General features: G+C 36.8%; 3 protein-coding genes across 4 annotated transcripts; 1 reads left to right on the top strand and 2 right to left on the bottom strand.

Annotated features, from left to right (window-relative positions):
* The first annotated feature begins 35527 nt into the window (after window positions 1-35527).
* On the top strand, window positions 35528-44271 carry LOC114385681. 2 transcript variants are annotated; one of them, XM_028345700.1, is made up of 9 exons: window positions 35530-35795; window positions 36557-39462; window positions 39556-39630; window positions 40143-40295; window positions 40814-40977; window positions 41267-41414; window positions 41505-41627; window positions 41982-42069; window positions 43859-44271. In XM_028345700.1, the coding sequence occupies exons 2-9, from the start codon at window positions 36739-36741 to the stop codon at window positions 44050-44052; spliced, it is 3669 nt and encodes a 1222-aa protein (XP_028201501.1). In that variant the 5' UTR covers window positions 35530-35795; window positions 36557-36738; the 3' UTR covers window positions 44053-44271. The 2 variants fall into 2 exon arrangements, with proteins under 2 accessions (XP_028201502.1, XP_028201501.1); XM_028345701.1 differs by lacking the exons at window positions 41982-42069; window positions 43859-44271 and having other exon boundaries at window positions 35528-35795; window positions 41311-41414; window positions 41505-41529.
* Window positions 44272-47609: 3338 nt separating this feature from the next.
* On the bottom strand, window positions 47610-49186 carry LOC114386084. The gene is made up of 2 exons (XM_028346091.1): window positions 47992-49186; window positions 47610-47644 (listed from the first exon to the last, which is right to left on the bottom strand). Exons 1-2 carry the CDS (start codon window positions 49184-49186, stop codon window positions 47610-47612), a joined length of 1230 nt encoding a protein of 409 aa, XP_028201892.1.
* Window positions 49187-52442: 3256 nt separating this feature from the next.
* LOC114386708 (DELLA protein RGL1-like) lies at window positions 52443-54552 on the bottom strand. The gene has a single exon (XM_028346747.1). The coding sequence runs from the start codon at window positions 54491-54493 to the stop codon at window positions 52844-52846; it is 1650 nt and encodes a 549-aa protein (XP_028202548.1). The 5' UTR covers window positions 54494-54552; the 3' UTR covers window positions 52443-52843.
* Window positions 54553-72089: the final 17537 nt, after the last annotated feature.

Here is a 72089-nt window from a genome sequence, read left to right as displayed (position 1 = left end):
CGTGGTACTTCTTGATGAAAGCCCTATTAATAGGGGGCCTGATGACCTTGCTGGGGGTGACGGGCACTCCGTAGAATTGACAGAGGCCCATAATCAGAGTTGGAAACCCCAGGTTCTTGTTGGACTTCTTCGGGTCTACTAGGTGTCTTGTGGGCGCGATCCCTACAAACAATAGATGGCATCAGAAATCAGTTGAGTCACGTGCATACTTACCTATGTCATGATGGCATAAACCAGCTAGCACTTTGGTAGGGGGAGATCGGAGTCATGGTCGCTGGGCAGAATGATGCTAAGTAGCAACATCATCCACATCTGCATAAGAGTGGTCATGTTGGTGCGCAGGATTAGCACTAGTCTCCTTGCAGTGGTTTGAGCAAAATCTTGTCCCGATATGCATAGTAGTTGTGCGATAGCCTCCTCGTCGAAGCTGGAGACCAACCTCCTCCTCTGATTGTGCTCGCACAGTTGACCTTCCTCCGAGATCAGGGGGGTGGCACAGGAACTGATAAAAAGAAACTACCAGCCCCTCACCCGGGATCGCAAGTCTTGGTTAAGCATTAAGGGCAGAGGACCTTGAGTTCCCTAAAGGCGCGGATATGGAGCCCTCTGAAAGTGAGGGCGTGTAGCCCACTGAAGGCGAGGGCATGCAGTCCTCGGAAGGCGAGGATGTGCAGTCATCTGAAGGCGGGGACGTGTATCTCTCTTAAGGTGAGGACGTCAAGCCCTCTGAAGGTGAAGACGTGCAGTCCCCTGAAGGCGAGCATGTGCAATCCTCTAAAGGCAAGGACGCAAAGCCCTCTTAAGGCGAGGACGTGTAGTCCTCTGAAGACGAGGGCATGTCGCCCTCTGAAGGCGAGGGTGCGTAGCCCTCTGAAGGCGAGGACGTGCAGTCCTCTGAAGGCGAGGGCGTGCAGCCCTCTAAAGGCAAGGACGTGTAACCCTCTAAAGGCGAGGACGTGTAGCCCTCTGAAGGCGAGGGCGTGTAGCCCTCTGAAGGCGAGGGCGTGCAGCCCTCTGAAGGCGAGGGCGTGCAGCCCTCTAAAGGGAAGGACGTGTAGCCCTCTAAAGGCGAGGACGTGTATCCCTCTGAAGGTGAGGACGTGCAGTCCTCTCAAGGTGAGGGCGTGTAGCCCTCTGTAGGGGAGGACGTGCAGCCCTCTGAAGGCGAGGGCGTGTAGCCCTCTGAAGGCGAGGGTGTGCAGCCCTCTGAAGGCGAGGACATGTAGCCCTCTTAAGGCGAGGATGTGCAGTCCTCTGAAGGCTTGGGCGTGCAGCCCTCTAATAAAGGCAATAGGTACTAGTACCCAAGGGTCCACCCTTATGAGAAAGCAAGAGATTGACTCATCGAGAGGGCCGGTCATCCCAAATTCAAAAGATTGGACATTAGATGTAGGAAATCTATGCAGTTAACATGATTTTTAGGGATGCAGATGCATGCAACCTTTGTCTTGAAATGCGGTAAATGCGGACTTCATATGCTACAATGCAATGTAATGGAAAGTTGTATAATGTTCATGATATTCTTTCCCTATTTTGTGATTTGATTTTGATTTGATTTTTTGGAAGACACAAATTAATTGTCCTTTTGAAAGAGGTGATAATTCATGCAACCTCATCCTATCTTTGCAAATCTCTTCAGGAACTTCCTGAGAGTGTATGTCCTGTTTGATTTACTCACTTGACAATTTTGGAATGACGGCGATGGAGTCGTTTAATAAATCCACTGAAATCCCAGGGTTTGTCACTCACCCTTTTTTGTTTAAAAACATCAACAGGTGAGAACTTTTGACTTGCCCCTAGGTTCGCCTGAGGCTCATGCACAGTGCCCCTCATTGCCCCAGTGTAGGGATTTGAGGTATCAATCGTTGTTTTGTTTCCACAACCTTGTAGCAAGGAAGAATAAAAGAAGCAGCTGATTCTCCAAAAGGATTTTCAAGGATGAGAAATAGTTGACGGATTAAGTCAAACGACTCCTATTCTTGATAACTCACTTCTCTCTCAAAAAGACAAATTTCCAAGAATGACAAAATGAGGTCACAGGAATGTCTATATTTTTACTTGAAAACACAGTCAATAAAATGCTTTTTTCTTTTTCTTTTTGAACTTTTCTACTTTAGTCCTTGTTTACGGCACCCTCACCAAATGTGTAGCACGAGTAATTTCTGATTGAACGGTCTTGGAAGTCAAAAAACTTAGGAGCACAGGTCGCTTAAGCAAATGAACTAATGGCTTACACTTACATTCCGGTGGAAGTTGAATAAGCAAAGATGTAATTGTGAAAGGATGAGAGAGACAAGGATATCAAATTTATCCATATTATTTAGCATTGTAACTGTGGTTTACAATAATGGCATAAACTTCAAAGTCCTAATGAGTCATTAGAGACATCTAGCATCAACCTTCAAATTGCCCCATGTGTGGCATCTCTTATGAATGTCAGGATTCACAAGCGATTCTCCTCAAATTTCAGCCAGCCCACATCAATTAGACCTTGCACCTTATGCTTCAGGGTCCTACAATGCTCAATGGAATGCCCCAGGGCCCCTCCATGATAAGCACATGTTGCGTTCGATTCGTATCCTCAGAAAAATGGAGGTTGAGGAACCTTGGCTAGGGTTATGGCAACCATTGAATTATCGAGTAGATATGGGAGCAAGTCAACATAGGACACCGGAATTGGGGTGAATTCTACAGGCTTTTTCTCTGCAAAATTCATTTCTTGGTTGGTGTTTTGGTTTGCGCTTGGCATTGGATGTGCGGTGTTAGTCGATGAATACGACTAACTTTTATGTATAAAACCTATGTAAATTGTATCAAACTTCCCCAATTTATGGTTATTTTGTAGTGTTATAAGTACTTTCTATTAAGTATAGGTAATAAATACTTAGTACTTCCATTTTGTGTGTTTAATAATCATTTTCTCTCAATTTCAGGTTAATTAGGCGACTTTGAAAAGTGTTGTTTTTCACCTTCTCGCTAAGCCAATCTGCTGGCTAGCGAGCGTCCGCTAAGCGCAACATTCATTGGCTAAGCACGAGGAAGAATCTAGAAGAAGATGAGCTGTACAGGTTCGCTGAGCGCACCGCTTCATCTCACTAAGCGCACCGCTTCAGTCCATCCGCCGAGCGAGAAACGCACGCGCTAAGCAGAAATTCACTAATGTGCGCTAAGCGGTTCATAATTGCGCTAAGTGCACGAGCATGAACAAGGCCACCTATTTAAGCCTGAAATCAGATTTTGTGAGGAGTTTGGGCTGAGAGTTGAAGCTTTGCATGTTTGGTGATTCTAGAGAGAGAAAGGTCCAAATTCCAGAGAGTTTTGAGAGATTTTGCTGTGTGAATATCTGCAGAGACCAGAGCCTGAAGAGGAAGCTGTTCTGAGAGCTTGAGATGAGTTTGTGAGTGGTTGTGAGATCCTAGAGGTGAAGGAGACATCCTCACCACTTGTATTTTTGCAATCTTTCATCTTGTTCTTCTCTTTGTTGTAAAGGAGGCTTCCTGGTTATGGAAAGCTAAAATCCTCTATTGGATCTTCCCTGTAGGTACTTGATGTAAATATCTTTCTATCTATTTATTGATGTTTTGTGTGTTCTCTGTGCTATCAGCTTTTCATTCTAGTATGCCTTTACCTTGATCACGTAGATGCATGCTTTGTTAGGGTCATTCAACAGTGGAAACTGGTCTGATTCTGATGACCTTGATTGGACAGGGCTAAGTTGTTGTACTATCACGAGGAATTGGGGTGCGATAATTTAGTTGTAGTATGTTTATCTTAATGCGATCCTGATTGAGTTTAGTCCAACAAGAGGAATTTGAGGATGATGTTTGATCAGGATTAGGCTAAGCTATCATGAGGAATCAGGGTTTAGCATCTCAGGAAACACTATAGGAACACATGAGCATTGTTAGATAGAAAATATCCTTTTAGCATCAGGCACCTATTAGGAAGACCAACGCATTTTCTACTGGTTTTTACACATCATTTCTCTCGCGTGATTTTCCTTTTTGCATAGATAGTTTACATACCTGTTCATATTCACACTTAGATTTTCACACCAGACACCTATTCATTGAAATAGCTTACCAAGTAACACAAGTTCCCTGAGAGTTCGATACTTGGTTCTTATCGTTTTATACTACTTGTGCAATCCGGTGCACTTGCCGGAAGCGAACATGCGGCCAACAAACTTTGTGGATGATTTGGGGATAGCCTTTGTGGATGGCTGGGTGGTGGGTAATGAGAAGGGCCGATATTGGCTGAGCAATGACATTGTTGGGCTGGTGGGAAGTTTGGCCATGTAGGAATGGCAGCCACAACATGGGTTCCTTCCTCATTCTCATCCTCTTTATTTGCCCCAGTTTTCTCATTCATCAAAGCAGGATGATCAAATTTGCCTCTTTTCAAACCCACTTCAATCCTTTCGCCAGCGAAGACCAAATCCGCAAAGCTTGAAGGTGCGTACCCCACCATTTTTTCATAGTAAAACACTGGTAATGTGTCTACTATTATTGTGATCATCTCCTTCTCCGTCATTGGAGGTGCCACTTAAGCTGCCAGGTCTCTCCACCTTTGGGCGTATTCTTTGAAAGATTCGTGCCCCTTTTTACCCATGTTCTGTAGTTGCATCCTATCTGAAGCCATATCAGAATTGTACTGATACTACCTAACGAAGGCAACCATTAGGTCCTTCCAAAAATGGACTCGGGAAGGTTCCAAGTTAGTGTACTAGGTGACAGCTACCCTAGTAAGACTTTCTTGGAAGAAATGTATCATCAGTTTCTCATTTTTTGCGTATGCCCCTATCTTCCAACAATACATCTTTAGATAGTTCTTGGGGCAAGTAGTCCCCTTGTACTTGTCAAAGTCCGGCACCTTGAACTTAGGAGGGGTGATGATATTGGGTACTAGGAACAACTCTTCTAGGTTAGCAAAGGCATAATCTCCACTTCCTTCAATGGCCCTGAGCCTTTCCACTAGATGATCCAACTTTTCCATTTCTGCCATAGCAGGAGGGTTTTTACCCGTTGTGGAATGCAAGGGGTGTGGTTGTGGGAGATACTGAAGGCCCTCCAAAGTGTTTTGCAGGGGTATATCGCCAACTGCTTGCCCTTCAGTGGCATATCCGAGGCTCGACTCGAAGTCGCCTAGATTGCGATGGGATATTTCATGTGTCTCCCCCATGGGTTGAGAGACATGTGCATGATCAGTTTGAGGTTGTTGGCTCTCAATGAGTATATGAGTGGACTTATTGACATTCTCGTTGGGTGGAGTATAGTTCGGAGGCAAACCATATGGCGGGAAGGCGTGCTTGTTTTGAATTTTCACATAATGGGGGCCGCCCGTACTTCCCAAATCTTTGCCTACCATATCTGAGGTTGGATGATTCATTTGGTTGAGGCCAGATGGGGGCGTCGGGTTCACCTTAGCAACAGCGCTGGTAGCGGCAATTGCAACTGCATTGGCTTCCATTATCTTCTTCATACTCATCATGGCCTCCATCATTGTGGCCATTTGCTCTTTCATGGCCTCTATGTCGGCCTTCATCTGCTCTTGCACCTTCTCTACTTCACCCATTACTCTAGCTCTAGCACAGGTGCGGTAAGGGTACCATAAAGCGTGTTCTTTCCTTTTGATAACAATGATTAAGTTCGTTTTTTTTTCAAGGAAAGAATGCAATGAACAATGCAACCAATGAAAAGCATGGATGTATGCGAATGATGCACAGTTGAAGTATTACGAATTTTTACGTAGGACATGGGGTTGAATCAATTTAGATTTTTAACATGGTTCATGACATCTTTGTCAAGGTGAAACTGGAAGTAACAAGGACATCAACAGTCCTAAATGTGTTTGGTATTAGACGAAGCAGCGATGTAACTCGATCCATCTTTTGCCTCAATTTTTTGCAAGATGGTTACTTCCATACTTATACTTAACTTGATGAACCTTTTCGTAAAAGCATGAGCTTGGTTCAACCCCATAACCCAAGGAATGGCAATTTTGATCGTTGATACTTCGATAATATTTCATAGAGATGAAAGACTCAGGAATGCGTATGCTATGCATGGAAAATGTAATTATGAGATTGAGATGCCCGAAGAAACATCATTTCCTAGTTAACCACGCATTAGGTACCATGCTCAATCATTTTGTTTTGTTTTTTTTTTTTTGAGAAATGGGTTTATGATCCCAACATGGTTGGCTCATGGTACCTAGCACATGCAACTAAGAATGCAGTGTGAAATTTCATGCTTCCTTTGTTTTGTTTTTGTTTTGCAGAGGAAAAAATGCAAGGATCATGCATGAGTAAACATGAAAATAAAAGATATGCAAAAAGCATGTTAGATGCAGATGCATGGTGATGAAATGACTTATGCAAAATGCAATGCATGAAATGATAAGTGACAAATGCAGGAACGATACATCCATACGATGCCATGAAGAGATGCTTATGCGATGCATGATATGAATGCATTTACAGACATGAGAGCCCAGAAAATCATCTCTTCTTACTTGCGTATTCAGGGGCGCAGTGCCCCATGTGTGCAGTTAAGAAGGTGATATGGACCTTCCGGCTTCCAGTGACAAAAGACGAGACCAACATACAACGCATGTGTGACGACATGATGCAGACGCGCAAAAGCGCAACATAGGGATGTACACAGTATGGCAATATCCACAAATAATCATACAGCAAAGGCGTACATGACATTTAGGTTATATGCATGGCAGTGTTTAAAAGGAACGCAACGTTTTTGCTTCGTGCCCCTATTTTAGAGACCAAAACGGGAGGAACTAAAAGGCTTTTAGTGATAATTCCCAAGGTGGTCATATCTTTCTTGACGGTTTCTAGAGGTATCGTCCCCTTCGAAAAACATATTGCGACAGTAGGGCCTACCAGCAACAATATGTTATCAAAGAGAAAAACTCTAGATGAGGGTTCACTGTTATCAAGCAAGTCGGAGACCCAGCATGACCACAGATTCACCTCCACTCCTTATGTTTCCATGGACCCAGGTATAGGGCCCCTTTTCAACTCACCGTGTATACAAAAAGGTGTTGGTGTTGTGTGCATCAAATGAATACATATTTATCTCATACATACATTAAAACACGCTTACAGCATCCAAGAATTTTATACAAGAACATAAAGGAAAAGGGAAACCGATGAAAGGGAAAACACAACTTTTGCACAAAAGATTAATAGGCCTAACTGTCTAAAAATAGTCCCCAGTGGAGTCGCCAACTGTCGCAGCCTTCCCTTCGGTGGGAAGGCGACGCGGAGGTTCATGGGTGCGTCATCCAAGGGAGGAAGGCGTGCGGAGTCGCCACCAACGTTTATTCGAGGAAAACGTCAGAAAAATAGGAACGTGTGGTCTACCAACTTTAATCGTGAAAGGTTCGGGAGTTGTTTTTACGCACAGGGAAGGTATTAGCACCCTACACATCCGTCAGAAGGGACGGCAGCCTTCAATCAAGTGTGCAAATATGACTTCAAAATTATGTATTTTTCCCTTTTTATGTTTTTTTGCTTTTTATGGGCCTTTTTTTATTTTTTTATCTTTTTGTGGTCGACAAGGGTGTTTCCCTCGCTCCTACGTATTCCTCAATTGCGATGAAGAAATCAAACCTACGTAGTTCTTTCAGAACTAAACGTTCGTTAAGTTGTTTTGATCTTTTTCCGCAAGATTGATTTACACCGAACAAAAGTCGTTTAAGGCATTGGACCATTAAACGATCTTTTGATTTTTTTTTTTAAAGGAGAGAAACGTTAAGGCGTTGGACCATTAACGATCTATTGGGGTGAAAGAAGAGAAACGTTAAGGCATTGGACCATTAACGATCTCTTGTTTTTTTTAAAGGAGAGAAACGTTAAGGCGTTGAACCATTAACGATCTCTTGGGGTGGTCGACAAAAGTAGGGCTTTTGCTCTTACGTACCCTCAATTGCGATGAGGAACTCGGACCTACGTAGTTCTTGCAAAAGCGATAAAGTTATGTGTTGATTTTATGCTTTGAATGGTTCATTTTAACCAATAAAAGCAAAGAGAACCGTTTTAAGGCGTTGGACCTTAAAACGGTTTTGAGTGACTTTTGCGGACAAAGCTTGGTTTGTGAGTTGATTTTAACCTTAGTTTCACTTTGATTATTAGTCAATTCATTAAAGGAAACTTTCAAAGAAAAGCGTCCGATTGATCTTTTTGATTATTTTATTATTATTCTTTTCTAGATATTTTGATTATTTTTTTAAGATATTTTAATTAATTATTTTATTATTATTTTGCTTTTTTATTTAACCGAAGTTACAACGTGAACGATCGGTTGGATTTTATTTTAATAGTGATTAAATAAGATTACAACACAAATGATTGATTGAAATTTTTTTTATCAATTATTAGGCGAGATAACGGCTTAAATAAATGGTAAAAAGCTCGTTAAAAGCGGAAGAAAAGAAAATCGAAAGTGAATGAGATGAAGATGAAAGCAAACAACACAAGAAATGAATTGAAAGTCTCGGATTCGAACACTTACCGGTTGAAGACCAAAGAACGAACGAAGAACGGTGAAGAAAGGCGGAAAATCTTCACGGATTTGCTCATGAAAACGTCTCGAAAGTGTTACGGAAGCACCTCGACTTGGATTTTCTTCACGGAAACACGTTTTTTTTTCACCCAAAATAGTTGAAATGCATAGCATAAGGGTCAGGGATCCTTGAAACTTAGCCTCCTACCCCTATTTATAGGAGAAATGGGGAGGAACTTGCCGCCCAGAGGCTTCTTGAGGAAGATTTCTGAGCGCACCCCAATTACTAAGTTCACCCCCCTTTTCGTACTTTACAGAAAAGTTACGGAAGCCTTACGGGATCGTTTCAGACTTGATTTTCCTCTTTTTTCTCTTCCCTTTCACCAATATTAAGTGAAATATGTTAACCCAAGGTTTTTCGGAAATTTTACGGAAGCATTACGGAAGCCCCGGGTGCCATTTTTTAACAAATGGAGGTGGTTGCCACCCAGAGGCTTCTTGAGGAAGATTCCTAAATACACCCCATAATTGATAAGTTCACCCCCCCCTTCTTGAATGTTCTGGGTGAAGTTTCCTGAGTGCACCCCCCATGTTTGATAAGTTCAACTCCCGCTTTTGTGTTTTTGGCTGTTTTCTTTCTGAAACGTCCCGGAACTTTACAGATTCCACGACAATGGGTATTAAACATTTTCAAGTGGTCAAACGAAGGTCGCATGTCGACAAACAATGGTCCCCGGATGAAATTAGGGTATGACAAAGTCTTTGAAATGTAAAAGACATAAGACATTGAAGTCTCTGAAATGTAGAAGACATTGAAGTCTTTGAAATGTAAAAGACAGAAGACATTGAAGTCTTGTAAATGTAAAAGACATTGAAGTCTTTGGAATGTAAAAGGCAGAAGACATTGAAGTCTTGTAAATGTAAAAGACAGAAGACATTGAAGTCTTAGAAATGTAAATGACTAAAGACATTGAAGTCTTTGAAATGTAAAAGACAGAAGACATTAAATTCTTTGAAATGTAAATGACTGATGACATTGTAGTCTTTGAAATGTGGAAGACATTGAGGTCTTTGAAATGTAAAAGACAGAAGACATTGAAGTCTTTGAATTGTAGAAGACATTGAAGTCTTTGGAATGTAAAAGACAGAAGACATTGAAGTCTTGTAAATGTAAAAGATAGAAGACATTGAAGTCTTTGAAATGTAAATGACTGAAGACATTGAAGTCTTTGGAATGTAAAAGACAAAAGACATTGAAGTCTTTGAAATGTAAATGATTGAAGGCATTGTAGTCTTTAAAATGTAAATGACTGAAGGCATTAAATTCTTTGAAATGTAAAAGACCAAAGACATTAAAGTCTTTGAAATGTAAACGACTGAAGACATTGAAGTCTTTGAAATGTAAAAGCAAAAAGACATTGTAGTCTTTTGAAACATAAAGCAAAGGACGTTGAGTCCTATGAACCATGCAATTAGGTTTTGGCAATTGGTATATAATGAGAAATCTATGGACTCATAGCCTGATGTGAAATATGGGTTTTGGAATGCAGGGACATGCAAACTTTGCCCTAAAAATGAAATAAATGCAGGTTTTTTACACAACAATGCAATGTAATGAAAAATTGTGCAATGTTCATGACATTCTTTTCTCTTTTGGTGATCTTAATTTTGTTTTTTTTCTCCTTTTTTGTGTGAAAAAAAACATAGATGACTATCTCTTTTTAAAAGATGTGATAACTCATGAGAACTCATCCCATCTTTAGCAAATCTCCTTGGGGACTCCCTTAGAGTGTATGTTTGATTTAATCACTTGACAGTTTTGGGTGACAGCAGTGGAGCCGTCTGACATTTAATCGATTAATTGATATATTGATCTTAGGGTTCATCCTTTTCTTTTTGTTTAAAACATTCTATTATTCTGCACAGCAAGAAAAGGCTTCGGGACTAATCACATGCACCATTGAAGGATGGCAATTGTGGAAGCAATAACTTCCAAGATTATTTTGATGATGCCAAAGAATCAAGAGTTAAGCAAGTTCCAATGAATCAGGCGTCAAGAATCAAGTCTCAAAGAATCAAGATTCAAGAACAATTAAGTTTCAAGATTCAAGAACAATCAAGATCAAGATTCAAGATTCAAGAACAATCAAAATCAAGATTTAAGACTCAAGTTTCAAGATTCAAGAAAAGAAATCGAGAAGCAACAGTCAAGACTTCACAAGGGAAGTATTTTTCAAAAAATCCAAACATAGCACAATTTTGTTTTACAAAAGAGTTTTCTCAAAAATTTTCTAAGTTACCAGAGTATTTACTCTCTGGTAATCGGTTACCAGTTTCATATAATCGATTACCAGTGACCAAATTTGATTTCAAAATGTTTTTAACTAATTTGCAAAGTTCAAAAATATTTTTCAAATGGTGTAATCGATTACACTATATTGGTAATCGATTACCAGTGTATCTAAATGTTGGAAATCAAATCCAATTGTGAAGAGTCACAACTTTTCATAAAATGCATTGTGTAATCGATTACATGATTATGGTAATCGATTACCAGTGATAACTTTTGAATAAAAGGTCAAATGTTGTAACTCTTGACATGATTTTCTCAAGGTTGTAACTCTTCCAATGGTTTTCTTGACTAGACATGAAGAGTCTATAAAAGTAAGACCTTGATTTGCATTCAATAGAACTTTTACAACTCATTAACAATTTTTGAGAACTTCTAAGAATTCCTTTCTACTCATTTCTCTTCTTGTTCTTCCTTTTCCAAAAAGCTTTCTAAGTTTTGTTTTGCCAAGTGAAAATTTTGCAGAAAACAAAAGTGTGATATCTTTTCTTCTCTTCTCCCTTTGCCAAAAGAATAGAAGGACTAACCGCCTGAATTGTTTTGTGTCTCCCTTCTCTCTTTCCAAGAGAATTCAAAGGACAAACCGCCTGAGAATTCTTTTGATTCTTCCTTCCCCTTAAACAAAAGATTTCAAAGGACTAACCGCCTAAGATATCTTTTGTTTCCCCTTACAAAGATTTAAAGGACTAACCGCCTGAGAATCCTTTGTCCTAACACATTGGAGGGTACATCCTTTGTGGCACAAGTAGAGGGTAATCTACTTGAGTTGTTGTACTGAGAACAAGAGAGGGTACATTTCTTGTGGATCAGTTCAAGTGGAGGGTACATCCACTTGGTTGTTCAAAGAGAACAAGGGAGGCTACATCCCTATTGGATCTTTGGCTTGTAAAGGATTTACAAGGTTGAAAGAAATCTAAAGAACCATTGGTTGCTTGGGGACTGGATGTAGGCACAGGTTGTGGCCGAACCAATATAAATCTTGTGTTTGTCTTCTTCTTCCCTACACTCTTTAATTTCCGTTGTGTATTTTTAAGTGCCGCTTTTACTTTTGGTTAAGTTATTGTTTCTGTTCTTTACTTTCTTAACTCAGTAGTAAATGCCTAATTGAATCTAGTAATATTAAGAAGGATAATTTTTAATTAGTCAAGACACATTAATAATTAATTCAGCCTCCCCCCCCCCCGTCTTAATTATTCTAAGGCCACTTGATCCAACAGCAATGGATTGTTACACTTTGGTATATGACCAAATGAAACTTTCCTGATTTAAGGTCATAGAGTGATGTCAAGGGTTTGTCGATCCCACTGAAACTTGATGACATGGGCTGATCCCGAAAGCATTTATACAACAAAGACCACCCTTGGACTCAAAAGGAATCCTAAGGAGTCTGTATGAGCGACTAACATCAGATGTACCCTACTATCACAATTACCTTTGGGCATTTTCCATGAGCTCCTGGTCGAATAAGTTTTCTTCTCAAATGTGCAAGTGCAAAACCTCGAGGATTCTCTCCCTATATATATATATATATATATATATATATATATATATATACAACAATCATAAGTGTGTGCGGATTCCATTCCAGAATCCAAACTTAAAAGCAAAATTAGTCATTCCTTGATCCACATGGGCTTTATTGGGCTTCTAATATGGTCAGGGGTAAGAGGGCTATGAAAGAAAGGATCAGAGAGGCTCAAAGACTGTTTAAGGGTTATATTGAGTAAGAACCTCAAGAGCGTTGCTCGTATTCATTTCAACTCTTGGGTTGGGCTCTACCCCATTCGCTTTATACATTAATTTTTTATTGCACTTTTGTGCCTTTCTTGTAAAATTTGGAGATCTTTTGTCTTTCTTTTTTTCTTCACTCACCTTTGGCGAATTTTCTTTTCTTTTTTTCTTCATTGTTTCCCAACTTCATGCATGTGTTGTTTGCATTGGTCTTCCCGCCGGTTTAGCGGTGGTTCTTGCTTGGGGTTCCTATTTTGTTTTTGTTTTTTTTTTTTTGTTGTTTTTAGAAAACAAATATGCTTTGGCCTGGAGGGGGTAGCCAGGGATAAGTTAGTGTTTGGGATGTTGAAACACAGCCATGTGTCATTTCAAATCTTGACTAGATACTTTTGTAGTTTGGATTTTGGGACCAAACCCCTGATAAACACGCTCTTGATTCTTTTTTTCCTTTTATTTTTTATCCTAATTTTTGCCTAGGCCGCCCTTTCGGGTTTTCAACCTACTGGGTGAGAACTTCTAATCTTCCCCTAGCTTCGGTTGAGGCTCATGCATGGTGCCTCTCATTGCCTTAGTGTAGGGCTCTGAAGTATCTATTGTTGTCTTTTCATGACCTTGTAGCAAGGAAAAAAAGAAGAAACTGTGCAGGTTCTCAAAAATGAATTTTCAAGAATGAGAAATATTTAAAAGATTTTCAATTGACAGATTAAGTCGAAAGACTCTTGTTCTTGACAACTCACTTTTCTCTCAAAAAGACAACTTTTAAGAATGATAAAATGAGGTCACATGAATGTTTGTACCTCTTATTTTTTATTTAAAGCACAGTCAATTAAACGTTTTCTTTTTTAACTTTACTCATCGTTTAAGGCACCCCCACCAAACGTGTAGAACGAGCAATTTCTGATTGAACAGACTTGGAGAATAACTCAAGAGCACAAGTCACTTGAGCAAACAAGCCAACGACGTACATTCACATTCCAATGAATGTTAAATAAATACGCAAAGATGTAATTGTAAGATAATGAGAGGCAAGGACATCAAATTTATTCGTATTATTAGCATTGTGACTTTTGTTTACAGTAATGGCATAAACTTGAAAAATCCTAATGAGTCATTGGAGATATCTAACAACAACCTTCAAATTGCCCCAAGTATCATGCATAGTGTCACTCGACAATGCCAGAATTTATAAGCGATTGTCCTCCTCAAATTTTAGCCAGCCTGCATCAATTAGACTTTGCACCTTATGTTTCAAGGTCATACAATGCTCAATGGAATGCCCCAGAACTCCTCCATGATAAGCACATGTTGCATTCGAGTTGTATCCTAGGGAAAATGGAGGTTGAGGAATCTTTGTTGGGATTATGGCTACCATTGCATTATTGAGTAGATATGGGAGTAAGTTAGCATACGACACTAAAATTGGGGTAAATTCTACATGCTTCTTTTCTGGAAAATTCTTTCCCTGGTTGGTGTTTTGATTCGTATCAAGGGTGGTGTTTGGCCTCGGATGTGCAGTAGGCAGGTTTTGTGGCTGATTTAGGGGTGGCCTTTGTGGATGATTGGGTGTTCTAGGCTGATAGGGTTATGGTTAATGAGAAGGACTGATATTGGCTGAGTATTGATATTGCTGAGCTGGTGGGAAATTTGACCATGTAGGAATGACAGTCATAACACGGGTTTCTCCCTCCTTCTTATTCTCTCCATTTGCCCCAGACTTCCTATTCATTAAAGCAGGATAATCAAATTTGCCTCTTCTCAGACCCACTTCGATCCTCTCGCCTGCAAACACTAAATCTGCAAAGCTTGAAGGCATGTAACCCACCATCTTCTCATAGTAGAACATTGGTAACGTGCCCATTATCATTGTTATCATTTCCCTTTCCATCATTGGGGGTGCTACTTGAGCTGCCAGATCCCTCTACCTTTGGGCGTATTCTTTGAAAGATTCATGTTCCCTCTTACACATGTTCTGTAACTGCATTCTTTTCGGAGCCATATCTGAATTGTACTGATATTGCCTAACAAAGGCAACCATTAGGTCCTTCCAAGAATGGACTCGGGAAGGTTCCAGATTAGTATACTAGGTGATGGCTGCCCCAGTAAGACTTTCCTGGAAGAAATGCATCAAAAATTTTTCATCTTTTTCGTATGCCTCCATTTTCCTGTAGTACATCTTCAAGTGATTCTTGGGGCAAGTAGTCCCTTTGTACTTATTGAAATCTGGCACCTTGAACTTTGGAAGAATGACCATGTCGGTCACTAGGCACATCTCTGGCATGTCAGCAAAGGCATAATTTCTGACTCCTTTAATGACCCTCAGCCTTTCCTCTATATAATCAAATTTCTCCCTTTCCACCATGGCAGGAGGGACTCTTTCCACCGCAAAATGCAATGGTTGTGGTTGTGGGTGATACTGAGGCCCCCCAAAGTGTTTGGTAGGGGTATGCCACAAAATGCCTGCCCTTCAGTGGCATATCTGAGGTGAGATGAGGTGTCAGCTAGAGTGTGGTCTTGGGGTACTTCATGTGTCTCCCCCATGGGTTGAGGGACCTGTGCATGACCAAATTGGGGATGTTGGCTCTTGTTCGGGACTCGCCCAACTGCGATACTAATAAGCAAGTGTACTGAGTTGCACAAGTAATATAAAATGGTAAGAACTGAGTATCGAATCACAGGGAGTTTGTTTCATTCAGAAAAGCGTTCGTTCAATAAGCAGACATTTGTATTGAACCAGAAAATATAACAAAAGATAATTTCTGTAATTCTAAAAATAACTACAAAATTTGCTATCTAATCGTGAGAGATAAACAGATGATTAAAATGTTGGGTCCTTCTACTGAACAACTTAATGTAATTATGTGTTTTTCTCTATCCACAAATGAGTGATCAATCCACAAGCATGCAAGAATTAACTGCAGATAGAAGCAATGAACACATAAAACAACTTCAAAATAGATAGTGAAGAGTTTTACATCAAAGCTAGACAGAAATCCCCAACAAGAGACTTAGTCTTCCATTGCAAGTTATCACCTTTCAGCAACAAGATGAGTTTTTTGAAGTAAAATTAAGATTACACAGTGGTGAGAATTTCTCCTCCACCTCTAGAAACCTGAAAATCACTCCTAAACCTAGAATCCTCTTGAAAGATGAGATTTTTGGTTCTCTTTTGCTCTGTTTTCTCTTCTGCTACCTCTCTCACTGTTGCTTACTCTCTGCGCTCTCTATTTTTTTGCCAACTTCAGTCTTTTAAAGGCTTTTTGATCCTGAAGGCTCGCTTAGCACCATTTTCCCGCTAAGCACGAGTTAGTGAATTTTTGCTAAGTGAGCTAGGCGCGCTAAGCACGAGAAAAGACAAATGACTCGCTGAGCGAGCTGATGGCGCGCTGGGCGTGTGCATCAATGGTAGATTGTCTTCCAGATTCCTCCAACTCGCTAAGCGAGCTGAGTGCCTCACTTAGCGGATGTTACTCGCTAAGCGCATATGTCTCGCTTAGCGAGAAACCAGCTGCTTCAACCTTCTTCTTCTTCATCCCTTAGCCCGAAATTGAAGTTGAACCACATTAATTCACAATATTGGGAGTATCTATTAAGTAAAGTTGAACCAAACATAAAAATTCCTACAAAAAGAACCATAAATTGGGGGAAAGACATAAATTTCATAAAACTTTTCAATACAAAAGTTAGTCGTAAATGATGACTAACAACTCTCAATGGGTATGGGAGCAGAGTTATCAACATTCTCATTAAGAGCGTGTTCAACATTGGGTGATGTATAGTTGGGAGGCATGCCATATGGTGGGAAGGAATGCTTACTCTAAACCTGCACAAAATGGGGGCCACCCGTACTTCCCAATGTTTTGCCTGCCTGACCTACCATATCTGAGACTGGACGATTTACTTGATTGAGGCCAGATGGGTGAGTCGGGTCCACCTCAGTGGTGGTACTTGTGGCAGCGACTGCAGTCGCGTTGACCTCCATCATTTTTCTCATACTTATTATGGCCTCCATCTTGGTGGTCATTTGTTTTTTCATGGCCTCCATGTCGGCCTTCATTTGTTCCTGTACCTCCTCTATTTCACTCATCACTCTAGCTTTGGCACACATTCGGTAAGGGCGTTGTAAAGCATGTTATTTCCTTTTTATTACAATGATTACAATTCTGATTTCAAGGAAAGAATGCAATGAGCAATGCAACCAATGTGAAAATAAAAATAAGCATGGATGCATGTGAATGATACATTGTTGAAGCATCGCAAATTTGATTGCCAATACTTCAACACCCTATCATAGAAGAGATATGACGAATGATCAGGGCATGGTTATGCTATGCATGAAAAACGTATTTATCAAACTGACACAAAACGCCCAAATAACCATCCTCTCCTAGTTAACAATGCATTAGGTACCATGTTCACGTGACTTTCAATCATTTTCTAAGAGAAATGAGTGTGTAATCCCAACATGGTCTGTTTATAGCTATCATCATGGTACCCAACACATGTAACTAAGAATGTGGTGTAAACTTTCATGCTTCATTGTGACTTTCTTTTTGTTCTTTTTTTAAAGGAAAATGCAAGGTATGAGCAACTATGTGTCAGGATCATGCATGAGTGAACATGCAAACGATGAAAATGAAATGTATGCAATTGGCAGAACAAAATCATGCTAAATGAAGATGTATGATAATGCGATGACTTCTGCAAATGCAATGCATGAATGTGATAAATGATAAATGCAGGAATGAATGTGTCCATTATGGTGCCATGAAGAGATCCATGATGCGATCAAGGAACAAGCCAAAGCGAGTTTGCTCTGTGCCCCTAATTTAGGAATCTTATGGAAAGAACTCAAAAGTCCACTTCTAGTGACAACTCCCAAGGGTGGTTTCATGTAACTTTACTGGGTTCTAGAGATATCATCCTCTTAGGTAACAACATTGTGGCGGTAGGGACTACTAGCGACAATGCCTCACCAAAAGAGGAAAACTTTAGGTGAGGCTTCATTGTTATCAAGCGAGTCGGAGACCCAACATGACAACAGATCGACCTCCACTCCCTTTTGCTCACACAGACCCGGGTGTAGGGCCTAATATCTCAATTAGAGAGATATCATCCTCTTAGGTAACAACATTGTGGCGGTAGGGACTACCAACGATAATGCCTTGCCAAGAGAGCAAAACTCTAGGCGAGGCTTCACTGCTATCAAGCGAGTCGGAGACCCAGCATGATCGCAGATCGACCTCCACTCCCTATGGCTCACACAGACCCGGGTGTAGGGCCTAATATCCCAATGTATGTGCAAAGGTGTAGGTGCCATGTGTGCATAGAACAAAAATATTTCTAACTACGAATGTAATAGATAGGCAGACACACACCAAACACAATAACATAGCGAAGGTTATATACAAATATAGACAAAACAAAAGATAAAAGAGAAAAGGGAACATAAATAAAGAAGAAGTCATGATAAAACATTGCACACTGACCGAATGGCTTAACTCTCTAACAAGGAGTCCCCATCAGAGTCGTCATCTGTTGCAACCTACCTCACGACGGGACGACGAAAGCATATATAGATAAGCCAAAGCTTTCATCTCCTAGGGAGAAAACGAGTGGAGTCGCCACCAACGCTTATTCAAATAAAATGTTAGAAAAACCCAAAAAGAGGTTTGTGAATATTGAAAAGAAGGGTTCAGGAGTTGTTTACGCATAGGGAAGGTATTAGCACCCCACGCGCCCGTCACAAGGGACGGCTGCCTTTAATCAAGTGTGCACAACGTGACTTCAAGATTATTTATTTTCCCTTTTTATTTCTTTATTTTTTTTTTGGTCGACAAGGGGGCTGCCCTTACTCCTACGTATCCTCAGGTGCGATGAGGAATTCAAACCTACATAGTTCTTTAAGTCTAAATGTTTGTGTGTTAAATTGATTTTATGTTTTTGAAAGATTTATTTTAATTGAGAAAAAAGAGTCGCTTAAGGTGTTAGAGCTTGAAATGATGTTTTAAATTTTGAAAAGCGAAGAGAATCGTTAAGGCATTGGACCTTGAAATGATCTCAAGTGATATTTGATGAAAAGAAGTTCAGTTATAAGTTGGTTTTATTTTGGTTTTGTTTATTAGCTTTCAACCTCTTTAAAGACAACTTTACGACACTAGTTATCGGTTAAGATTAAACTTTACAACAAAAACAAGATTACCAATGATAGATGGAGAAGATGAATGTGCACATAATAACAGAGGGGACCCCTAAGGGTACATAGATCACGTTCAATCCTGAAAAATAAAACTAACTGATGGTTGCACAAAGAACACGGGACAAGAAAACGATGTAGGGAATGACCACAGTCGCGATTCGATAGCGCCTCGGCTTCGTTTCTTCTTCTTTCTTCCTCTTATTTCTCTCTTCTCTCGATACTTTCCACTTTTGAAACTTGGACCCCCTTAAAACACCCCTAGGATGCCTATTTATAGGCAAAAGGCCACTTTGGGGCGGTTGCAGCTCGCCCAGGCGAGCTAATTTCTTAACCATGAAGTTATTTGATGGCCCAAGCGAGCCAGATGCTAGCCTGGGTGAGCTAAGGTCAAGAAAACCCAAAAAAAGACCCTTTTACCCCTTCCTTGGTATCCTTTTGTATTATTGATCAAAACACTGAGTGATTCCTTGCTTTGCATTGTAATTGGCACTTAATATCGTAATTCGACTAGCGAGAATCAAAATATCGGTGAATGATAGTCCCGAAACGAAATTAGGGTCTGACACATATTATTCATTCACATGCACTAACTCTCCTACCTAAGCCTCCCACCTAACTCTCCTACCTAACTTTTCCACCTAACTTTCCTACCCAACTAACCCTCCCACCTAACTCTCCTACCAAACTTTCTCAACCTATATATAATCCCACCATTTCACAACACATCACACACAACAACATCCTCACAAAATTAACCTCTATTCCTAACTCTCATTGTCTTCCCACTCACATCCCCCAAACACCACCCATGGCTCCACCTAAAGAAATATCGGTTGTCATTCACCACCATGGTCAAATTGCAATAACCCTATTCATGGATCAACGTACTCATGTGTGAACCCAATATTTCTATACATGATGCAATCCTCCCTAGGAAAGGACCAGTTACCAGAGCCATGAGCAAGAGGCTCCAAGAGGATTGGGCTAGAGCTGATAAAGAAGGCCTTAGGGTTCTCATGAACCTTAGGGTAGATTTTTGAGTCCATGGGCCAAGGTTGGGTCCACTCTTCTTTGAAAATATTAGAATAGGTTTTTTTCTTCTTTTGGGCCTTGTATTTTGGCCATTCTAGTAGTATAGGGTTTTAGCCTTGTATTTCAGGGCATTTTGAGTAGTCTTTGTAGTAGGGACCTTTTTGTATTTTCATGTATTTTGTCATGCGGGTGAGCTTAGCTATCATAGGGGGTGTGTAGCTAAGCTCTAGCTTCTAGCTTCTCGAGGAGGTGAGCTTATCTTTTAGAGGGGTGTGTGTAGCTAAGCTCTAGCTTCTCAAGGAAGTTTTCTCAAAGAAGCTTCTCAAGGAAGTTTTCTCAAGAAAGCTTCTCAAGGAAGCTACCTAGTCTATAAATAGAAGCATGTGTAACACTTGTTGTAACTTTGATGAATGAAAGTCTTATGAGACACACTTCAAAGTTCCACTTCTCTCCCTCTTTTATTCCTTCAATTTCGTGCTCCCCCCTTATTCCCTTATGGATGGTGCCTCCCCTCTCCTCTTCTCCTTTGCCTTCCGCTGCATCTCCATGGTGGAAAATCACCATTGAAGCTCAAAGATCCAGCCTCCATAGAAGCTTCACAAGCAAGCTTCCATCAAGTGGTAATCAGAGCACAAGAGCTTCAAGTAGGTGATCCTTAAACCTCCATTAATTTTTTGCTTTACCTTCTCTTCCATTGTTGTTTATTCATTTTTCTCCATGTATCTCCTCACATGTCTTGTGCTAAATTTTTTTAACATGATTCTTTAGAGTTTCCACCGATTAAACTTGCTATAGAAGCTAGATTTGATTTTCTATGGTTCAAATTTCTTGTTCTTGTTCTTGAACCATGAATTATGTTGAGTTTAGGTTCCTTTGAGTTTTGTCTTGTTATTTTTTGTGGCTGAAACCTAAACCATAAAATTCTTAAAAAAATATTAAAGTAGAATAAAACCTCAAAAATCTAGAGTGACTTGTTCGCCTATTGTAGTTTTGTTATAGAAGTCATGTCTAGTCATGAAACTTGTCACATAAGATTTCTGATGTTGTGCTGAATTTTATTTTTCTTGTTTCTTTGTCTAACTCATTTGTTCATGAGTGTATGAAATTCTATTAGCCTATTATTTGATTTGAGTCAAATCTTTCATGTTAATTAGTCCTTAACATGTTCATGCAAAATTCTTAGAGAGTCTTTGATTGTGAACCTTTTCTTGAACTTTTAGGTTTCCTTATGATTGTGTCTATTGTGAATTTGAGTTTTGGTGATTGAATTGCTGACTAAAATGTTGATCCTAAGTGAATATTAAACTTCTAAAACTATGGTAAACAATCCTAGTGAGTTCAACATACATAGGAAGGTTGAAAGTAAGCCCAATGCAATCAATATACCATGCTTAAAAAAATCGCTGGTGTTGGCAGCTTGGACATACAAAGTTGTAAAAATTACTGAGAATTGGTTACTTCGAATTTTGAGCTGAAATTTTTACTGAATTTGCTACACATCTAGAAAAAATTTATAAAAAAAGAACCAAGTGATTTGGATAAAAGGAAAAAATACTAAACATCACACAATTTGGCAGAAAAATCAGTATCCAGGAAAAAAAAAGTGAAAGGGAAGTATGCTTGTTGTTTTGGCTCAAAATTTATTCTATAATTGGTGCCTATTTTATACCAATCTTAGTTCCTAAATTTCAATTGAAAATTAGTGTGAAAAACAAGGGCCAAAGCTAGAGGTTTGTTGAGTCTTTTTTTTATAGTTTTTTTTTTACTTTACTCTAGAGCCATTCTATGTTTCTCCTTGAGTCCAAGCTTGCTTCTATGTCCTTTTCATTGCTTTAATTGTTGAATAATCCTTGAAAATTGTCTTGTTAAAACTTCATTGGTTTAGCTTTCATTTCATTTTTTTGTCTTTGGTTATTGCTTGTCTCTTTGTTTCCTTGTTTGTGAGTTGCCATATAGGGAATTGGAAAGGAGGATTGGTGCCATCCCTTGAAGAATTTGATTCAAGAAGCAAGGGGCCAACCACCTTAAGAGCTATTGGACTAAGAAGCACTCCAAATTGAGTGAATCACCAAAGAGAACAACCACCAAAATTGAGCACGTTTTGTAATTTTTTAATTTACAATTTACTTACCTTCATTGCTTTCAAGTTTTGTAACAAAAAGGCCTTTCATTGGAAGTGTGTTGGGAGCCTCCAATAGGTTACCAAACTTCCATTTGTGTGTAATAATTTAAGGCAATTTTTCTTTAGGATAGTGAGTGTTTTGTTGGGAACCTTGAACGTGGTCATCCAAACACTCTTAGGATTCACCTAGCTTACTTTTCTTGCTTACTTTAATAGCTTATTTCCTTTACCTTCCATTGTCAAACCGCCTAGATAGTTTACCTTTTACCAATTAGTTTTTACCTTATCTTTCACACCTCTTTAAGTGTTTATTTTGGCTAGTTTCAACCATAGTTTCTTTTACCTTTTGTTTTAAAACCCCCAACAAGAAAGAACTACAACTTAGGAACCAACATAAGTCATCATTCAACTAGTGTTAATGGTGACGGTACTAGTCATAAGGACCCTTTATCTAGAATCTTAGACGAGTTGAGTTCCCTCAAGTTATGGAAAAAAAACAAGAGAGAAAAGAAAAAGGGAAAAAAGAGTGGACGAAATAAGTCAAGATGAAAAAGAGAAAATAAGGGAAGAAGAAAGAAGAAAACAATAAAAGAAATGAAAAGAGAAAAACATGCCTCCTATAGTAGTCATGACTCTTGCAAGAGTTTAAGTGAAGAACTTAGCGACTATTATAGAGGGCACCATAGTTCACATACTAAACATCACTCCCAAAGAAGGGAAAAGGATAAAAGGCCTCAAGAGGTTAACATTAGTCTTCCATATTTCCATGGAAAAGATAATGTTGAGGTCTACTTAGATTGGGAAATGAAGGTTGAACAACTCTTTGCTTGCCATCATATTAGCGAAGAGAGAAAAGTTCCATTGGCTGCCCTTAGCTTTCAAGGGTATGCCCTCTATTGGTGGACTTCCCTTGTTAGGGAACGAAGGATTCATGGGGATCCTCGAGTAGAGTATTGGAATGATCTTAAGAGTGCCCTTAGGAAGAGGCACATTCCCTCCTACTATGAAAGGGAGCTTGTGGACAAGCTCCAAAGGCTTAAACAAGGGAGTATGAGTGTTGAAGAATATAGACAACAAATGGAACTACTCTTTTTAAGAGCTGGACTTAGGGACAAGCATAGCTAGGTTCCTTAGTGGGCTTAATATGGAAGTAAGGGACAAGGTTGAACTCCTTCCATATAGGGACCTAGATGAACTAATCCAACTTTGTATAAGAGTGGAACAACAACTAAAAAGAAAGCCTTCTTCAAAATCTTATGGCTTTCACTCTTATCCAAGGAAGGACCAAGCCCAAGGAATTTTGGGGGCTACACCTTCAAAACCCAAGGAAGATAAAGGTAAGACCATAGAGAAATACACCCCTAAGACTAGTTCCCAAGAAAGGACTAGCAACATTAAATGCTTCAAATGTCTTGGAAGAGGTCACATTGCCTCTCAATGCCCCACAAAGAAAACCATGATTATGAGGGGTCAAGACATTTATAGTAGTCAAGAGGAAACTACTTCTTGCCCTTCCTCTAGTGGAAGTGAAGATGAAGTAAGGGGTGAAGTGTCTAGTGAGGAAGTCTACCCCCATGAAGAAGGTGACCTCTTAATGGTTAGAAGGCTCCTTGAAGGTCAATCTTGTGATCTATCTCAATCCCAAAGAGAGAACATATTTCATACAAGATGCAAAATTTTAGATAAAACTTGTTCTCTCATTGTGGGTAGTGGATCTTGTTGCAATTGTTGTAGCACAAGATTAGTTTCCAAGTTGAACCTCACTATCATTCCCCACCCAAAACCTTATAAACTTCAATGGCTGAGCATGGGGAAATGATAGTTAACCAACAAGTGAAGGTACCTTTCTCCATTGGGACATATAAGGATAAAGTTAATTGTAATATAGTTCCCATGGAGGCTGGACATATTCTTTTAGGAAGACCATGGCAATTTGATAGAAAGATAATTTACAATGGTCTAAGTAATGAGATTACCCTCACCCATCTTGGCACTAAATTTGTGTTGCATCCTCAAACATCTTCACAGGTGGCCAAAGATCAACTAACTATGAAAGATAAGAGGGATGAGGAAGAAAAACTAGAAAAACAAAAGAAAAAGAAGGATAGTAAGGCCTTGTATTCAAAGGCCAAGGGGAAAGGAAAAGAGGAAAATGATTCCTCCAAGAAGATTTTTAAGAAGGAAAATCATTTTGCAACAAAAGGTGATATTAAAAGAACACTCCTTCTTAAACAATCTTTCTACCTTCTCCTATCAAGGGAAACATCCCTTAGCACTGCCAAAATTCCTATATGTGAGACCTTACCTTCAAAGGTCCAAGAACTCTTACATAAATTTGGTGATATATTTCCTAAAGAGATACCCCCTGGGCTACCTCCTTTAAGGGGAATAGAACATCAAATAGATTTAGTCCCAGGAGCAAGCCTTCCTAATAGGCTAGCCTATAGGACTAACCCTTAGGAGACTTAGGGCATAGAATCTCAGGTTAAAGATTTGTTTAGGGGATAGAGTCTCAGGTTAAAGATTTGTTGGAGAAGGGTTGGGTCCAAAAGAGCCTAAGCCCTTGTGCTGTGCCAGTGTTGTTGGTGCCCAAAAAGGATGGTACATGGAGAATGTGTACAGATTGCAGAGCCATCAACAACATTACTGTAAAGTATAGGCACCCTATTCCCAGACTTGATGATTTACTTGATGAGTTGCATGGTGCCAACATCTTTTCAAAAATTGATCTTAAAAGTGGTTATCACCAAATCAGGATGAAAAAGGGTGATGAGTGGAAAACCACTTTCAAGACCAAGTTTGGTTTGTAAGAATGGCTAGTGATGCCTTTTGGGCTCACTAATGCACCAAGCTCCTTTATGAGGCTTATGCATTATGTCTTAAGGGATTTAATAGGTAGATTTGTAGTTGTTTATTTTGTTGATATTTTAGTGTACAATAGGAGCCTAGATGATCACTTAGGACATCTTAGGCAAGTTCTTTCGGTCCTTAGGAAAAACACCCTCTATGCAAATATAGAGAAGTGTACCTTTTATGTAGATAGTATAGTTTTCTTAGGATTTGTAGTTGGTAGAAATGGGGTCCAAGTCGACCCTGAGAAAATCAAGGCCATCCAAGAATGGCCCACCCCAAAAAGTGTGGGAGATATTAGGAGCTTCCATGGGTTAGCAAGCTTCAATAGAAGGTTTGTTCCTAATTTCTCTACAATTGTCTCACCTCTCAATGAGTTGGTAAAGAAGCATGTGGCATTTACCTGGGGTGAAAAACAAGAGCAAGCCTTTGCTTTGCTCAAAGAAAAGCTTACTAAGGCACATGTTCTAGCTCTTCCTGACTTTTCTAAAACTTTTGAGCTAGAATGTGATGCCTCCGGAGTGGGAATTGGAGTTGTTTTGTTACAAGGTGGGCACCCTATTGCTTATTTTAGTGAAAAACTTCATGGTGCAACCCTTAACTACCCCCACCTATGATAAAGAGCTTTATGCCTTAATAAGAGCACTCCGAACTTGGGAACATTACCTTGTTTCCAAGGAATTTGTCAATCATAGTGATCATCAATCACTTAAGTTCATTAGAGGGCAAAGAAAGTTAAACAAAAGGCATGCAAAATGGGTAGAGTACCTAGAGCAATTTCCATATGTTATCAAATACAAAAAGGGAAAAACAAATGTGGTAGTTGATGCCCTTTCTAGGAGACACACATTGTTTTGCTCCCTAGGAGCTCAAATTTTAGGATTTGATAACATTAGGGACTTGTATGCTTTAGATGAATATTTCTCTCCCATTTACAAGAGTTATGGGAAAAAGGCCCAAGATGGATTCTATTTGGCTGAGGGGTATTTGTTCAAAGAAGGAAAGCTTTGCATACCCCAAGGAACCATCAGGAAATTACTTGTGAAGGAGAGCCATGAGGGTGGGCTCATGGGCCACTTTGGGATAGACAAGACCCTTGTCTTACTCAAAGAAAATTTTTATTGGCCCCATATGAAGAAATATGTCCATAAGCATTGCACTAGGTGTGTGGCTTGTTTACAAGCCAAGTCTAGGGTGATGCCTCATGGGCTATACACACCCTTACCCATTCCATCTGCACCTTGGGTAGACATTAGTATGGACTTTGTCCTTGGGATCCCTAGAACCCAAAGAGGTGTAGACTCTATCTTTATGGTGGTGGATAGGTTTAGCAAGATGGCACACTTTATACCATGCCACAAGGTGGATGATGCTTCCCACATATCAAAACTCTTTTTTAGGGAAGTTTAAGTTCCTTAGCCACTTCTGGAAAACATTATGGGCTAAGCTAGGAACTAAGCTTCTTTTATCTACCACTTGTCATCCACAAACTGATGGGCAAACAGAGGTAGTGAATAGGTCTTTATCCACCCTTTTAAGGGCTCTTCTAAAAGGCAACCATAAGTCTTGGGATGAGTATCTTCCTCATGTAGAATTTGCCTACAACAGGGGGGGTTCATAGAACCACCAAGCAATACCCTTTTGAGGTTGTCTATGGGTTCAATCCCTTAACACCCTTAGACCTCATTCCCCTTCCACTTGACACTTCTTTTATACATAAAGAAGGGGAATCTAGGTCAGAGTTTCTAAAGAAGTTTCATGAAAGGGTTAAGACCCAAATAGAGAACCAAACAAAGGTGTATTCAACTAAGGGCAATAGAGGAAGAAATGAGCTAGTTCTTAATGAGGGGGACTGGGTTTGGCTCCATCTTAGGAAGGATAGATTCCCTACTAAAAGGAAATCCAAGCTTAGCCCTAGAGGGGATGGACCTTTTCAGGTCTTGGAGAGGATTAATAATAATGCCTATAGGTTGGACCTCCCAAGAGAGTATGGAATCAGCACCACTTTTAATATTTCTGATTTAATTCCTTTTGCAGGTGGAGCTGATATAGAGGAAGAGGAACCAACAGATTTGAGGTCAAATCCTCTTCAAGGGGGAGGGGATGATGCAATCCTCCCTAGGAAAGGACCAATTACCAGAGCCATGAGCAAGAGGCTCCAAGAGGATTGGGCTAGAGCTGATAAAGAAGGCCTTGGGGTTCTCATGAACCTTAGGGTAGATTTTTGAGCCCATGGGCCAAGGTTGGGTCCACTCTTCTTTGTAAATATTAGAATAGGTTTTTTTCTTCTTTTGGGCCTTGTATTTTGGCCATTCTAGTAGTATAGGGTTTTAGCCTTGTATTTCAGGGCGTTTTGACTAGTCTTTGTAGTAGGGACCTTTTTGTATTTTCATGTATTTTGTCATGCGGGTGAGCTTAGCTATCATAGGGGGTGTGTAGCTAAGCTCTAGCTTCTAGCTTCTCAAGGAGGTGAGCTTAGCTTTTAGAGGGGTGTGTGTAGCTAAGCTCTAGCTTCTCAAGGAAGTTTTCTCAAAGAAGCTTCTCAAGGAAGCTACCTAGTCTATAAATAGAAGCATGTGTAACACTTGTTGTAACTTTGATGAATGAAAGTCTTATGAGACACACTTCAAAGTTCCACTTCTCTCCCTCTTTTATTCCTTCAATTTCGTGCTCCCCCCTTCTCTCTTTCTTTTCCTCCATTAAAGCATCCTCTTCAAGTTTCTTATCTAAGGCACATTCTTGGTGGTGAAGCTCCTTCTTCCATGGCTTATTCCCTTGTGGATGGTGCCTCCCCTCTCCTCTTCTCCTTTGCCTTCCGCTACATCTCCATGGTGGAAAATCACCATTGAAGGACCTCATTGAAGCTCAAAGATCCAGCCTCCACATAAGCTTCACAAGCAAGCTTCCATCAATACATGAGTAGGTCTATTACATTAACACAATTGATTCGAAAAATTAACAACTGTCTCCCTACTCGGGCAATTGAAACAGTTGTTCAATTGTTATATCGTGTTCCTATTTCATTTCATCATGACCAAACATGTTTTATTTCAGCACAACTACATGACAATGACAATCTTAGAGGTGTGCTAGAAACAATTGTCCAAAATCCAGAATTGAATTCTACCGAATTGTATGTTGTTACTAAGCTTATTCCACAACCACAACCACTGTCTCCACAACCACAACTACTGTATGCACAACCATTACCGTACAACAACCTTGACCTCAATGATCCAAGTTTTCATACAACAACCTTAACCCAGGATGCCTTTGACATTTATACTTCATGCACACAACTATTATCCTAAAATGATTCTTTTTCTGATGCCCAATAAATCTCCTTTCACCAACCAAACAATCAACCATCACAATATTTTACAACATCACCCCATCACAACAACCACAAACACAAACATCAAATCCAAATGAACATCCCATCACTGATGAAGATCCCATCATACGATTTCATGAAGAAAACATGGATGGTTTTAGTGAGTGTCGCACGAAGAACACAGAACAATAAACGACGTAGGGACTGATCATGGTCGCGATTCGGTAGGGTCTCAGCTTCGTTTCCTCTTCTTTCTTCTTCTTCTTTTTCTCTTTCTTCTTTTCTCTCAATTCTCTCAATTCCCTTCAGTGCTGACCCTTCTAACCCCTTAAAACACCTTCCATCATACCTATTTATAGGAAAATAGTCACCTTGGGGCGGTTTAAGCTCACGCCAGGCGAGCTGAACCTTAGCCCTGAAGTAATGAGCTCGCCCAGGAGAGCTAGTTGCTTACCTAGGAGGTAATTCCATGGCCTAGGCAAGGCAGATGCTAGCCTAGGCGAGCTGGGGTCTAGAAAAATCAAGAAAAAGACCCTTTTGCCCCTTCCTTTGTATCCTTTTGTATTCTTGATCAAAACACTGAGTGATCCTTTGCTTTGTGCAGTAACTAATGCCGAACACCGCAATTCGGCTATCGAGAATCAAAACATCAGTGAATGATAGTCCCCAGACGAAATTAGGGTCTGACAGTGAGCATAAGGATTGATGTGCCATCATTTTCTTCTATTTTCTAAACCCTTTTTGCACCATTTTAATTACTGATTGGTCTTAATTGTCAATTAATCAGGCAGTTTTATTATTTGGGCTCATTTAGCTAATTTGATGTTTTTAATCTAATTTCAGGAATTAATGAAACATTGGGCTTAATCCGGATTTTGGTTATGGACTTGAAGAGGGCAAATAAAGCAACGCTTACCTTAGTTAATTTCTAATTAGGAAATTTCACAATTTTATTTTATGTTGTTCAGTGTTTATTTCGTTTTGGGCCAGAGTATTGTAATAGGGCCCAGTGACTTTGAGTGACTCTTTTTAAATAGCAACTTTGGGATTCATGCTAGGCTATTCTGTTATGCTATTTTATTATTCATAACTTTTGTTTTAGGTTTTCACGTTCTTCTGTTCTAAGGCTATTGTTTTCGTTCTTAATGCAATTTTCCGTTTTCTGCTTCTAATTACAATTTCGTTCTTGCTTCTTCTTCTACTTTCATTTACGTTTCTGTTTCATTTACATTTCTGTTCATTTACGTTTCCGCTTCATGTTTCATTTGTGTTTTCTGTTTGAATCTATGGAAGGCTAGTTTTTCTGGTGTTGTTTCCTTTTGAGGACGAAGCCCAACTCTCTTTGAGGTTTCGTTTGTAATGTGGTTTCCTGGCAGTTTTCCCTTCACCAGTTATCCCAAATTCGTGAACATTAATCAGTGCACGCTTCGTGTTCGATTAATTGCCTCTGAGCCTAACTTGCGTTCATGCTTAATGGACGAAGGGGTAACTGGTGTATGTGGTGCCTAATCACGTATTGACAACCCTAAGTTGATTTTCGCTTAGTAAATTGAAATAGGGTTGGATTAAGTGGTTGACTGTTAGGGACGAATTCTCCATAACCCAGGATAAGAGAATGGCTTCTGAATCAGAGGAAACAACCCGTTTTTAATATTAGTAGTCTCATATTCCAGTTTACTTGTTCTGCTCTTTAATCACGAAACAAACAAACCCCCCTCCCCCCAATCGTTTATGTTACTGCGCAAGTATATTATGAACATTTGGTTTGTCATTGCTCGTTGGGAAACGACCTAGGATCACTTCCTAGTTACTGCATTTTCATGTTTATTTGATTCGGGTACGGCCTCGATCAAATTTGGCGTCGTTGCCGGGGAGCAGTGTCCAAAGGTTCATAATAGCTAACTAGTGTTGTGTGTTTAATCCTTTCATGTTTTATGTTTAATTGTTAGTATTGTGTTAGTATGTGTGTTAGTGTTGTTTAGTGTCCTGGTATTTTGTTTAGTGTGTGTTCTGTTTCAGTTTTCCCATTAAGCGTTTCCCCTGTTTCAGTCTTGGATGTTTTGTTGTGAATAGTGTTTTGCGACGAACTTAGCGACCACTTTTGCTTGCGGCAAAACAGAGTAGTAGTAGAAATCAAGTAGAGACGGATTTTAGCGACCACCCATGCTGAATTATTTGAGATTTTTTGTTTTAGTAGCTAGGGTTGTTATTTTTGGCTGAATTTTTTTGTGGTAACTTCTTTTAACCTATATTTTGTGGGAAAAATAGCTAGAGCCTTTAGTTTGGTCAGATTTGAAAGTTCCAAAAAAGTAGCAAATTTTGTGTTTGTCGAAACTTCAAACGGCCATAACTTTTGCTCCGGTTATCAAAATCACAATTATTATATATGTATTTAGGGTAGAAAAAAATTTCCTACGCCGTGGCAGCCGGCCATACTCCATCGTCCAAAAATAGTGATTCTGTCAAAAGTTTTTTATTTTTCAAGTTTTATTCACTTATTTTTCTTAACCTACCATTTTTAGCTTCCATAGTTAGACTTTGAATTTTTGCCTGAAATTTTTTGTGCTATCTTCTCATCATTTTTTAAGGTTGCTCACAAAATTTCAAGTCATTTGGATATCATTTGAGGGTAGCTGTAGTTCAAACCTACACCTTTATTTACATGACAAGGCAACTAGTTGTATCATTCCCTCCCCCTTGAAAAGGATTTGACCTCAAATCCCAAGGTTCTTGAAACTCTGGGCTTTTTTCCTCAACACCTATAAAAAGAAAAAAAAAACATATATATTAGTGGTGTTTGGTATGTTGAAGTAAGGTAAGGTCTGAAAACTCATTTCCTGGGCATCTTCCCATGAAGGAACATGGTTCCTCACCAACTCAATGAGTGGTGCTAAAAGTATAGAAAAATATGGGACAAACCTTTTGTAAAAGTTTGTTAAGTCATGGAAGCCCCGCATTTTCTTTATACTTGGTGGAGTGGGCCACTCAAGAATGACCTTTATTCTCTTAAGATTCATGGGAACCCCTTGATCACTATTTAGAAAATTAATAAAATTAATGTGATGCAATCCTATCCCGCAAGGGCATTGGATAGAAGACTCCAAGTAGATTGGGGCAGAGATGTAAGAGAAGGCCTTAGGGTTCTCATGAGCCTTAGGGCAGATTTTGGGCCTATGGGCTAAGTATGAGCCCACTTATCTTTGTACATATCAGATTAAGGTTTCATTATTTTGGGCCTTGTATTTAGGGCTCCATAATGTAGGTAAGGTACCCTAGAAATGTAGAATTTTTCAGCCCTTGTATTTTAGGGCACCTAGACTAGTTTTTGTATTAGGGGTAGTTTTGTAATTTCACTTGCATTAAGTGAATATTTGATGTGTGTGTTGGAAAATAAATTTAATTGAATTGGGCGAAGCCCAATCCAATTAAATTTTATAGGGTGTGGTAAGCATTTGCTTGCTACACCCCATTGCCTCATCATATAGTCACACTTTGTGCATGTCCTTCATATTTTACATGCCTCATGCCACCTAAGCATACTTAGTGGAGAATCTTGGACTTGATCTTGAATTAGTTGGCTGAACCATAGCTAAAATTCACTAATCATAATTAGTGAAATTTTGGCTCCAAAATTTGGCTCCACCAATTCAATTTCAAATTCAAGTGAAATTTGAATAGAAATTCAAATTTTCCTCCAATTTTGTGTGATACTAAGGGCTATAAACAGAGGCCTTGTGTGTACATTTTTTTCAACTTTGATCATTTGAGAATTAAACTTCAAAGTTTAGACTTCTTTAGAGGCACTAAATTTTGTGCTCTTCTCTTCCTCTCCCTTCATTCATCTTCTTCTACCTTTAAGCTCTTATCCATGCTTCTGTTCGGCTTCCAGCAAGTGCACCAGATCGCACAAGTAGTATAAAACGGTAAGAATCGAGTATCGAACACTCGGGGAACTTGTGTTATTTGGTAAGCTATTTCAGCAAATAGGTGTCTATTGTGTAAAAGTAAATGTGAATATGAACAAGTGTATAAACTATTTGTGCAAAAAGAAAGAAAATCACGCGAGAGAAATGATGTGTAAAAACAAGTAGAGAACACATTGGTCTTCCTAATAGGTGCCTGATGCTGAAAAGATATTCTCTATCTAACAATGCTCATGTGTTCTTATGGTGTCTCCTGAGATACTAAACCCCGATTCCTCATGATAGTTTAGCCTAATCTTGATCAAGCATCGTCTGCAGATTCCTCTTGTAAGACTAAACTCAACCAGAACCGCATTAAGACACACATACTCAACTGACTTATCACGCCCCGATTCCTCATGAAAGCATGACAACTTAGCCCTGCACTATCAAGGACTTTAGAGTCAAACCAGTTTCCACTATTGAATAACCCTAACAAAGCATGCATCTACGTGATCAAGGTAAAGTCATACTGGAATGAAAACCAGATAGCACAGAGAGCACACAAAACATCATTAAATAGATAGAAATATATTTACATCAGGTACCTACAAGGAAGATCCAACAGGGGATTTAGCTTTCCATACCAAGAAGCCTTCTTAACAACAAAGAGATTAACAAGATGAAAGATTGAAAAAATACAAGTGGTGAAGATGTCTCCTTCACCTCGAGGATCTCACAATCACTCACAAATTCATCTGAAGCTCTCAAAACGGCTCCTGCTTCAAGCTCTAGTCTCTGCAGATCTTCACACAACAAAATCTCTCAAAACTCTCTAGAACTTGGACCTTTCTCTCTCTAGAAACCCTAGACATACAAAGCTCTGAATCCCAGTCCAAACTCCCTTCACAAAATATGATTTCAAGCTTAAATAGGTGGTCTTGTTCGTGCTCGTGCACTTAGCGCACGTATGGACCGCTTAGCGCATGTTAGTGATTTTTTGCTTAGTGCACCTTTCTCGCTTAGCGGATGAACTGAAGCGGTGTACTTAGTGAACCTGTACAACTCATCTTCTTCTAGATTCTTCCTCGCGCTTAGCCCAGGAGTGTTGCGCTTAGCGGATGATCGCTAAGCCAACAGATTGGCTTAGCGAGAAGGTGCAAACAGCCTTTTTCCAAAGCTTGCCTAATTAACCTGAAATTGAGAGAAAATGATTATTAAACACACAAAATAAAAATACTAAGTATTTATTACCTATACTTAATAGAAAATACTTATAACATTACAAACTAACCATAAATTGGGAGAGTTTGATACAATTTATACAAGTTTTATACACAAAAGTTAGTTGTTTTCACCGACTAACAGCTTCCTATGGTGGTGAGCTTCTTCTAGACTCATCTTCTACTTGAAGTGGTATCTCCATTCATCTTTCTCCTTCTCCATTCTGCTGCAATCAGACCTCAAGAAGCAAAGGAATCCATTGATGAAGAAGATCCAAGGCCTACAAGCTCCACATGGAGCTACATCAGGTAGGATTGCATCAGAAACCCGACGAGTTGAATCACTTTGAGGCGTGACGAGTTAAAATGATTTTAAAAACAATTGAGTAGTTGTGTGTATTGCATAGTTCATAGATAAAGTGTATATGATTCATGAGGTGTGATAACATGTTACTTTGGGATTATACCATTGTGATTGAGACCGAGTGTATGTGATAAATTGAGTTGTATTGACTTGTAATATATATGTGCATTGAGATGTTGTGTGCATTGAGTTGTGAGCTATGAATTGTACAATCACACGACTATAAGACCTTTTAAGGGCGACGAGTTAATGCGCAACGAGTATTGTGATGGGAACCACTGTGGGGACCTAACGAGTTTAATAACAAGCACGACGAGATAAAATTATTTTGAGAATAATTGAGGAGTCGTGTGTTTTATACAGTTCATAGATAAAGTCTGTGTGTTAAAATGTTTTCTGGGTTGGACTTAAATCAGGAGGGAGAGGCCCTAACAGACTCTTCAGAGTCTAGGCCTTGGGGGTAAATACACCTGATTTGAGTATTCCTTTAAGCCTGTGCTGATCCCACATGGTTAGAGCATTCTCGCAAAACAGTGTGACCCTAACTGGTCTCCCTATGATTTTACCTAGCAAGAGTGACCTGCCTTACCAGTGTGTGGTCTGTCTTGTCATGTATTCCTAGGCACCCGACAAGGTTTTTCACTAACATGGTACCACATTGCATATAGGATAGAGTCTTCGTACATTTGTTTCTTAACTCATGTGTATTGATCGATATTGATTGGTTGAGTGATATTGTGTTTGATTCTTAAGATTGTGAATGATATGAAAATATGTGAGACGTGTAATGTTGAGATGTGATGTCACGCAATAAGTGGTGGAATGATGTGAGTTGTGTTTAAATAAGTTGTATTTCATTTATATAATATGTATATCTATGTTGTTTTGTTTCTCTCTATTAGTTAGGAATGTGATAACTCACTCCTTGTGTGTTGTTTGTATTTGGATCTATGATGATCTTGAACCTTGTGTTCGTGGGAGCAGATGATTAGGTGCATAGCTATGAAGAACCTTATGCTAGAGGACGATGGAACACAATGCTCTGATAGGATGTGACATTGGGGCATGAGATTTTATTTTAAATGCATGATGTTTTTAGCCGAAAATATATCTAAGTTTTATTTGTAATAGTAAAGTGAATGTGAACCTTTTACCCATGTGAATTCTTTTATGTTCATTGAATAAAATCCAATTTTATGTAATTTTGTATTTCATGTATGTTATTATATAAATATGTATATTGGGGTAGAGGGTGTCATAATAACCCGAACTGCAAACATTTGAAGAAATCACTCATGCAGTTGGTGAGAATCTTTAATTTTTTTTGTTAAACTATATTTTAGTTCAAATTTCATAACGTATTAAATTGATTGAATATTTTTTGGGTAAATTAAATAGTATAACAAAAAATTATATTTAATAAAATAATAATATTAAAAAATTTAATTATTTTTTTAATACAAAAATGATATTTAGAAAAACAAGTTAAATATTTAAAAAAATAGAAAAAAAAAACCAAAGAGAAGTTCGATTTTTCAACCCCTACTTTTTTACTTTGAAATTTAAATAAATTAAAATTAAAATTTATTTTATTTTATTAAAAAAAACAAAACAAAAACAGCAAACTAAAGGCAAGTTGGGTTTGCAATCCCTACTTCTCAACTAAATCACAAACAGGTAATGAATGGGAAATAAAATCAAAACTGATGTAGAATTGGTATATTTTGGAGAGTGTGTATATTGGTAAAACCATAAAATTCTGACTCTGTGGCTGCTAAACAAATTTCCCAAGTTGCCACACGTGCAAATAGTGTAGCAGTAATAACTAACAAATTTGCAAGGGCATTTTCGTAACTCTACAAAATATCCAAAACTATGTATTAGAAAGAAGCGGTGTCGAGAAAAAATTTGGAGAGGGAATTTTCTGTTTTCTAGAGAGAGAAAGATAAAGCGCCGTCATTTTCCGGTAAAAAGGATCGAAGCAGGAGCATACTCTGAAGAGATAATAGCTTAATGGGCGAAAACAAGAGAAACCAGAAATTGTTTCTTTGGATTTTCCGCTGAAATCTCTGTTTCTGGTTCAAAATTCGTTCTTTTTTTTTTTTTTTTCAATCTTTTCCTTTTTCAACTTCAGCAAACCCAAAGACGAGGTTTTTCCTTTTTCATCAGGTACTAGATTAATTTTCATGTTCTGTTATCTGTTTTTGCTGTGTTTAGTTTCGATGGTAGAACGTTAGAGTATAAGAAGGCTAAGTTGATGATGATGATGATCTTATGTTGATGACGTGTCGGTCTGTTGTGTTAAAATCATCGAAGCATGTTGTTATGGTAATGAAATTCATTATATAAAAAATTAGATGAGCTAAATTGATTGCTGAGATTATAAGTTTACATAACTGTAGTTGCAGGACTAGATGTTTGTGTGCAATTTATTTAGAACTTAATAAACTCGCACAGAAATTTTTCACTTGTTAGCTTGCATTTTGTGACATTGATGTATTGTCATACAAGTCATTCCCAAATGAAGATAGGTTATCAAATGTGTGTGTGTGTGAGTGAGAGAGAGAGAAAGATTTTAGATGTTATACCCAGTTTTATGGCCACACATGAGAGACATAATGGTCCTCTAGCCATGGAAAGGAAGCTAGAGTTGTCCACCAAATGGCATTTTTCTACTGCCCAAATTCATTGTTCTGTCTCAAAATTTGAAGTTGCTTATTCTTCATTATAAATTAGTAATTACTTGACGTCATAACGAATTTTTAATGCTATCTTTTAGTCAGTTATCCAGGCTATCAATATGTAACTTGGCATTTATGGTTGACCATAGAGGTGTAATTCATTTGTTTCCATCTGTAATGACCATATTGGTGCATTTTATTTTGTTGCTCTTGCTCACACTACCTACCTTGATTCCATTTTGTTCACAGGGCAACTGCTGTACAATTAAGTTGCATTTTGTTGGAAAAAGAGAGTTGTCAGCTTGGTCTTGTCTTGAGAGTTTCAAAGATTTCAGATTTGTCACATATTTATATGTTGTCTAAGAGTTACTAAAAGATTTTTTTATTTGGTTTCTTAATGCACTGTTCTCTTAAGAAGTAGAAAAAATGTCATGATGGAACCTAAGAATGAGGAGTTCCAGTCTGGATCTCAATCAGTAATTCAAGACCATATGGATGGCATGCATACTATCAGAAGACCATCTGACTATAACATGTCAGATGTTAAACCTGTACTTAATTATTCAATACAGACAGGTGAGGAATTTGCTCTTGAATTCATGCGAGATAGGGTGAATCTGAGGAAGCCTGTATTTTCAAATGTTAGTGATTCCAATTCCAATTATGCAACTGGTTGTATGGAACTGAAAGGCGTATTAGGAATCAGTCATGCAGCATCTGAAAGTGGGTCTGACATTTCTATGCTTTCAAAAGCCGAGAAAGGTCCAACAGAGTTTAACAGACAGAGTACATCATTACATGGAGAGGGAAGCAATTATGGGTCAATTCGATCCATACCAAGAACTTCATTGAATCAGGAGAATAGTCGATTCGTATGTGAGTATGGCTCTTCTGTTGGTTCTGACAGCTCATCAACAATGATGAAGTGTCTCTGTAGCTTTGGTGGCAGAATATTACCTCGACCAAGTGATGGAAAGCTAAGGTATGTTGGAGGTCAAACTCGTATTCTTCGTCTAAGAAAGGACATATCTTGGCAGGAGCTTTTGCAGAAAGCATTGGTAATGTATAATCTGGTTCATGTACTAAAATATCAACTTCCTGGGGAAGATCTTGATGCTTTGGTATCAGTATCCTCTGAAGAGGATTTGCAGAATATGATGGAGGAATGTAATCTTCTAGACAATAGAGAACGCTCTCAAAAACTTAGGTTGTTTTTGTTCTCATTGAGTGATTTAGAAGATGCTCAGTTTGTTCTCAGTAGCATTGGTGGTGATTCTGAGATCCAATATGTTCTTGCTGTTAATGCCATGGACTTTGGATCGATAAACAGCTCAACCCCACTAGGTGTCAGTTTTTCAGCAGATGATCTAAATGAATTGGAAAGGCAAACTGCGGAGAGGGAGACTAGTAGAGTTGCTGCAGAATCTATAGGTGTCAGCAATGCTCCATTGACTAATAAATCTGATTCTTCATTGACTATTCATTCTTCACAACCAGTTCTACCAAATGCCTCAAATGCTTATGAAATCAATCAACTGTCTTATGGTGACCAAATGATGCAAGTTTGGGAATATAGTCGTCAATATTTTGTTCACCATGGCCTTAATTCCAGTCATAACCCTGTTGTTGGAGAGACTTCTATTCCTATGGCTCCTCATCTGCTGAACAGCCAACAAGGGGTTCTGAATGAAGATAATCTATCTAGTGGATTACAAATACAAAATTCTCAGTTATCTACAGTGCAGGTGAAACAAGGAAGTGACCCTGGTAAAGTTTTATCCTCAGAAACCCCATCCCCAGCCATCTCACAGCCTATTGATAGTTACTTGAAAAGTAATTTTCCTGAAGCACCGGTTGTAGTTAGCATGCCTGAGGGGCTTCCACCTTCATTGCCTTCAACAAAAAAGGTTCAGCACAAGGATTATGAACAGGTCTCTTCTACTTCTAGCAGTGCATTTGTTCCTTCTTATGTTGATTCCCACACCAATGCAATTGATTTGAGTTGTCTTCATCCTCCTCCGCTTCCTGAGAGAGTTTACTATTCAGAAAGAACTCCGAGGGAGCAAGTGGAGTTACTGAATCGTTCTTCCAAGTCAGATGACACACACAATTCTCAAATTCATGTGTCAGATTTACTTTCCGATGTCAACCCAGAGAATCCAGTAACAGAATCTGGTGACAACTTGCATGATGGTAAAATGTTAAATCCTACTGAGGAATTGGGTACTGTGGCAAAGCCCTTGCTTGCAGATGGCCTTACCATTGACAATGGGTTTTCCAAAAATCAAATGAGCAAACCATTGCCTGATACAAACAGTCTGGTTAAGTCAAAACTTTCTGAGCACACAGATCCTGAATTGAAGTCAGTGTTGCCAAGCAATGAAGGAACTGAAAATTATCGTAAAGATAACCACACCAAGCTCTTGGTTGATGAAACCGAAACCAAAGGTGGTAAATCAGATCTTCCTGCTTTGCATCATGTTTCCTCTGGGAAGCGTCTTGATGATCTAGCATCCAATCTTCCTGAGATTGATTGGGGTGAAGCCTCAGGGAAGGAATCCAATGATGGTTGTATGGTACAAGAACTACCTGTATCTGTAACTGGGAACATAACCAAAGATATTTATCAAGATTTCCCTCCAACGGTTGTTTCTGAACAATCTCAAGGTGATATTCTTATTGATATTGATGATCGATTTCCCCGGGAAATACTTTCTGATATGTTTTCTAAAGCAATACTTGGAGAAGATCCCTCCAGTCTACATCCACTTCCCGGAGATGGAGTAGGCTTAAGCATAAATATGGAAAATCATGAACCTAAAAGATGGTCATATTTTCATAAGTTAGCACAAGAAGGGATTGATAATGTCTCTCTAATTGATCAGGATCATGCTGGTTTTTCACCTGTGATAGGAAAAGCAGGAGATAATAGAACCCATCATGTTACACTGCTAACAACTGATGGACATCCTCTACATCATGAAGATTCCCATCTTGATTTCAATGAAGAAAATCAAGAGGACTTGCATAGAAGGATTGGAACTGAAACCACTGTTCTGAAGTCTAATTATAATCAATCCCAACTTAAGGAAAATGAGAGTATGCAGTTTGATGCTATGATGGAAAATCTAAGAATGCAAGAGTCAGAGTTTGAGGTACTATTTCAAGTTTTCATTTTTTTTATGTTTTTGGTTAAGGTTGCATGGATCTGCTTTTCCACTAAAAAAAGATCTTTTGCTTTAACTTAGGATGGCAAATTTGATGCAAAAAATAGCAATCTACCTCCACTTGATTCTTCTTTCGGAGATTTAAGTACTGTGCAGGTAAAATCTCATCCTTACTGATGCTGTATTTCTTATGTACTTTTATGATACATGGAACATGTTTTTGTTATTTTTTTGCAAACTGAAGCCTCTATTGCCCTCTCAAAAATCCTTTCTCCTGCTGGAAAGTTAGTTACTGATGATCTGACTTGTATAAATGGATTGTTAGTGTATGTATTAATAATTGGTAATGAACTATGTTGCATTACATGGATTGGGTATGGGTTTTGCATATGATACAATTCAGAAATATGACAATTTTCTAACTATGGGTACAACAATATAATATGTGTGTGTACACTAGTCTGTATCTCTGTTGATCGCATATGCTTAGTTGTCTTTTTTCATGTATCCGTGCATTAGAGCTAATAAGCAATGTTTGGATATAACATATTGCTGGCATGGTTCTTAATTACTTCTTTAATTGTGATTACATAATTTTAGTTGAACTCTTCAGAGTTCAGAAGTGTGTATTTGTAGTAATAGTTCATTGTTTCTGATGCAATTGGTAGGTCATTAAGAATGAAGATCTTGAAGAGCTGCGAGAACTAGGTTCTGGTACCTTTGGGACTGTGTATCATGGAAAATGGAGAGGAACAGATGTTGCTATTAAAAGAATAAAGAAGAGCTGCTTCACTGGTCGATCATCTGAGCAAGAGAGACTGGTAACTTGTTATTTAATGGCTGTTGAATAGTATGCACTTTTTTTTTGTTTTCATTAAAATGAAATAAGAAAAGCTTTCTTTTTTCATGATTGTTTAAAAATTCTTTAATGATAAGGATATATTTTGAGGTGAGTTGATATTTATTGGGAAAAACTCAAGTCCCACATCGGTTAAAAATAAAGCCATGTTATAGTATATAAGTGAGGGACAACCCTCAATGGGAGCTAGCTTTTGGGGTTGAGTTAGGCCTAAACTCGCATTTAAAAAATCTAAGATGGTATCAGCACATATCCAAGATTAATCCAAAGGGTCACCCACCATTGTTATTCACACACCAAGCCCAAGAAGTGCTGGACGTAAGGGGGGTATATTGGAAAAAACCCCACATCGGCTAAAAATAAAGTCAAGTTAGAGTATATAAGTGAGGTACAACCCTCATTCCCTGAGCTAACTTTTGGGGTTGAATTAGACCTAAATTCACATTCTAAAAATCTAAGAATATTTGACTCTTTTCTCAGACTGTAGAGTTCTGGCGGGAAGCTGACATTCTTTCCAATCTTCATCATCCAAATGTGGTTGCATTTTATGGTGTGGTACAGCATGGACCAGGAGGAACAATGGCCACTGTGGCAGAATATATGGTGGATGGTTCTCTTAGGCATGTTTTACTTCGCAAGGATAGGTAATGCATTTGAAAAATAGGTCTTGCATTTCTATTATAGTGCATAACATCAAGGCTTACTTCTGTCTCAAATTTTATGAAATGAAAGTTGTCCTATTGACAACCTATGTCTTGGATGGAAGGCATGAATATTTGTTAGGATATCTTCATGATGTGGTACAATCTTAAGTCATGGGCACCACTAAAGTTTATTGTGTCAGCAACAGCATCCGAGTGACGAATTTCATGCCAGTTTTTTTTTTTTTTTTAAATGAATTTGGTTTAAGAATTTTAGCATGATTTTTCTAAGGTATCTTGATCGTCGCAAGAGGCTGATAATTGCAATGGATGCAGCTTTTGGAATGGAATATTTGCACTCAAAAAACATTGTGCATTTCGACTTGAAATGTGACAATTTGCTTGTAAACTTGAAAGATCCTTTACGACCAATATGCAAGGTATGTAGACTGGATCTGGTAGTATTTTTCTATCAGCATGAAATGTCACATTTTTGTGTGTTAAGAAGACAAAGAAATTTTCTTTCCCAGGTTGGTGATTTTGGCTTATCAAAAATTAAACGAAATACCTTGGTTACTGGTGGTGTGCGTGGGACTCTACCTTGGATGGCACCAGAACTTCTGAATGGCAGCAGCAACAAGGTCTCTGAAAAGGTAATATTTCAACTTATCTCATAAAATGCTTTCCTGCAATTTCAGGACTCAGAATTGAAATTTAACCAAGGAAATGAATTGTATTGATTTCTTGTCTAGATGTTGAAATTTCCTTCCTCTCACATGATAGCAAAACTCTCTTTACCAGTTCACAATACTCTGGTCTTCAGGAACTTCCTGTATAATTATTTTTCATTGACCATTTTAAATTTTGAGCAATCAAATTCTCCTATTTCATTCTTTTACTACTTTTGAATTCTTTGTTCATATGGGATATTTGGAATTTACCTCTCAATCATTACTGGGAAGGAAATTCTTGAAATCTATTTTAGTTTGTCTACCTTATCTGTGTAGGTTGATGTGTTCTCCTTTGGCATAGTACTATGGGAAATTCTGACTGGTGAGGAGCCATATGCTAATATGCACTATGGTGCAATTATAGGTAATATCTTATGCTCTTCTTTTATCTGTACTGTAGTGGAGCCTGAACTTTAGTCTTTTTGTGTCCTCTTGATATTGGCGCTTTGTATTGCAGTAACAAGCATTAGATAATATACAGTACAATAGAGCAACATTGTCAAAATTGAGATTTTTGATAGGATCAGGAAAAGGGAGGGGTAGGGAGCGGAGGGGCCGTAAAAGATCCAAAATAGCAGGATCATAACATGAATTGTAAGATCCTACTAAAACTGCAAAATTATACTTACGCACATTAAGATACTTAGAAAATAACAGATATAAAAAATAACCTTTAAATCACATCATTAAACTAAACTTAAACTGGTAGAATTGTGAGTTACTTCAACTTCATGATTCCACCCTCCCAACTCACCAATTCCACCATGATTCCACTAGAAACTGACTTCGTTTGCATTTTGGATCGCAAGCACACAGGAAAAATTGCAAAATTGTGCAATTCCATGAGTTTTCTTGTTTTCATTTTATTTTCTTTCTCTTCTCCCAAAAATTAGAGGAAAGCTTATATTGCAGGCTCTTTGAACTGTTCCTCACCAGCTCTTCTGAATTGGCAAATTAGTGTTGAGTACTCGAGATTTAGGTGGTGAGAGGTTGGGCTTTTGAAAGAGCTAGCTGATGTCATTTTAAAATATGGTTAAAGAATATTAGGTAAGCTGCAAAGGAGTTAAGTTTATGCCCAGGACTTTTATGCATTACGAGAGATATGTTAGTTTCTATGTCATAGGACTTGTATAGAAATTCTTTATGTTATATAGGTCTTTTGAACCGAATAAAATGTAATGCCTAAACTAATATTACTCAAACCGTTGAGGACAGCTTTAAAAAACCATTAAAAGCTCCTGTTGGAATGCTCTGATAAGCACCAGAGTAACAATTAAATAATGGGAAAAAAAATCAGACTACATGATTGTTCTAGTTTAACTAGTGGTCTCGAGCATAAAATTATGTTAAATACTTAGAGGAAAAGTTTTGCCAACCATAGTAGTCTTGAGCAAAAATATTTCTCGTGAAAGATACATGTGGTCTCTTGAGCAAAATTATATTCCTCCTAAGTCCTGAATTAAGCAGCCTTCTTTTAAGTCTCTAGCATTCCTCCATCAGCTTTGTTGATGTTAATTTTTTTGGAAATGGATCAAGTTTGTATTAGAAACTGATAGACTAATCCAATTGGATTAGCTTATTTTGTATTCCAAATAGTTTTTAATCAAAATCTATTGGAAAGAGCAACTGGAAAAAAATAGAAAGCGATTATGTCCTGAAAATTTTATCAACACCAAACATGCTGTGCACACATTCAATGTTTGTATTCCTACCTTAGAATGGTTGTAGAACTTATTTCACCCGCATACTTATGTTTGTTTTTAGCTATCTTTCTAGAGGGTCTGTATGGTTCAGATTTTAGTAGAATTTTGTAAAGTATTGATATTAAACAAATTCATTTGTGTATGTAAACGATGTTTTAAAAGTAAGTTTAAAATAGTTGGATCTGTTTGACTGGTAAACTAGAACCACTTTTGGAGGGTACACATAGGTATGCTTTTAAAAATCTTGTGGTCACTGCACTAAAAAGTATTTTCATTTCTCACAAAATCAATTCTATCTACCACAACCTCGCTTTTATCCACAGTGAGTTACACAAACACATTAATGACACCCTTGAAATTGATTCCATTGGCCCTAAACCCGATTCTGACCAAAACAAACAGGCTATAATTTGTGTAGAACTGATCACTAATTTGTGTCTCCCCTTGCAGGTGGGATTGTAAATAACACATTAAGGCCAACCATCCCAAGTAACTGTGATCATGAATGGAGAACACTAATGGAACAATGTTGGGCACCCAATCCTGGAGCCAGACCCTCCTTCACAGAAATCACCAGTCGTTTGCGCATAATGTCCGCTGCAGCTAGCCAAACCAAAACACAGGGCAATAAAGCATCTAAATGAGTTACACATTGTTATACTGTCATCTTGGCATCTCTTAATGGTGAACCAAGGAAGTAAATTATACAAGGGTGGTTTTATATACTTAGGTTTTTCTTTTTCCTTACCATAATAATTCAATACTACACTATGCAAAAATTTTGTATACCAATGTTTTACTACAAGTGCAAAAAATTGCTTTTCAATTTCTGTATATTGTATATTATTTTTCTTGTTCCTTGTTTTTCCATTGTTGTATTTGCAAACATTATAATCGGTATTACTCGTCTAGACGGATGCGTTAGTGATGTGCTAGATATCTCAAACAGGAAGCAAACTCTTTTTTTGGAAAGGGAAAATTAAAAGAATTGGTGATTGAGGTATAACAGATACAAAATGATTCTGAAGAAATAAGATTAAAAAAAAATAAACTGTCCTTGCTCTATCTATATTTACAGCTCATACTATTCTAGAATGATCCTAGCAGATGCTATTTACAATTTGAGGTATCTACAGGATTTATATGGGCCAAATTATCATGTATCTCCTCTAACGGTTTTGGGCCATTTTCTGTTAGCCCCCCACAAGCTGGTGGTGTGTAGAGATCTACCAACTCCAGCTTGGATACATTGGAGGTGAATGAGCGAGGTGGCAAGGCTTTGGTAAACATGTCTGCAAGTTGATAACAAGAAGGAACAGGGAGCAAACACATCAGGCCTGCTTGAGACTTTTCACGGATGAGGTGACAATCAATTTCTAGGTGTTTTGTGCGCTCATGGAACACGGGATTAGCAGCTATATAAAGAGCACTTTGATTATCGCAGTATAGAACTGTAGATTTGGTACAAGTAATCTTGAGGTCATCAAGGAGATAGGACAGCCATTGTAACTCACAAGTGTTGGTTGCAAGAGCCCTGTATTCGGCTTCTAAAGAAGAACGAGACATTGTGTTTTGTTTCTTTGTTTTCCATGAAATCAAGGAGTTGCCAAGGAAGAAGCAATAACCTGTTATGGATCTTCTAGTGTCAACACATGTTGCCCAATCAGCATCGCTAAAACCAATGAGATGTGTAGGAGAATCCCGTTTGAAGAATAGACCTTTGCTTGGACAGCTTTTGAGGTATCGAAGGACTCTCCTTGCTGCACCAAGATGAGACTTAGTAGGATGAGCCATGAACTGGCTTAGTTGTTGGGTTGCATAAACAATATCAGGGCGAGTTGTTGTAAGATATATTAATCTTCCAACAAGACGTCTATAAGACAAGGGATCATCAAGAAAATCACTGGAGTCATTTTGACGAAGCCTCATAGAACTGTCCAGGGTGTTGAACTTGGTTTACAGCCCAACATTCCAGAATCAGTAAGCAATTCAAGACAATACTTTCTTTGAGAAATGCAAATACCCTCATCATATTGATTCACCTCCAAGCCCAGAAAATACTTTAATGGTCCTAAGTCCTTAATTCGAAAATTAGAGCGAAGAATACTCTTAATTTGGGCCATTTCAGTAAGTGAATTACCAGTCAAGACAATGTCATCCACGTATATCAATAAAGCTGTAATTGTACCATTATAATGCTTTACAAACAAACTATGATCAGAGTGAGCTTGTTGATAACCAGAGGACATAAGCAAAGTAGAGAATTTTTCGTACCATTTGCGGCTAGCTTGTTTGAGGTCGTACAAGGACTTCTTCAATTTACAACACTGAGGAGATCCATGACCTTGTAATCCCGGTGGAATACTCATATACACTTCTTCTGAAAGGTCCCCATGAAGAAAAGCGTTACTGACATCCAGTTGTTGAAGATCCCAACGGTAAATGGAAGCAAGGGCCAAGATAACACAAACGGTGGTCATCTTCACAATGGGTGAAAAAGTCTCGAAGAAATCAATACCCTCTACTTGAGAAAATCCTTTGGCGACTAATCGTGCTTTGTAACGCTCAACGCTGCCATCAGAGTTCCTTTTAATTTTGTAAACCCATTTGCATCCAATGGGTTTGACATTAGCAGGAGTATCAACTATTTCCCATGTATTATTGAGTTTCAAAGCTGCAATTTCATCACGCATAGCATCATGCCAACACTGCTGAGAAATAGCCTCCTGATAGTTACGGGGCTCGATCTCGGAGGAGAAGTTCATGAGATAATGGCGATCAGACTCTGAGACATGGGAATAAGACAAGGCAGACTGGATCGGATAGAGGCACGTTGACGATGATTGGCTTGGTTGATTTTGTATGCTACCGCAGATGTAATCGGCAAGACGAACGGGAGGTTGGTGAGGACGGGATGAGCGTCTAGGAACGAAAGGAATTTGGTTGTTAGGTGAAGATTAAGGTGTTGAAGAGTGAATTGGAGAAGGATGTGAGGTGGAAAGAGGTGGAGAAATGGAGTTTGTGAATTCTGGAATGGGTGATGGTGAGAAGGAGGTTTGTCGAGAAGGAGAGGAAGATTAGGCTTCTGGAAGATGTGGATCAGCTGTATTGTGAGGTGTTGGGTTGGTGTGAAAAAGTGGGTAATCCGAATTGGGCTGAGATAAGGATGGGTTGTCATTACTCAAGTGTGTTGGGGTTGGTATGATGGGTAAAGCATCTTTCTGGAAATTTATTTGGACCAAGTCATTTTTAATAAAAGGAAATATGGACTCATAAAATAAAACATTTCTAGAGACAAAAATTTCTCTTGTGTAAAAATCTAAGATGACATAACCTTTTGTTCCAGTTTGAAAACCAAGAAAAACTCCTTGTTTGGACCTTGGGTCAAATTTTTGGCGTAGCCCATCTGTGGAGGCAAAACAGAGGGACCCAAAAACCTTGATCATTGAAAAATCTGGTGTATTTTTGTGTAAAAGCTCGTATGGTGTTTGTTTTTTAATGATCGAAGAAGGAACACGATTAATAAGATAAACGGAGTGTTTAATGGCATAAGACCAATATTGTTTTGGTAATTGAGATTGAAACATTAAAGCCCGGGCAACATTTAAAATATGTTGATGCTTACGTTCAACACGTCCATTTTGTTAAGGAGTATACACACAACTAGTGTGATGTATAATTCCTTTTGAAGAGAATAAATCTTTGAGAAAAAATTCCGGGCCATTGTCTGAACGTATGCATTTTATTTTGGAATCAAATTGATTTTCTATTAGAGCAATGAAGTTTTGGACATGGGTTTTAACCTCAGATTTAGATTTCAACAAGACAACCCAAGTGTATCTACTATAATCATCCACAATGGTAAGAAAATATTTTTCACCATGAATAGAGACTTTGGAAAAAGGGCCCCAAATATCCATATGAACCAAGTCAAACACTTTAGAAGCTCTATTGCTACTGGGGCAGTAAGGTAACTTTCTTTTTTATGCAAAATGACAAATGTCACAATTTTCATTAAAATGATTTGGAATGAATGGAATGTAACATATTCAAGCGATTTCCAGAAAGATGACCTAGCCTATAGTGCCAAAGATTAGAAGATGAGATGGTGCAGACAACATTTTTGTTGGTGAAGGAAGTGGTAGGTAGGATAGCCTTGGCTTCTTGATTGACATCTAATTGGTAGAGACCTTGCTTTAATTTAGCCAAACCAATCATCCGTAACATACTCCTTTCCTGTATGGTGCAAAAGAAATCATAGAAGATGAGAATGTATTTTAGAGAAAAAATCAATTTCGAAATGGACAACAAATTAAATTTGAATTCAGGCACAAATAGGACATCATGTATAATAAAATTTTGTGAAAATTTAATAGTTCCAGAAAAGTAAGCTGTGACAGAGTCTCCATTGGGAAGATTGATTTTAATAGGCTTTATTTTAGAATAAGATGTGAAATAGTCTAAAGATGAAGTTATATGATCAGTGGCCCCTGAATCTATGATCTAGGGGATTAAGTGTTTGTGTGTGGTGGAAAAAATATTTTGTGTGTAGTGGGTGGTGCAGAAAACAAAATAACTATCACCATTAGACTCAGAGACACGTTTTGGGCCATTTGGGATGGCATGGAGAAGGTTGGCCTGGTGTGGAGAATGAGGCCCAGTGCTATCAGAAGTTGATTTCAGTTGCATAGGTTGAATGAGTGCCATGAGAGATTGATATTGGGCCTGGGTTAAATTGATAGGGTTGGAATAGGAGGTGCCAAAGTCAGAGCAACCACCTTCCACCACTTCATCGATGGCAACGCTGTTTGCGGAAGAAGAGGAGTCACGGTTGTTGAAACGAGGGCGTCCGGGGTAGCGTGGATGTCCCGGTGGGTAGCCATGCTTTCCCCAGCAAACATCGACTGTATGCCCGGCGCGATGACAGTACGCACACTTCTTGGAGGAGACAACGCCTTTAATGGTTGAGGTAGAGCCATAACCGCCACGACCCTTGCCTTGGAATGAATTGACAGCAGCATTCACGAAGGAGTTAGGCTCTGGTGAAGCAGAGGAAGGAACGCGAAGTTGTCGTTCCTGCTGAACCACCATCGAGAAGACACGGTTGATGGTCGGAAGGGGATCCATGAGAAGAATCTGCGAGCGGACAACGGAAAAACGATCATCAAGCCCTTTCAAGAAGCGAATGATGAAGTCCTGCTGATGGTATTTCTTAGCGTCGCAGGTACAGACCGGAAAGGGAAGATAGTTGTCAAGCTCCTCCCACATGGTTTTCAGCGCAGTATAAAACTCAGAGACGGTGCGATTGTTTTGAGACATGCCGTAAATTTCATCCTGGAGCTCTGCAATACGAAGAAGATCACCTTGTGAAAAACGTTCACGAAGGTCGTCCCAAATGTCGACGGCACACTCAAGAAATATCACACTTTGAGCAATGGAAGGAGAAATAGAGTTGAGGATCCAGGACATAATGAAAGTGTTGCATCTCTCCCAAGCAGAGTGAAGTGGGTCAGCAACAAGAGGAACAGGGAGAGTACCTAATAGGAAAGCCATTTCATTCTTAGAAATAAGAGCCATACGAAAAGCTTTGGACCAGGAATGGTAGTTGGTCCCGTCAAGAATCGGCGTAATGGAGACAGAAGAAGGACCCTCACTTGGGTGAATAAAATAAGGACTGGAAGGATTCAAGGTAGGGTCTGTGGTGACAGTGCCAGAACCAGCATCATGCTTAGGAGAGCTGGACGATTTCTTTGGACTGATAGGAGGCGTGTCTAACATTTGGGAAGGAAAGGCAGAGCTCCAAGAGGGAGCTTTGATACCATAAAAGAATTGGTGACTGAGGTATAACAGATACAAAATGATTCTGAAGAAATAAGATAAAAAAAAAAACTGTCATTGCTCTACCTATATTTACAGCTCATACTATTCTAGAATGATCCTAGCAGATGTTATTTACAATTTGAGGTATCTACAGGATTTATATGGGCCAAATTATCATGGACCTCCTCTAATGGTTTTGGGCCATTTTCTGTTAAAAATATATTGTATTAGATCAAAGAGCTTTGATTTGATCACTAACGCATCCATAGGTTTTATTATACTTTTGAATCTCATAATACAATGATTGTAACATTTTGATTTCATTATTTTTAATTGTTTGATTTTAGTTTCCAAATTTCAAATCTTACTATCTACATAGCATATACTTACCTATATAAAAGATGTGAGTTGATAATTATACAAATTTACTGAATTTCTTTCATCTGGCATTCTGAGTAAATTCTAAACATTATTATTCCTAAATGTCTTTTTAACTTTATTTTTAATAACTCTTAACTTTACCATGAATTTTAATTAATAATTTTAACAATTATTAACTTTAAGAATCATTTGTTTTTCCTTTTCTTTTTTGCTGGACGTGACTATTATTAACTTGTCAGCCCCACAGCCAAGATTTAATAATAATCACGGGGAAAGTGAGTACAAGCGGTATTACCCGTTAAGGGAACTGGAATAAAAGAAGGAACCTAATTAAATAAAGGTTAGTCTGTTTTTTTTTTTAATTCTTCGAATAAAATTTTATATTTTTTAGCCTTTCAAATAAAAAAAATGTTTAGTCTTTTCCTTTAAATAAAAAATTACATATTTTAGTCTCAAATTTTGGCTGAGAAACCGAAAAGAACAATTTTCAAATTTAAAAGACTAACAATATAAATTTTTATTTAAAGTACTAAAAAAGCAAATCTCCTAAAGTAAAGGTATTAAAAAATATAATTAAGCCTTATAGATAAAAGACTACCCGCTTATATTTTGTATTTATTCTATTTAAATCTATCTTTTTTTTCTATGAATCTAGAATTTTTAATTAATTTGTTAAATATTTATTTTAATTCCTTAATTTAGTTTTAGTTATTTATAAAAAATGAATTTTATTTATTTTCTATATATTTTTATATATAGAATATAGAATTATTTTATTCTTTAACCTTATATATTAACTGAAAAAAAGGTTAAATAATAAAAGAAAAAAAAATAGAAGAACTAGGCATAGAGAGTCCATGCATTACAAATACATACATCAGCGGTTTGGTTTGCAAAAGACGTGAGATATCTGGCAGTGATGAAACTTCACCTTAAGCATTTGGATCTCTTCAACCAATGCATGACACTGATGAATTTGCTCAAAGCTAATGCATCATTTCTAATAGGCTTTCTAATAACCCTCACTTTTGTTGTTATTATTTTTAAAATCTTATGTCAAATTATAAGCAATCGTTATCACATTAAAAACTCATACCAATTTATAAGAATTTTACGTAATTTCTTTTAAAGGACTGTGATTTTTTTATATATTTATTTGGAGTTGTAATAATTTCATCTATTTTGTTTACTAATTTTGTAGGACATATTATGTGTTAATTGATTTTATTGTTAAACACAACCTAAATTTCAATATCTATTTTTTTTACCTGAAACTTCCAAGATTTTATTTTCAATTTAATTAAATTTTTATTTTATATAGTATAATAATGTTTAATCATGATTCAATACATAAAAAAATGTTAATTTTTGTCAAAACATTAATGATTATTTCTTAAGCTATTATGTTTTTTTAGGGTAAGCAATTATGTTATTACTGTAAAAATTAGTATTATTTGCAGTATAGGATTTAGATGAAAACAATTCTTATACTTTTAGGTAATTTATGCAAAAAGGTACCCATTAATGACAATAGGGTTTAAATGCAAATAGCCCTTTCTTTCTCTCCCCTCTTATTAGCCCTTTTTCCGGAGACTCCACCACTCCCTCAACCCTCCTTATGCATCCATTTTCCCTTATGCATTGGACATACACCACCAAACATCTAAGAAGTTATGCTATATATCACATGTCACTTCACTAATTGCATGTGCTATTTGCTTTTATTGTTCCTCAATGCATCAAACACAACTTTGAGTAGGACCTTGGTTAATGTTTTCTATGTTAAAACTAATGCTTCTGTTTATAATAAATCCAAGTAATTAATCTACATTTAGACAAAACTGTAAATATACAGAAACAAGTGAGAGACATCCTCTGGCTAATATTAGGACATTGTTTGGTGTATAAATTTAAGAATGATTCAGATTGGATTTGAAGACAATAAGTTGAATTTCTTATTGTTATGTGAAATTATAATGCCTGTTTGATGATGGTAAAGACATAAATTCAAAGGAGCAACCAATTGAGTTTCATGCATGTTTTCTTTAAGTGTTTCACCTATGAAGCTAGTCTGAATGTATGATCTCCTTTACACACTTCATTTCGTTCTCTCACTCCCTTCTCTTAAACCATCTTCTCCAATTACAGCATTCTCAAATAAATACTGCTTAATTACAAGCTGACAGGCTAATTCTTAGCCTTTTGTTTTTTTTTTGTATAGACTACAAGTATATATCCTCCACTGGATGCTATCCTATTCGGGTCAGATAAGACTACTATGGGCAGTATAGTTATTCCTTCGAATATTTAACACAACTGTGTATCCTGGACTTGAAGTTGACACCTCTGGTTAAGCTAACAACACTGTACCAATTGATCTATGTGCTCAGTGATATGCTAATTCTTAGACCTATGAATAAGCTAACTTCCATATATATACATTTATGCTTGTTAAGAAGAGAATAGCAGTTACACCTAATAACAGTTACAAAGGTATAAAGGTACAATTGCACATCTGGTTTTAACGACCAAAGAATGTCATTGCCACCTACAATACCTGCAGGAAGCATTTTAAATAACACATGGAGAAAACATCCCCAATTGTTGTGATTACTAAACGTACATTTTTTCCCACTTTAACATGTGTTTTTCTATCAAACTGAAGATACTTTTATTGATTTGAACTTGATAAGAATTATCTCTACAGATCAATATGAGGAACTATGAAACCAAAGTTGAGGTGATGTTTCTCTTTTTCACCCATTCCTCTACCATTTGCACTTATTTTTTCATATAGAAAAACATTAACACAAACTATCAATCAAAAGGAAACACAGGAAGAGGGACAAAATGAAAAATATTGCAGAAAAACAACTCATTAAAAAAGTATTATTACTGAAATACTAAACAATAATAACTAAATTCTTGCATTGTTTATGTGCTATCTGCAAAACTGGATTTAAAGACTCAAAAGTTGATGTGCTATCTTCAATTTGATATTTCTTGGCAAGTTCCAATGGTCTTCGAAAACTTCGTATATCTTTTTCTCCTTCCGGCAGTAGATTATTTTCATATCTGAAACATTACCATAGGAATTCTAGGACTGAATTCCTTGATCAAGAATTACAATCACAAATAGCTAACTCAAAACATACTTGGAAAATTTTGTATCTTTAATGAGTGAATATGCAGAAGTGCATGATCATTCTGCTCCTTGTTTCTTAATAGGGAAAATCACACACTTGCAACTTGCCATGCAGAAGCCATCATTACTGGCCTTCCTTTCCACCCAAGTAAAAGATTTCCTTTCTCATAGGACAATGTATATCCGTCACAGTCATAAACAGAAAGCATCATTCTAACTTGACTAGTGCACTTCAGTGGCATTACCTGAAATCCTGCTCGGCCTAATTGCCTTCTCCATTGGTCTACCCTTTCATGTCTTTCTATTCTATCTGGACCCTCATAAGCTACAACGTTCTGAATTTCCTCTGCAAAATGTAATCTCTCTATTTTCATCCTGTGTTGACTATTTCTTGTCATACTTGCCTCAAGAGAATCAAATATGGCCGAGTAATAGTGCAGTGATTCCAAAAATCTCCCAAGGAAGAAAGGGCCATTATGGTTTGTGTCTTGCTCTACCACTGTAAGTGCAGTTGGACCTAACTTCTTTATTGATAGAAGAATTTCCTTCAGATAGCCTCTACTTTCTTTGACATATTTGTGCAACTGCAAGATACTATTGACACATAAAGCTTCTTCTTTTCTCAAGTTCAGCTTCTCCATAGTAAGAAGACATGGAGTTAAATGCTCAGAAATTATGTGGAATTCAAGATGCATTCCCAATGAGCTTGCTTCTTCCACAAGCACATTCATACTAGCTTGAAGTTTTGAGTTTTCTTCATTGCCAGTTAATCCGGTGATCCGGAGTGTTGGAGGCCCTTCAGGCCTTGAAGAAAGGGCCCTTATTAGGGAAGACCACTGAAGGGTATGCTCCATTCCTAAATCAACAATGTGTATTGAGCTCTTTCCTTGTGATGCTTGGCATATGGCTTCATTTGCAGCCATGAAACCAAAGGCAATGTAAGGTGTGGTTTGGTACAGAAGCTGAAAAGCTTCCAGCTTATTCTCCCTAGTAATGAAAGGCACATCCATACTGGAAAGTGTAGCATTTGCAATGACATTATGAGGAAGCAGTGATAACCTACACTTCAATCCTTTGGCAAAACAGTAGGAGACTCGCTGCAGCGAGTCTCCTGAAGTACTTGCCAAAGCCCAAATTCTGCTAAGAAGCAACTCTGCCTGCTGGTTGTCTCTGCACCCCACAGCTTCAGCACAGGCCAAAAGCATGTGAACCAAGTCTAACCCTTGGTCCACACCAAGATTGGCCTCTTGTGTACAAGGCACAACAAACTCAGGTATAGCACAAAAAGAGCCATTCATTGCAACCTCTTCCTCCAACATGGCTGTTGTGACATCTTCATAGATCTCCAATTCTGAATCCTCCAAGGTGGTTGGAACATATTCAAAGACACCATTCACAATGGAGTATGCATCAGCCTCATCCTCATCATTCACCACAAAGTGGTCAAAACTTCGATGCTTCTCTTGGAACCCTTGATCTTCATTCACGTACTCATACTGATCCATGTTGATGAAGCTATCAACAAAGTCATCAACCTCAGATGAAGCCAAACAAGGAGTGCTGCTGGTAGCATCAGAAGAACATAATTCAGTGTCATAAAAAACTAGTGCCTCTTGGTCTTGGCACTTATCTCCTCCTTGCTCTTGCTCCATTCTTGCAGGGCAATACCTTCGGATGGCGAAATCGTGGTTAACACTTTCATCCATATAGAAGGATAGCCACCTGTTTATGCCTTTCATTGTTACAATTGACTGAATTGAGGTGCCTGAAGCCTGGAAGAAAAAAATTTGCAAGGATTAGAGTGATTTTATGACCTTAGTCAGTAGTCACTGTTTGCACATGAGGGTGCAGTTAGCCTTTTTAAAAGAGACAGCATACTCTATGCATTTTAATGCTTCAAAATTAGCTTCCAAGATGCAAAATAAACACTAAACAATGGTATTATTGAAGAATAATACCTGGATTCTCTTAGCCAGGGAGTAAAACTTGATTTTACATAGTTTATAATTTAATATGCAAAAGATAGTATTTTTAAAACAAATTCAAGAATTGCCAGTTCAACAAGGCCATGCAACATTTTTTTCCCCATGGTTTATGGTTTTACGTTTGTTAAAAGTTCATTCTGCTATATGGATTTTTAGTTGGTTGTCATCTATAAGAAGAATCTATCAGTCGAGGCTTTGCCGCACTGACACACAATAATGTACAAATCTTTTATTAGAAAGGACCAATTCTTTCAAAATAAAATATTCTCCGGAAAATTTGTCAATTGCTTTCCCTAATTTTAAAGAAAATTATGTATGGTTTTTTTTACTGAAAAATAAAAATTTAGGAAAAAAAGAATAAGGTTTTCGAGCTACAAATAAATTTATATGCTAAAATATATTTTAGATTCTTTATAAATGATTGATTTTTTTTTTCCATAGGTCTCCTCCTTCGGAAACAATTTTGTTTATGGTTTGATCAGCTACTAAACGTGGACACCTCTCCCAACAAAGATTCAAACCTTAGTTAAACATACTATGAAGTCCCTTTCAGTAAATCCAATATTATTGATGCCTAAAACATATTAAGTAAAATGTATATTTAGTGTATCTTAAATAAAAGAGTGAAGGCTCAAATTTGCAACATATTTACTTTACATTGGAATTAAGAATCTCTACGTAACTAACTCCTTGGAGTTAGAATTTTTATGTATTAATTCTTTAATATCTTGCTTGTCAACAAGACTTACGTATATTTATCTAAACCCACGGTTAATTATTAACTACTCAAACCCTTAAGCATTAGTTTAACCCTAGTTAAGAAAAGAGTGTCAAGGAGAGTAAGATGTTTAGAAATGATAGGCAATTAAAAAATTAGGACAACAACAATAAGAAAAAACAATTTTTTTGTTTGTTTGGACTATTTGGGTTCGAGTACAAATCAAATGATATTGGTTATCTATATTTCATCGATCAAAAGTTGTAATCTAACATTAACACAATTGCCAATGTCGTAAATATTCCAAAAAGTTGAACAGTATCATTTATCAATCACCTAACACGATCTTCCTCTTTTAATTGTTACTTGAAAGCGATCATGCAATGCTTTTGTAACAAATTAAGCATGACATACTCAGAGTTTTTAACCAAGGAATTTATAGCAATAGTAAGAAATTGGGTCCAAGTTTGCACAACTCCATTTAGGACTCCATCTTTCATCAACGTGTTTCGGTGTGCTTCTACGTGTCCAGGGGAAGCAAAAGTTTATGTCTACACACGAGCTTAATAGGAAAAAAAGGGTAATTTTAATTTGCAAAGAGGTAGTTGATGTGCTATCCAAATACAAGTAGCCACAACGGTACGTAAAGGAATTTGAGTTTCAAGCTTTATTCCGAAACAGTGGTACAAATATCATGCATGATGTATAAACATTGCGCGTGAAAGTTGTATTTATGAAATAGCTTTTTACCGTGGTAGACATATCATGCTTGATGTACGGGATTTATTTGTACATAAGAAAGTTGATTATACTTTTTTACAAGTTAGTTTATTTATTTTACAAGTTTTGTAGCAAAGTTTATTAAAAATATTTCTTTTATCTCATCTGATGAGTTTTACTGTGAGTGTATTTATTTATTTTGAAAATTTTCATATTTAAGTATATGAATATATTCTTCTAAAGTCATTATTTTTTTTATTAATAATTTGTCATTATTAGTATTATTGTTGAAAAAAACTTTATCCAACCGAAATTCAACTATTAGCATATAGATATTATGGGTCTATACTAACATTATGTTACATTATACTAAAAAGGATTAGGTAAGTTTTTAGTTTTAAAATTTTTTGAAATTTAGTTTTTAGTCTTTAAACAAAAGGTTTGACTAGTTAAGATTATTCAACTTCTTTCATTAAGATTTTTAGTCTTTAAATTTTTAAAAAACTCAGTTTTTTTTTTCTGAAATCTCATTAAATAAATAAAAATAATGGGTTTAAATTTTTATTTAGGAACTAAAAATTTAAATTTTTAAAAGTTGAGAAACTTTGACCTATCAAATTTTTATTTAGGAAATAAAAATTGAAGTTTATAAAAATTTAAACACTAAAAACTTACTTAACGTACAAAAAATAATCATGGCTATAAAGAATACTATATATCACCACTATATCATATTGTTAATTGTTAATGTGATACATTTTATTCTCTTTAGTATCTGTTTTCTATTCCTATTGGTAAAAAAAAACCTATTTTTGGAAGTATTAGCCTCTCCCTTGACTCTTATCTTCCGGAATTTTATTTGTTGGAGATTGAAAAGGTATAATGGCCGAAAAATCAAAGAGAGTTTCTGTGAAAAAAGAGGGAAAGAGACAATGGGTTTTGGTGATAGCCATGTTGAAATTATTAATTCAAGTTAATAATGCAAATTGTACATCTAGCCGGCCTCATGCACAAGTACACTACACATGCATACTTAGTTGAGGCCGGTTACTTCACATAATGAGAAAACTTCTCTTCTTTTCACTGGTCTCATCTGTTTGTCATAAGTCTATTCCCACTTTGGTCGGCCAACAAGCAATGAGAAACAAGGTGGCTTGAAAATATTCCCTGTCCTATTAAACTAGGACATTTCACAATATATAATTCATATATTACGTACTGTTTAGCTAAGCTGCCACTTATCTTTGCAAAGAACTACTACTGTCCTTTGAATCTTTTTAATTAATTTTATTTTTGAAAATATTTATAATAGGATTATGTTTAGCACGTCAGTTTCAATAATTTTTAATTTTTTTTTACTAGATAAAAAATTTGGTTTATCCAGTATTTGGTAACAAATTTTTTTAATAGTTACGCTACTTTAAGACTCTACCTTAAGTAATATTTTAAAACGTTAACTTTTAATTTTTAATTTTTTTTCTTTTGTCAAAGTATTTATTAAATTTATTTTTACTTTTTTCTATATATAAGGTAAGATTTTATTATAATTTTTATTATTCTTAATTATTAGACTCATCAGATAGAGTTTTATTCTTTTTACCCTTTTTCTATACATAAGATAGGATTTTCCTATTTTTACTATTTTACTGCATAAGATACTGATAACGATATGATTTATTTTTATTTTTTCATTATTATTTTTAAGATATTTTTATATTAATTACACTATTTATTTTAACCATTATACTATTTACAATATTTATTTTACTATTTTGGCGTTTATACTTCAAGAGATTGATATTAATAGATAATAACTTTATTTTATTTATTTTTTGTTGTTGTCTCAATATTTTTATGTTACATATTTTATTTTAACCATTACACTATTAACATAATGCAAGTATGATGTTTATTTAAAAATATACTATTTTGACTTAATTTTAAATTTGATTTAAAATATATTTAGATATAGTATAAGTTGAATAGTAGAACACACGTGAAAAATTAAGATAATTGAAAGTAAAATATAAATAAAAAATTAAAATACTTTTAAATTAATTAACAACTAAAATTATAAATATTCCAAAATATATTTTTTATCAATATAATAATATCAAAATTATATAAAAATATCATATAAACATGTCTATTTTTATCATGTTACATTTATCAGTTATTTCAATAGATAATTTTGTTAAACAATTATATCTTAATGAGCTAGCTTTTCCTATCATCTTTTAGCTACTAACTAACTTTTTAACTAATTTTGTCAAACAATTGTTATTACATTTATTATAATTATAAACTCCATTTGAGGCAGTGGTTTTCAATTGTCCAATTTTTAAAACAAAACATGTTTGGTTAAAATAAAGTTGAAATGATTTTTAATTCAATATAAAAAACTTTTATATTCATTTTCAAAACCAAGAAAAATAGATACGTAAATTTGACTTTTAGTTTTAGAAAAAACATATTCATCACTACCACCATTGTTATCACCACCACCTAAAAAAAATCAAATATGAGCGTATAGGATTTTGTTTTTCAGAATAGGATTGCTTGTTAGAACTATGAAAGTTGCATACTAATCTTAAATATTTGTCGACATCTTGTTTTGTTGTCATACTTAGTATGCATTGGTTGCCTTGAATTGTGTTATATGTTGTTTTAGTAAACTATTTGTTATGCGAAAAATGTCAATTGATTCTCCAGTGTCAAATATTTCTGTTTTTGACCTACTACATGTTAAGTTGGTGTTAATTTTGGGGACGAAATTCTTAAAAGAGAGGAGAAATGTAACATCCCAAAAATAATAATAATATTTAATATAAAAAACTAACAAGATAGAAAATACATATATATAGTTTAGATAAGACAAAAAGGAATATTTGTTTTATCTTCTATTTTTTAAAACATATTAGTTTATCTTGTATTTATATATAAGATAAATAAAACAAGATAAGATATTAGATTTATTTTGTATTTATATATAAGATACATAAGATAAGATATTACATTTATTTCATATTTCTATATAAGATAACTAAGATAAGATAAGATGCAATCAATAGTAGAAAATTAAAATTGCTACAAATTAGTATAAATAGGATATGTTTGATATCATGTTTTCGACATATGATTGTTTAGTAGTATAAGATGGAACTGGTGCTCCACATTACAAGAGATTGAGGTAACTTCTTCGAGGAAGGAGTATATCTTCACATGAGATTGAGTTGGTGCTTCACATAATTGAGATTGAGGTAACTTTTTCGAGAAAAGAGTATATCTCCATATGAGATTGAGTTGATGCTCCATATTATTGAGAATGAGGTAACTTCTTCGAGGAAGGAGTATCTCTCTACATGAGATTGAGCTAGTGCTCCATGTTATTGAGATTGAGGTAACTTCTTCAAGGAAGGAGTATATCTCCACATAACACTTAGATGCCATAGAATTTGATTAACTTAGTGTGTGTAGATTGATTGTGATATTTTCAATGATTAATTGTTGTTATGTGAAAGACATATGTGATGATGTTATAATATCCATGAGAAAACTATTATTTAAAGATATTTATTACTAATATTATTTCAGAAGAATGCAGATACCATGGTTCATTTTCCTGGTTGCAGCACCGGCAGAGAACAAACACTGTTTGTGAAATATTTTGTAATGTGTGTTTTATTCACTATTATATATCTCATTAGTTAGTGTTGTTTTCAAAGCATGGAGACGAAATTAGTGGGACTAAGGAGGCTTAAAGAATTGCTATCTCATTTATTTAATTTGATTTTAGACCTATTAGGATTTATTAGAATAAGGGGTCATTTGTGTTGGACCAGCGGCCTCAATAACTTAAGAGGGATAGGCTTAGAATGTAGAAGAAGCAACAATCATTTTAATAATGTTCTTTAAACATGAACGACGAAATTGATTGCAACAAAATAAATGAGATAAGGGAAGAGAGAATGCAAACACAGTCTTATACTGGTTCGGCAAAGTCCATGCCTACGTCCAATACTCAAGCAACCCACTTGAGATTTTCCACTCCCTTTGTAAAAATCCATTTACAAAGTCTGAACCACACAGGGACAACCCATCCCTTGTGTTCAGGAATCCTTACAACTTAAGAGACCCTCAGTCCCTTAATCAATCTCTTTGATTGAGAAGAAAGAAGAATTCTCTCTTGAAGAGAAGGATATTACAATTGAAGTCCATGGAGAAACTCTTAATGAATTTGCAAGTGTTTGCCCAAGAGTTTCTTTTGAGAGAGCATTTGGCAATGAAGTTCTCTCAGAATCTCTCTCATTTCCTTTTGAGAGGATAAGACATTTTAAACAAGCAAAACTCTCTCTTTAAAATTCGTGCCCAAGTCACCTATTTATATGCCTTTGATGAACATTCACAAATCCAATCAAAAGATGTGACTGTTGGCAGATTTTCTGAAAACTCTCCACTGGTAATCGATTACAATGCTTGTATAATTGATTACACAGTTATAATTTGAAGGGTCATAACTTTTGAATTTGAATTTCAGGAGTTTCGTTGCTGGTAATCGATTATAGACATATGATAATCGATTACATGTTCAAAATTCAAATTCAAAACCCTTTTCAACAACTCTTTTTCATTCTTCCCTTCTAGTAATCGATTACTCTTTTTCGTTGCTTGATCTTTAGTGAATCTTGAAACAAGGCTTTGGTTGTTGAAACAATCTTGAATTAATCTTGAAGCAAATGCTTATCCTTTGAAGTGGCCTTGTTTGATTCTTCTTTCGCATCATCAAAATTCATGTATTCATACATTCACATTCTCCCCCTTTTTGATGATGACAATCAAGTGATTTCTTTTCGACATCATCAAAACAATGCATGATTCACATTCTCCCCATTTGTCAAGCAAATTCTTTTTGACATCATCAAAACATGCATGATTTACAATTTGTGGCTGAATAGATTTTATTGCTTCTTATTTAGGACTATTTGTAGTCATTTGAGTATCGGATTTCATGATTCAATTTATATACAAATGGATTATATGGGTTATTTTAATATGCTTGAAGTGTGATTTTAGACATTTTTGGCTTTGAAAATTTAATCTTTAGCAAAGTTATATATGATTAATTATTGTAACGAAGGACATTAGAACCACCGCCATGACTACCACCATCATTGTCACTGCCCACAAACACACTAGTTGTTAAATTAATTTTAACATGATTGTATTTGTGTCACTTCAAAATTTGTTAACGTGTTGAATAATAGAGTGTTTGGTGGCAATCTAGCCATTCAATTTGATATAAAGAAAACTTTTGATACATTAGATTGGAATATTTTGGTGGAGGTGCTGAAGGCTTTTGGTTTTAATAAAGTCTTTTGAAATTGGATCAAGGTCATATTGATGTCTCCTAGACTTTCTTTTGGAATTAATGGTTGCCCAATTGGTTATATATCTTGCAAGAGAGCTGTGCGTAAAGGAGATCCCCTATCTCCTCTATGTTCTTAGCAGGGGGATTTCTTACCTAGTGGATAATCATTATTTGCTGCCCGTGGAAAGTCCAAGAGGTTACTCCACCCTCAGTCCTCACTCATGTTTTATATGCAAATGATATTATGGTTCTTTTTAGGGAGACTATGAAGAATCTTAAAAACTTAAAATTGTTGTTTAAGTTTTATGGGCACACATCATGTTAGAATATTAGCCTGTATTGAGTCAAAAAGACATATATATCTTAAAGATAAATCAGGATCCTTAATTATTTTGATTAGATGTAAGCAAATACAAAGGTTAAAATTTGTGTTATATGTATGATATTTTGTATTTGATGTTTTATTAGAACACGCCTTAAAAAAAATATGTCTGATGTTTCAGACAATAGGCACATCGAGTCATGATTTGATACAACATGTGTGATGGCATTTAAGACCTTATTTAGTGCTATGTGTCTGAGATTTTCTTTGCATAAACATTCTTCTAGGATTTGTTGAATCCTATGAAGAATAAATAAATCCATATATTGAATTCCTCATTCGCCATCAAAAGAAGAGCTCTACTACACATGACCTACTCCTACATAAAGAAGTGACTACTTGATGCATTTCTCTAAGACACAAGTGTTGAAGAGAGAACTTTTTGTAAAAGGAAAGGACATGCATTAAATTCTCCCAACGACTTTTTTCATTAGACGGAGATCAAGTGAAGATATCTGCCCATTGTGAGACAATGGATACTTGAAGATGAAGCCTATATAAACCAAAAGCTTAGAAGATTAAAGTAGAGAATCTTGTGCAAAAGCAATCATCATTCTTTCCGTAAAAATCTTTATGTATACTCTTGTGAAGTTAGAAAAAGCTCTCAAAACACCTTGAACACTTTGAGAGAAAAAGACTAGGCACTAATTTGTATATTTGTTTTTAAGACGATTCTAGATTTAGTCTTTGAGCAAACTTCAACCACAAATCTATTTTGATTTGTTTAGAGCCAACATTGGCTTGGTAGAACAAAAGAATACCAGGTGTTGATCAAGCTTGGGGTAGAGTTTGATTTGTAAGAGCACAAAGTGGTTGTGACACAATACTTGTAACTTGTGAGAAGTTAGTGGAACTTGATATTTTTCCAAGAACTAAACGTAGTTGATAAACATCAAATTTACCATATTTTCATATGGAATTTGAGACGTTATTTGATACTTTAGTATACTTTAGGCCTTGTTTTGAATCAAATTCGTTATGTTTTAAGTTTTTAATATATTTTAGATAGGAATTACGATTTTAGAAGTTTTTAATATGATTTTGTGAGTTTTTATTGAGAAATAGGGAAATTTTACAAGGTAGCTTCACTCAAGCGAGGTATAGGCTACTTGAGCTAGCTTAAACAGAGGAGAAGATGAAATTTTACAAAAAACATCTCCCTTAAGTGAGCAGATGACCGAAATAGGGACCACCTCACTTAAGGAAGGGATATCCCACTTAAGCGAGGAGCACACCAGACAGTGTGTCCAGAAATTGAATTAATTAAAAAAAGAGATAATTATGAAGATATAGCTTGAAGATAAATAAAGAAAATCACTTGGAAGATAATTGCAACAATTAAAACATATTATATCAGTGAAAATAACTTCCTTGTATAGATTATATTATTTTATAAATTAAGGAGATTATTTGCCTCTATTAAACACGTCTATTATTCTATAAATAGAGAGGCATAGGCAGGAACAAAAGAAAGAAAAAAAACACCTCCACACACCATCCTTCACTGAAAAACCCTATTTTCTTCTCTCTTCTTGTATTTCATGAGTGACTAGTTTCTTTCTTAGCTAGGAAAGGAAAGGATTGAACGCTATTTGATGTAATTTTCTCATATTAATATATTTTTTAAGTTCATTATTCGCCTTCAATACTTAATGCTTTGTGAGCATGTGCACCTAATAGATGATTCCATGAATTAACATGCACTTTGGCAAGTCTCATTGAAACCCGAACTAAATCGGATACTTAATTAGGGTTATCTCTAAGGTTAGAATAATCTTGGTTAAGCCTCACTAATTCCCAAGCGATAATGCTGATTGCTTGTCTTGGTTTGCCAAGGGGTTGAGAATCAAGGAAAGTGATTTAAGGTCTATCACCTAAGGGATTAGGGATAGAATACATTACTAAATTGGGAATGAATGATATAACAATGTAGAAGTGTGAGGAATTACAGCAAATAGGGGGATTCCGAGTATAATCTTAGCATCTCAACGTTATTGTTTCCGTCTACAATTATTATCGCGTCAATAAGTAACTTCTTACATTTTCTTTTAATTTTTTTTATTAAATTTTTAGCACATTAATCTCTCTAGAAAAATATATCTTTTATTTTCTGTTTTGATTAGTTTTAGTTTTAGGTAGTTTAAAATATAAAAACACAAAATATATTTATTCAAAAGGCTTTAATTTGAATATTCATCCTTGCACTATTCCCATAGGAGATGACCTAAGCTTTGGGTTCAATACTACAATTGGGATTCGGTTACACTAGGCCGACATAAATCCTAACGTAATTAAAATGTTAACAGTAGTCTTATTGGTAGAGACAAACCAGAATAACTCTCGGTGTATAATATTTTGTTGTCTTTTTTCATTTAACTATCCTGGGGCTTTAATTGGTTTTTAGTCTTTTGAAAACATCTTGTGTTTTACAAACTTGTTTCCTCATCATCTGAGTGTGTTTTTCATAAAACTTTTATTTGTTTTTACAAAATTTCCTTGTTTTAGATGAAAAAAATTGTTGGTTTTCAAAAAGGTTTAAAAAATTCACTAATATTACAATTTAACCCCCCTCCCCGTTCATCATTGAGGGAGCATCTCTCACAAGACCATCGGGCTTCACGAGAAAGGACTACCCATATTGGAAAGACCGAATGAAGATGTACATCAAGTCCAATCACTACAGGCTCTGGCTGATCATCACAAATGGAGACATACCCTTTCCCGACTTGAAGTAGAATGGACAAACGACTGGTCTATAATGGAGCTATACACAAAAGCTCATTATACTTTAACATGCGCCCTTTCCAGAAACGAGTACAACGAGATATGCAGATTAAAGACAACTAAAGAAATATGGGACTCTCTAAGCATCAATTATAAAGGAACATAAGATGTCCAACTCAAAAAGGATGCTACTCTGATGTGTCACTATGAAAGCTTTTGCATGAAGGAAGGAGAATCTGTGGATGATGTGTTTGGGATACTCCAAGTCCTTCTAAATGGACTTGAAGCTCTAGGACAGACCTTCACCAAAGCTTAGATTAGCCTGAAGATCTTAGATAGCTTTTCCAAGGTGTGCAAACAAAAAACAACAACCATCCAAGAAGCTAGAAACTTAAAAACCCTATCTTGGGATGAACTATTAGGTATCCTAAGAGTTTATGAAGTTCATCTTCAAAACATGGATCATCTGCAAAAAAGGAACTCTATTACCCTCAAAACTGGAGAAACTAGCTCTAGACACGAAGAAAGAAAAAGCTCATCGAAGGTTTTGAAGGTGTAGATGGTTGAGTTTGACGACTCAGATAATAGTTTTGAAGGATTCACAAATGATAAAGTGGCCCTTATGTCAAGAAAATTCAAACAAATCATGAAGAAAAAAAGGAAAGCTCCAACACTCTTCTAGATGTAAACATACAAGATTTAAAAAGAAACACAAGGAGGAGAGCAACGAGATCATCTGCTTTGAGTGTAGGATGTCCTCAGTTAAAGTGAAAAAGACATTATGGATACAAGAAAAATAAAAGCGTAATGTTAACTTGGGATAACTTAGACAGTGAAAAGAACAGCAGTTCAGATGATGAGCAAGCTAACATTTGTCTAATGGCAGATATAAACAAAAAAGTTGAGGTAAAAACCTACTCAAAATCTAACTCTTCCTTTTGTCCTTCGTCAGACGATGAAGAAGATATGCCCTATGATGTTATTCTTCAGAATAGTCATATGATTTATCTTCAGTGCAAGAAGTATAAAGAATAATACAAAAATATTTGTTTGTCAAAATAGTGAATTGAAGAAATCAAATGAAGATCTAAAAAACAAAATCCAGACTCTGGAAGAGAGTCTAAGTCAAGCCAGTAAGATTGATGAATCCTCTATAGTTGAGAAGCTAAGAGAGAAGATCACTTATCTTAAAAAAGACTTTGAGAAGTTTTTAGAAAGTTCCAACAGTTTAACCATGCTTTTCAACATCTGTCTTTGCTTACAAATTTTCAATCTTTTTATTTTGTGAACAATGGCTCTCAAGAAAATTGAAAAATGTTAAGGTTTCTGCTAACAACAACGTTGAAGATGCAAAGAAGGCTTTTCTAGAAGACTAGTTCATCCCTGGGAATTGAATGGACTTTCAAAGTCTGATGGTAGAAGGATTTGTTTTCAAAGACCTGTTTAATTGTGTTGGCTGGACACAACTCTTGAAGAAGTTTAGCTCATTGCACTATGGGTCCTATGCCCTATTCTAGGGAATAGCAAGGCAATATAGAGTCAATATTAGTGGAACCGTAAATGGAAGAAATATGGCCATCTCACCTAAAACTATTTTTGTTGTGATTAGATGCCCAGAAGAAGGTCTAGACTTTGATACAGATTGGGAGAAGGAGATAACTAAAGAAATGGTGGACTTTATGCTCTATGGAAAGCAATACCCAGATTTGTTTGAGAAGAAGGGTTTAGTTAGCTTCCTGTGGACTGCTAACCTCACATATATGTGCAAACTCATCCATATCTTTTTGTTCAACATAGTCATGTTGATGAGAATCCAAAAACTGCCTAAATACATTGACCTATGACCAGGAGTAGGACCAAACAGTCAAATGATACCCTCCAACAAATGATATAAAACATACTTAGCAAGGCCCAAGTGGAGAAGGATGAAGGCCTAGAGGCACTACCAAGAGTCTTAATTGTTGTTGAAGGCCCATGCCAAATATGTTTTTTCTATTTTTATTTCTTCGTTGTCATTTTGGCCCAAACTAATTTGAAGTCCCATACCATTTTTTTTTCTATTTTTTGTTTTAATTTTAAATTAAATACAATTGGTGCCTTTCCAGTTGCACCTCAAATACACTATATGTATTGAACTCATTTTCAATAAAGGTACTTTTGGCATTTTGTGAATATTTTATGAGAGCTTCTCTCTGGGTTCCTTGTTAAACTAATCTTTGACTTATCAAGGTAATCCTTGTGGTGTCTACCCTGACTTATCTTCCCTCTCTGGAAGTGGCATCATCCAAACTCTATAACATGTATCAAGCAATCCACTTCTAGTAAGGATCACATCATCTGGTATCAGAGCTTTGGCTCTTGATACAGGTTCTATCCTATCCAATTTTTTATTCTTTGTAATTTGTCTGAGGTTCATGTTTGTTTTGTAATTTGTGTTCTTGTTTGCGTGTCTATTTGTGTTTTTGTCTATGTTCTTGTTTCGTTGTTGCTTCGTTCTTGTTCTTGCTTCATTCTGTTTCAATTCTATTTCAAAATTCTGCTTCAATTCTATTTCAATTTTGTTCCAATTTTGTTTCAATTCTGTTTGGGGACAAATTTTGTTTGGGAACAAATTTTGTTAGGGGGTCAACTTGCATATTTGCCTATTGAAAAAATTTCCTAATTGCCTATTGAATTTGGACCAGTGGAATTGATTGATTGATGAATAGTCTATTATCCTAGACTAATTTTGAAAGGAAAGCATTATAAAAAAAAATTTGTAGAAAGTTTGACAAAAAAGTTGGTGTTTGATCTTTGAACATGGGTATGAGGTAGTTAGAGGTGTTCTTTTGGAAAAATAGCAAACCAAATCCCCTTCAGAAATGCCAAGGGATTCTCCTCTCAATTATGAGCATTTTGATATATAGTGGATCTCAAACGAACAACCATTGCGAAAGTTATGAACATTTGAAAATTACATGTCATCTATGCTATTCTATTCTTCTTCTTTTCTGTGATTGAAAAGTTTCTTTGTTTTTTCTACCTGTTATTGAGTTTTTGTTATCTGTTATTGAGTCTGTGATAATTAAGTTGTTTTTTTCCTATTCCATTATTTTGTGCATCCAATTTGATTCATCCAGGAACTTAAAGGGGGGGGGGAGGTGAGTGGTAAAAGGCAAGAGTGAAAACATCACACAAAAGCCTATATTGAGAGCATCAAACATGAGTGTGCTTCCATCAAAGAGAGAAACATGTGAGTAGAGTGTGGTGAGGTCCTGAAACCTTTGTTTAAATTACTGCAGATTTTCTTCTTTTCCTTAATTATGGCAAGAGCTGGTGATGGTGGTGGTGAATATCATCAATTGGACGGATCTCAGTGTTTGTTACTAGACGTGATGACTACACAGATGCAACATCTATTGAACTGTAACAATGAAGAGATCTATGGACGAATATAAGGATTGGAGAACCAACTGAATTAGAATGTTGGAAGACATTATGGTGGGAATAGATGGGGCAATGATGGACCTAGGCAAAATAGGATGGAGGGGCAGAACAGAATTGAGGGAGTAAAACTCAATGTACTTCCTTTCAAAGGTAGGAGTGACCCAGACGCCTACCTTGACTGGGAGATGAAGATTGAGCATGTATTCTCCTACAATGATTATATTGAAGAGTAGAAGGTGAAGTTAGCAACAGCTAAATTCTCAGATTATGCCATTGTTTGGTGGAATAAAAATCAAATAGAGATGAAGAGAGAGGAAGGGCGGGAGATAGATACATGGATTGAGATGAGAAGGGTTATATGAAAGAGGTATGTTCCAACTAGCTATAGTAGAACCATGTGATAGAAACTCTAGAGGCTGTCCCAAAGAAGTCTGACTATGGAGGAGTACTACAAAGAGATGAAGATGTCACTAGTGAGTGCCAACATTGAAGAGGAAACTGAGGACACAATGGCTCATTTTCTGAGTGGCCTAAATCCTAAGATTAGAGATGTTGTTGAATTACAGGAGTATATGGAATTGGATGACTTGTTGCATAAGGCAGTCTGGGTTGAACAACAGCTGAAGAGGAAAATTGCAGTAAGAGGGAACTCATCCAATACTTTTAACTAGAATTAGACCAACAGATCCAAGAAGGAAGAAGGTAACACGTCTAGTCCATCAACACAGTCTCCACATGGAAAGTCAACAACGTCCAGTGCTGGAACCAAGCATAATTATGCCTTATCATCCAACACTAGTACCAGAAACATAAAATGCTTCAAATGCTTAGGCAAAGGACATATTGCTTCTAACTGTCCAACCAGGAGGACCATGATCATAAAGGCAAATGGAGAAATCACCAGTGAATCTGAAATCAATAAAGAAGAAGAAGTGGAAGAAGAGCCTGAGGATGAAGCTATGCAAGGTGATATGTTAATGGTGAGAAGTGACATAGCTCCATATAGAGCTTGTAGGCCTTGGATCTTCTTCATTAATGGAGTCCTTTGCTTCTTGGACATCAATGGCAACGGAATGAAGAAGGAAGAAAGTGTTGGACCTTGTGGCCTCAATAACTTACGAAGAGGTGAATCAATTTTCCACTAACAAACTTTTAACCCCCCTTTTAAAAGAGATAGGCTCAGAATGCAGAAGAAACAGCAATCAATTTAATAATGTTCTTTAAATATGCAAGACACAATTGATTCCAACAAAATAAATAAGATAAGGGAAGAGAGAATGTAAACATAGTTTTATACTGGTTCGGCCACTTCCCGTGCCTACATCCAGTACTCAAGCAACCCACTTGAGATTTCCACTATCTTTGTAAAATCCTTTACAACTTCTGAACCACACAAGGACAACTCATCCCTTGTGTTTAGGAATCCTTACAACTCAAGAGACCCTCAGTCCCTTAATCAATTTCATTAAGTAAGAAGAATGGAAGAAGAATTCTCTCTTCAAGAGAAGAATATTACAATGAAGATCCATGGATGAACTCTTAATGGATTTGGAAGTGTTTGCCCAAGAGTTCTTGAGAGAGCATTTGGCAATGAAGTTCGCTTGGAATCTCTCTCATTTTCTTTTAAGAGGATAAGACATTTTGAATAGGCAAAAACTCTCTCATAAAATTCGTGCCCAAGTCACCTATTTATAGGCCTTTGATGGCCATTCACAAATCCAATGAAAAGATGTGATTGTTGGCAGATTTTCTGAAAACTCTCCACTGGTAATCGATTACAATGTTTGTGTAATCGATTACACAGTTATAATTTGAAGGTTCATGACTTTTGAATTTGAATTTCAGAAATTTTGTTGCTGGTAATCGATTACAGACATATGGTAATCGATTACATGTTGAAAATTCAAATTCAAAATCCTTTCCAACAGCTATTTCTAAACCCTGTCTTCTGGTAATCGATTACACTGCCTGGTAATCGATTACCAGAGCCTTGAATGTCTTGAAAGCACTTTATTTCAAGGCAAGGCTTGATCTTGAGTTAATCTTTAAGCAAGGCTTTGTTTGTTGAAGCAATCTTGTATTAATCTTGAAGTCATGCTTATCTTTTGAAGCAACTTTGTTTGATTCTTCTTTTGAAATCATCAAAATCATGTATACATACATTCACAGAAAGAACGTTGGAGATGCCACTTCAAGGAGAAAATGGGTCAAGAGCAAGTTCACCATTATATGAAGTCATGGATAAGAGCTAGAAGGTAGGAAAAGATGAGTGGAGAATGAGCACCAAATTTTATGCCTCAAATGAGGTCTGAACTTTGAAGAGTAATTCTCAAATGATCAAATTTGAAAAAATACACACACAAAGCCTCTATTTATAGCTTAAGTGTCACACAAAATTAGAGGGAAATTTGATTTCTATTCAAATTCCACTTAAATCTAAATTTGAATTTGAGGAGACAAATTTGGAGCCAAAATTTCAATAATTATGATTAGTGAATTTTAGCTATGGTTCAGCCCACTAATCCAAGATCAATTCCAAGATTCTCAGCTAAGTGTGTTTAGGTGTCATGAGGCATGTAAAGCATGAAGGACATGCACAAAGTGTGCCTATATAATGTGGCAATGGGGTGTAGCAAGCAAATGTTCACCTCTGCCTCTAAAATTTAATTGGATTGGGATTCTCCAAATTCAATTAAATTTATCCCCCAACACACACATCAAATATTCACTTAATGCATGTGAAATTACAAAACTACCCCTAATAATAAAAATAGTCTATGTGTCCTAAAATACAAGGACTGAAAAATTCTACATTACTAGAGTACCCTACCTACATTATGGAGCCCTAAATACAAGGCCAAAAAATAATGAAATCCTAATCTAATATGTACAAAGATAAGTGGGCTCATACTTAGTCCATGAGCTCAAAATCTATCCTAAGGCTCATTACAACCCTAGGGCCCTCTCTGGCCCAATCTTCTTGGAGTCTTCTATCCAATGCCCTTAGGGGGTAGAATTGCATCGTTCCCTCCCCCTTGAAAAAGATTTGACCTCAAATCCAGAGGTTCTTGAAACTCAAGAATTCTTTCCTCAACACCTGTAAAAAGAATAAAAACATATGTATTAGTGATGTTAGGTATGTTAGAGTTGGGTAAGGACTGAAAATCCCTTTCCTGGCCATCTTCCCATGAGAGAACATGGTTCCTCGCCAACTCAATGAGTGGTGCTACAAGTATAGAAAAATATGGGACAAACCTTTTGTAAAAGTTTGTTAAGTCATTGAAGCCCCAAATTTCTCTTATACTTGGTGGAGTGAGCCACTCAGGAATGACCTTTATTCTCTTAAGGTCCATGGGAACCCCTTGATCACTATTTAAAAAATTAAGGAAAGTAATGGAGTAAAACATACCTTTTTATTTATTTTCATGTTGATTATTCCTATAAAAAATTACGACAAACCTAAGGTGTCCCATATGAGCACCTAGGTTTGTATTGAAACCAAAAATAAGAACAAACCTACATAATAAGTCTCTATCTACATGAATCTTGAAGATGTTGGGTGCATGAGTGATTTTACAAAAGAGGGTTGCACCACTCAACACATTCATCATATCACCTATTTTAGGGATTTTATGACTAATAATACCTATTTTGGGCACCAACAAAGCACAAGGATTTAAGCTCTTACGAACCAAACCCTCATCCAACAACTCTTTGACTTGAGGAATAATATCAAGCCTAAGAGGTGTGGCAGTGCTAACAAGTGTCTTTTAACAAAGCAGAAGATATGGAGGTTGTCTAAGAGGGGAAGTTTCTTTACTATTTCTCTTTATTGCAAAATGAATTTCCTTCTTAGCTAACCTCTTGGAGTAGACACTTACCTCCTTACACTCCTCCTTAACTATTAAAGGTTGTCCTTCTTCTTGGGGGTAGATTTCTTCGATAAATCCTTCCCCTTTTGCTTCTTCACTTTCATTAGAGGAAGGTGAAGTAGTAGCCTCATCTTGGCTAT

The sequence above is a fragment of the Glycine soja genome, chromosome 15, assembly GCF_004193775.1.
Source record: "Glycine soja cultivar W05 chromosome 15, ASM419377v2, whole genome shotgun sequence".
Classification (NCBI taxonomy): domain Eukaryota; kingdom Viridiplantae; phylum Streptophyta; class Magnoliopsida; order Fabales; family Fabaceae; genus Glycine; species Glycine soja.
The sequence above is the reverse complement of the archived record's forward strand: the minus strand, read 5'-3'. Positions and strand labels throughout refer to the sequence as shown.

Coding starts and splice junctions, on each gene's coding strand:
- LOC114385681 (XM_028345700.1), top strand. CDS start 36,739: ATGATGGAACCTAAGAATGAGGAGTTCCAGTCTGGATCTCAATCAGTA. Junction 39,631..40,142: donor GAGATTTAAGTACTGTGCAG/GTAAAATCTCAT, acceptor TGCAATTGGTAG/GTCATTAAGAATGAAGATCT. Junction 40,296..40,813: donor CATCTGAGCAAGAGAGACTG/GTAACTTGTTAT, acceptor CTCTTTTCTCAG/ACTGTAGAGTTCTGGCGGGA.
- LOC114386084 (XM_028346091.1), bottom strand. CDS start 49,186: ATGTTAGACACGCCTCCTATCAGTCCAAAGAAATCGTCCAGCTCTCCT. Junction 47,645..47,991: donor ACGTGTCTCTGAGTCTAATG/GTGATAGTTATT, acceptor TGCACCATACAG/GAAAGGAGTATGTTACGGAT.
- LOC114386708 (XM_028346747.1), bottom strand. CDS start 54,493: ATGAAAGGCATAAACAGGTGGCTATCCTTCTATATGGATGAAAGTGTT.